General features: G+C 43.8%; 2 protein-coding genes and 1 pseudogene across 2 annotated transcripts; 2 read left to right on the top strand and 1 right to left on the bottom strand.

Annotated features, from left to right (window-relative positions):
* The first annotated feature begins 25,779 nt into the window (after window positions 1-25,779).
* LOC129492645 (golgin subfamily A member 2-like) lies at window positions 25,780-30,179 on the top strand. Its single transcript, XM_055297869.1, is given in 13 exon segments — window positions 25,780-25,887; window positions 26,070-26,157; window positions 26,843-27,073; window positions 27,076-27,164; window positions 27,717-27,942; window positions 28,023-28,129; window positions 28,609-28,683; window positions 28,940-29,036; window positions 29,068-29,171; window positions 29,259-29,366; window positions 29,447-29,548; window positions 29,634-29,761; window positions 29,813-30,179. Coding segments are annotated over 13 exon segments (1,827 nt in total). The 5' UTR covers window positions 25,780-25,782.
* A 4,444-nt stretch (window positions 30,180-34,623) lies between these two features.
* LOC129493326 (protein FAM90A5-like) lies at window positions 34,624-39,782 on the top strand. Its single transcript, XM_055299358.2, has 3 exons — window positions 34,624-34,804; window positions 36,291-36,412; window positions 38,782-39,782. Exons 1-3 carry the CDS (start codon window positions 34,624-34,626, stop codon window positions 39,736-39,738), a joined length of 1,260 nt encoding a protein of 419 aa, XP_055155333.2. The 3' UTR covers window positions 39,739-39,782.
* Window positions 39,783-45,865: 6,083 nt separating this feature from the next.
* LOC129492791 (proline-rich protein 23D1-like) lies at window positions 45,866-47,975 on the bottom strand (annotated as a pseudogene).
* Between the last annotated feature and the right edge of the window lie 23,781 nt (window positions 47,976-71,756).

The raw sequence follows: 71,756 nt of genomic DNA, 5'->3' as shown, positions 1-71,756 counted from the left end.
GGCACAAGCTATTGATGTGTCTTTTGAGGACTGGCATACATGCAACCCACTCACCTTACTCTTACCTCCTTGGCAACTTCCCTGTTTTGCCTTATTACTCAGTCAAACTACACCCAGTCTCCGGAAAACAAGGAAAAGTGAAGGAAATATTGTCAACGACTGAGTCAAGGGTTAACTGGTCTCTTCTCATTTAAACATGAAGGAAGGAAATATGAAAGAAGAAAAGGATAGACAAGTGAAATTCTCTAGATCAATCCTGGAGATAATTGTGTAGAACATTGCTAAGTATTTACCTAGTTACAAGTGCTAATCACTTTCATGTAAAAAGCCTTAATAAACTCTACACAGCACATTATTTTGAATCCACTAAAACCAAAATATGAACTGTGTTAGATCTCTTCTTTCTAAAAAGTTTGATATACAGAGCTGTATTACATTTAAAGAACATTGTGAGAAATTCAGAAATACTGAGACATTGATGAGCTGGGAACTTGGCTCAGGCTCCTATGACACTTATGATTTCAAATTCGCTCCATCAGGCTAATTAAAGAGAGCCTGAAAAAAAAAAAGCAAAATAGGACTAAATTGGTAAGTCTTAGGATATGTTTTAAGCTGTGTTATTTAACCATCTCCTGTTTGAAAGAAATCTAGTAATAAGAATGAAAAATTGTGTAATGGATTTCTTTTGGTTTTTTTTGTAGGCATCTTGTTTTTATTGAACAGATAGGCTCTATCGATTTTGATCATAAAATAAATTTCTGTAAGGGAAAGACTATTTTCCCTCACTGACCTCTATTATAAATTGGAGAAGTATTCCCAGAGAAAAATAATAGTATGATGGTAAGTGAGAATAGCATCTCCTTTCAAAAAATATAACTCAAGAAGGGCCTACAACTACGTTTCTCCTAGATCATAATGTTACAGCCCAAGAGGTAGGGTTTTCTAATGTATTTCCACCATATATTACACAAATGAAATTTAATTTGGAGCAATAGGTACTATTCTCTGGCTGAGGTAATCCTACCATTGATTTATTCAGTAAATATTTTTATAATGTCTAATAACGCTGTGTACTTGAGGAAATTAAATAAATTAGATTCCTGACAGTCTCTATATAGCAAACTCACAGTGGAATGTCAAGTAAACAGTATTTATTAAATATATACAACATAAATTCAGTATTATTCCAAGACTGTAGGGTTGGTGGAAGAAGTACAGAGAAATAAAAGAAGATTGAGTTCTTAGATTATGAAATTAACAAACTTGAATACCATGCAGTATTTTTTAGAGGCATGATGTGCAGATTGAAGAATTCCATCAAGTGTTTAGCAAAATGAATGAAAAGTAAAGAACATAATATAAAATAAAAGGTCAAATTTAATTATCCATATATTATATTAATAAATAAATGGTATAGAAATCACCTATTATAACACAAAGACTCTCAGAGTGGACATAGAGTAAAACATAAGTAAATGTAGCATGAGTCATTTACAAAAAAGTGACTTATAAAGCCCTTTAGAAATTTTAAAATATGGTTCCTGAAATTAAAAAATAATAATAATACCATGGTTGGAAGATAAAGTCAAGGTACTCTTCCATGATAAAACTAAAGGAAAATGAAAATGCTCAATAAATGTCCAGCTCACTGAATTAAAACACACACACACACACACACACACACAAAAGAAGGTGAAATTCAAAGGTACCAGACAACAGATATTCTAATAAAAACATAGGCTGCTAGAATACAAAGAAGTGCTTTCAAAATTCCAGGAGAAAATAATTTCAATTTCAATTTCTGGAATCAAATGTGGTAGAATGAAGTATTTTGATGTCTCATAAAATCTATCTCCTATATACCCTTTCTTAGAAAACTACTGGTAGATATAATACAGTAAAGCAATGCCTTAAACTAAGAAAGAGGAAGACATGTTTTCCAAACATAATAGCTCCAACCACAAAGCCTAAATATGTCCTAGGATGACACCAGTGCAGCAACAAGGCTAGAGAGAAACCAGCACAAATTGGAGAAGGGTGGAAGATTTCAGGAAGGAGGACTTCAGGAATTGTTAAAATAGATGATATGATAAAACATTCCGATATAACTAAGGATATATGGAAAACAATAAGAGAATCAACAACAGTGATAATAGCTAATATATATTGGACTCATTGTTAAAATAGATGATATGATTAAACATTCCAATATAATTAAGGATATATGGAAAACAATAAGCGAAACAACAACAGTGATAATGGCTAACATACATTGGTAGAGAGAATTATGCAACTAAAAACATTATACAAGGAATCAATTATTAAATTTAGGGAAAAATGCTTTATAAAATGGAAAAATGATTTGGCATAGACTAGTTGCACCTACTGTTACCAAAATACATATAGTAATAGTAAGATGAGCAATGATAGATTTAACTAAAAATACTGAGGTCACTGACTTTAGGAAGATGATATGAAGAAAAGAAAGGAATTTGAAAGAGCAATGTTTTCATTTATTGTAATAGGAAATTAATATATAATGTCCAGAATTGGTAATTCAAATAAAAGCAATGTAAGAATATTGTTTCTAAATGTTAAAACAACTGCCAGAAGAAACAGTTAAGAGTTAAAGGGATTGCTACACAGAGTATGGCTGTGTATCAGACTGGGTTTTTGTAAAAATTATAAAACCTCCAGAGATAATGTACTTTTTAAAATTATTAAATGTACTTGGTTTATTTAAAATGTTTAGTAAAGTAAAAAGCATGCATTACAAAATAAAGAACTAAGTGGTACTTTCAAAGATCTCCATTACTTAAAACACTTGCTCCACCTGTTTTTACTCTATGACATATACTGAAATGTGTTTGCTAATTCCCAAGGTATAAATAGTCCCATTACAGTTCATTTCAAGCTACTAACATGACATCACAGAATGTGGAGTTGAAAAGAGATGCAAAGTAACACACCATTATTGCAGTAACTTCATCATACAGATACAGTAAATGTGAATAACCTTAAGAGCACAGATCATACCAAAATATAGTAAAATTATTAGGAAATGATGAGTTTTGTGTATCTATTAACTTTATTTGTAATATAATTTATTTAAGTTTGTAAAATTTAGTTTTTTAATGGTTGTATGCAAAGCATGTAAAGTTTTCAGAAATTTAACAATCTTCCCTCACAAGCATATATGAGCCAGCTTCAGCTTATAGCTAATATTAAGATGCTCACCATATTCCTGTGGAGTGGGATGGGATATTAGCTGGATGGATGGATGGATGGATGGATGGATGGATGGATGGATGGATGATTAGTCAAAATGTAACTAACAGAAATGATTAACCACCCAATAGGCAATTCTCAGGGCTGAGTTTCCTCTTCGGTAATTAATACCTTAAAATTCAAAGACAGCGTACCCATAATGACAGTCACTCTATGTGATGGCTTTAGTCAAGCATTGTTCGTTGTTTTTTTTATAAAAAGCACAATTGGTTATTTTCTGACACTTTTGGCCACATTTACATAAAGTAAAAGTTGAATGTTTCATCAAGTAGAATAACAACAAATCTAAAGAAATTATCAGTAATTGGCCGGGTGCGGTGGCTCACGCCTGTAATCCCAGCACTTTGGGAGGCCGAGGCGGGTGGATCACGAGGTCAGGAGATCGAGACCATCCTGGCTAACATGGTGAAACCCCGTCTCCACTAAAAAATACAAAAAGTTAGCTGGGCGAGGTGGCGGGCGCATGTAGTCCCAGCTACTCGGGAGGCTGAGGCAGGAGAATGGCGTGAACCCCGGGGGGCAGAGCCTGCAGTGAGCCGAGATCGCGCCACTGCACTCCAGCCTGGGTGAAAGTGCGAGACTCCGTCTCAAAAAAAAAAAAAAAAAAGAAAAGAAAAAAAAGGAAATTATCAGTAATTATCCGTTGCCATAAATCTAGGCCTAGAGTGAATATTTACCTGAATTACCTAATGAAACTATGTTAGAATTGAGTTCTTCAAGTAAATGACAAGCACTTGTGGGCAGATTTTGTGTCTGGTTTGTTTTTCAAACTTCCTTAGCACCAATACAATGTTTAAAACTAGGTTGGAATATACCACTCAATATTACAGTTATTTATGTTTTTTTTTCTTCTAATAACTGTGGGTTCTCCTTGAAGGCGAAATTTTCATCTTGTCAAATCTATACACCAATGCCTAGTTTATATTAACCTCTCACTAAATATTAGTTCAGTTAGATTGAAGAGTGTCCAATACATATATATTGAATTAAATTAGACTAGATCAGAATTTAATTTGATGTCATGTTAGCACAATCCTAAAAAAGCTATCAAACAGACTAAGTTTTGTGTCATTAGGCAGTATAATGTATACAAGGGTGGATTCAAATTCCAGCTCCATTTCTTATGAGCTTCTAGACCTTCAACAAGTATGTAATCTCTATAAACTTCCTTTTCCCCATGCTAACAAGTAGATAATAATATGGTCCTTATGATTAAATCCATATAAAGTACTTAGCAAAATACCTGGCACGTAGTAAGCTCTTAACAAATGTTTGCTGTTATATTGCTATGCTTTATGCTCTAGATAAATCTGAAACATGCTTATAATATATGATTTGCCTGAAGGGTGACCTAGGTCTTTAAAATGGTGACACATTTGCAATTGACCATCAGAGGGCTTCTCACAAAATTGAACTTTACAGTGCCATCGGATTGTCATAGTTTCCCTTCTAGAAAGGGACCCTATGATTCATTAAGCTAAATCAAGACTAAGTATCAAGTGACTGCTGCCTTTTGATTTGTTTTCTTGCCTTAGGTTTGCCTTGATGATCTGGCATGTTAATAGAAGGCCTGTATTGGTCTCTGTGTTATCTTATTGGATTTCCTGCTGACCACGGAGATTGACGGGTTTTGTTAGCCCTCACAGGAAAACTGATTCTCAAAGTCAAAAATCTCAAGCATAGAATACAGGATATAGACCCATCGATCCCCACTACAAAAAGCCTTTCCTAGTACAGAGTACTGCCTCTCAAAGATTGCATTTCTCATCTCACTTTTCTTACCAAGATTTCTCCCTTGAAAAATCCAGGGAAATCAATTTTGTGTGTTCATTCCTGATCCTCAGTTGTTAACATAAAGTTGTATACTGAGGCAAATTTAAAACATAGCTGAAAATCCTTTGACATTGATATGGTTTGGCTCTGTGTCCCCAAACAAATCTCACCTCCAATGGTAATTCCCATCATCCCACATGTCAAGAGCAGGACCAGGTGGAGGTAATTAGATCATGGGGGTGGTTTCTCCCATGTTGTTCTTGTGATAGTGAGTGAGTTCTCACAAGATCTGATGGCTTTATGGGCATCTGGCATCTCCCCTGCTTGCACTCACTGACTCTGTCCTGCCACAGTGAAGAAGGTGCCTTGCTTCCCCTTCACCTTCTGCTTTGATTGAAAGTTTCCTGAGGCCTCCCCAGCCATGCTGAACTCTGAGTCAATTATACTTTTTCCTTTATAAGTTACTCACCCCCACCTACCACCTTTTAGATAATGCTGTGGGACATAAAGACTTAGAATTCTCTCTTCAAAGAGCTTGGATGTGGCTTCCAGCATTCATGATTCTTTCCTCCGGTTCTGTCTTTCATGGTGCGCCATGTATAGAGAGTGCACAACTAGAGGCCCTGTGGGCCAATGCAAAGCTGTTTACCAGAGGTTCAGTGGTAGACTGAGCTTGGACATATCCACAGAGGTACCCAAAATGTGTACACGCAAGGCCCGTCATGGTGTGAGACCACGTTGGGGGACCAGCTCTCCCCATGCCCTTATATTCTGGTACTGGACTTTGAGGGCCCAAGAATTCTAGCTCCAAACTTGAATTTCATTAGGAAGCTACATGTGTCAAAGTGGGAGAACAAAGCATACTTAACAGTTCGTTAACATGATTTATAACTTTTAAATAGTTAAACATGTACTATATAGGTTTTTATTATTATTCTTGCCCTAGGCCTTAAGAATGTTGAGTTCTTTAGATATAAGTTTATTAGATATAAGAATGTAAGCACAGATACTCAGAAACTTAAATATAAATCTCAAACTAGTCCTAACTTTTCAAATATAATGATATATTCCATTTAACATCATATTTAGAGTGGATCCATTATGGCATCATGACATCTTTGCTGATTCAGTTACAATTGAACAAAGTATTGGGCCTGACATTAACACTATTTCTCAAAATGCTAAAGATATAAAAGTGTGGGACAGATATGTCTTATGCTTATTTTGTAACATAACTATTCATTGCATATATCCAAACATCACTACATACCCCAAAAGATTTAGTCTTATTTACAATTATTTAGTTGTTTACCTAATATATGCTACATAATGCACACACAGGTACACACATACACACGTGCACACATACATATTTCAAATACAAATCATAAGAAGCAGCCAGGATGAATCCAGAGGACGTTATGTTAAGTAAAATAACCTAAGAACAGAAGTTAAATAGTGCATGTTCTCACTGTATGTGGAAGCTGAAAAATAGAAGATCTCATGGAAGGAAAAAGTAGAACAGAGGATACTAGAGGCTGGAGAGGTGGGTGAGAGAGGGATAAAGAGAGATTTGTTAAAAAATACAAAATTACAGCTAGACAGGAGAAATAAGGTCTAGTGTTCTATAGCACTGTGAGATGACTATAGTTGACAACAATATACAGTTTCAAATTGCTAGAAGGAGTATATTGAATGTTCCCATCACAAAGAAATGATAAATGTTTGACATGATGCATATGCTAATTAATCTCTTAACTATTCATTGTATGTATCCAAACATCACTACATACCCCGTAAGTATGTACAATTATTATATGTCAATTTAAAAAATAAAATAATAAGAAAAAATTGCAAAAGATTAAATAACTGTGACAGTAGATTTGTGCTCTCAAATATTACAACATTCTATAAATTTACACAGAATGGGGTAGATATATAAAAATTAAAAATAATTGAAATGGAATCTGGGTGATAGATTGACAATACTACTCTTAATATTAAGAATAGTATAGCTGAACCAATGTTTAACATGTTCAAACCTTTACATAAATGTATCCTCTCTAAACGATTTGAACCTGCTTATGGATAATTAAGGTTGTAATGTTTTGGACATAACCGCCTGTATACTTATACCAGAATATATCAGCAATTATAATTAAAATGATCTTACATATTATTTGTCATATCAGGACTTATACTATTTTTATTATGCTGAAGGTATACGGTGAATTTTTTTTTTTTTTTGAGACGGAGTCTCACTTCGTTGCCAGGCTAGGGTGCAGTGGCGCAATCTCGGCTCACTGCAACCTCTGCCTCTCAGGTTCAAGCAATTTTCCTGCTTCAGCCTCCTGAGCAGCTGGGATTACAGGCGCATGTCACCATGACGGGCTAATTTTTTGTATTTTTTTTTAGTAGAGACGGGGTTTCACCATGTTGGCCAGCATGGTCTTGATCTCTTGACCTCGTGATCCGCCCACCTTGGCCTCCCAAAGTGCTGGGATTACAGTTGTGAGCCACTGCACCTGGCTGGTATATGGTGAATTTTAAGAAATGATTGATGGATGTTTAGGTTTGGGGAAGCAAAGGTTAGAGAAAGAGCTTAAAGATGTCTCTGATATCTTCCTTTCTCTCTAGATATGGGCTCCATAACTGCTACAGTCAAATATAATCTGGAATACCCAAGGTCCTTTCTTCACAATCTTCCACAAGGGACTGAGAATCATAATGAGACGCGTTAATGAAGCGCAGTTATCACCTGATAATACTGTCATTAACACTTATTATCACATGATTAGATTGTACATTAGCCATTTCTCAGAGCCAATTTAAAAGAAAAAACTATGAGGACACATATGAGAACAAACACTGTAAGAAGTGCCTGACTAGTGACAGAGTTTCCAAGTGAATGAGATATTTTATCACCTGGCATATTAACAGTGTGAAAAGCCAGGGATCATACCACCCTCTCCCCCTTCTTTTCCCTGCCCTTTAGATATTAGTTACTTGTTAAATCTTCTACCTTCTCTAACTGGAGCGATTATCTTAGCAATGACAGTTTTAGTGATGGGAGGAAATCATAATAGCTGTGGGTAACTGTTAGAACCAACACGGCTCTGAACTTTATAGGTCATGATGTCTCTGTAGCTTGTGGGTAGAGCTGCTTTTTGAAATAGATAACTGTGTCTCCCTTAGCATCTCCGTTTTTCCTATTTTTTCTTGTAAGTTTACAAAGGTCAGATGCCAGCATGATCTAGAATAAGAGCTTTTGTGGCTGACTTTGAAAGGTTGCTTCAGAGAAAAAATCTCATGAAGCAGCAGTACTCTAAAGTGCTGTGGGGAATGTGGCTAAAACCTTATTACATCCTAATAGAGCTTGTAATCCATTATACATATAGAGCATTGGATTCTAGAATGTGTCTGAGGGATTTAGACTCTAGTTACTAAAAGGAAATGGGCTGGGCACAGTGGCTCAGGCCTATAATCCCAGCACTTTCGGAGGCCGAGGCAGGCGGATCACAAAGTCATGAGTTTGAGACCCACCTGACCAACATGGTGAAACCCCGTCTCTACTAAAAATACAAAAATTAGCCAGGTGTGGTGGTGCACACCGGTAATCCCAGATACTGAGGAGGCTGAGACAGAAGAATTGCTTGGACTTGGGAGGTGGAGGTTGCAATGAGCCAAGATCGTGCCACTGCACTCCAGCCTGGGCAACAGAGTGAGACTCCATCTCAAAAAAAAAAAGGAAATGAAGAGACATCTCAAGGTTAGAGCTACACTGATGAGGGATGAGGTCATGTTCATGGGACAGCAAAGCAATGTGGAAGTCAATTCTACCATCACAGCAAAACCTAAAGCAACTGTTTAATGATTTATTACAATAATAATTAAAATGCAACAGAATTATGATACAGAAGGAAACGCCAGGGGCTTATTTTCTCTATTGACTACAATATCATAGTGTGTTGGGCCTTCCAAAATCTGGACACTTTTTATTCACTATTTGTTTCATGAAAGCAGAAATACCCTGGCATGTGTTTCTAGCAATTAAGTTAAGGTAATCCTTATAATATATATTTTTTCTTTAATGCAGCTGACTATCAAATGAGTGAGTGTTTGGCAACTAATGTAAATATCTGTATGAATCAATTCCAGGTATTTTCATTGTGAATGCCTTAATGATCATAATTATAATTGAAGCAATATGAGTCTTCCTCATTTGAATGTAACCTAATAACACCATATCGTCATTTAAGAAAATATTTATTTCTTAGTATAGCATGAACTGGTTCTAATTCTGAGGCTCACTCACACCTTAGACTACTAACACTAGAGAGTTATTAAAATTGATGACTGACTTTCTATTTTGTTAGAGTCAATTAACATTTTTTTTTTTTTTACTAAATTCTCCTCTGCAAGGCATTTCTGAGGTCTCCTCTCAAACTATTTGCACAAGGATTTTTGAGCAACCAAGTTCGATTTGCTTTGATTTGGACAGACAGTTCTCCAGCATTTAAACACATTCGGGTACGCTGATTCCTCAAATATTACCTCGTTGAGGTTGAGTTCAGAAACAACATAATCCCAGTAGTCAAAATCTGTAGGAAATGGAGTTTTCTTTTTAGATAAAAGAAAAAAATAATTTTAAAATAGAAAAAAACACACCAAGATATCAACATTGGTTACTTCTCTCTACCACGCCTGCCTGTTCCTAGGATTTGTTTCAGTCAGCTGACGTCAGTTTGCTGTTAACTAGCTAAGTAATACAGGGAATCATTTAGCATCTCATGACTGAAAGTTTATGTATGAAATAAAGGTTTAGATAAATAGAGTGGATAGGACATAACCATTTTTCTTTAAATTTATATGTGTACACAAAACACACACACAATTATAAGGACCGTGCATCAAAAATCTACTTGTGATTATCCTAGATTACTGGTGATTTTTTTTCTTTCTTGACTACTTGCTTCTGGGGGTTTTCTAATTTTGTTTTACAGAAAACGTGCATTACTTCTGGAATAAAAATCATTATAACTTCTTTTTTGGACTAAGAGGCTGTTAGTTTTTAACTGTAGGAATACATGTATTGTAAAATAAAAAATTTTTGCTATTGTTCTTAAATGAGTCCATGAGCTTGACGAGTTATATTAAAGATCTATCAAATTTGTGTCTTTTTTACAAAAGTCTTTACTGGAGTGACCTGTAGATCTCAATTTTAACTTGAAGTTCTTTGATTGAAAATTGTGCACAGAAGATCGTTGAGGTTCACGAGGATATTTATAACTGGCTGAGATGATTTTCTTAGCCAAGCAAAACAAAAGAATCCTGGGGAAATAAAATTAGATTGGCCCAAAGGAAAAGCTCTGCATTTGGTCACCTGCCCCTCAAATTAACCCTACCACTTGGCAGGATGCCACCCCACACACAGTCACACGCCCTGCGGCTCCCTAAGCCAGTTCCACCTCATCACCTATTGCGCTTTCCTCTCCACTTCATGTATTCACTTAGGTCATTTTTTTTTTTTTTTTGAAGATGGAGTTTCACTCTTGTCACCCAGGCGGGAATGCAGTGGCACAATCTCAGCTCACTGCAACCTCTGCCTCCCAGGTTCAAGCGATTCTCCTGCCTCAGCCTCCTGAGTAGCTGGGATTACAGGCACCCACCACCACGCCTGGCTAATTTTTGTATTTTTAGTAGTGACGGGGTTTCACCACATTGGGCAGGGTGGTCTCAAACTCCCAACCTCAAGTGTTCCACCCGCATCGGCACTTAGGTCACTTAGGTCATTTTTAAACATGTTACAACTAAATGAAACAAATGCATTCCAAGGAAAAAGGACTCCATGTTCAATATATATTGAAGACAGGGACTTTTAGAGTTCTGGCCTATAAATCAGGTGATCAACCACATCACCTGGAGAGGAGGAAAACATGAAATGCTTGGGCAATTTATCTATGCTCTTACAGTCTTTAGTGGCAGAGCAGTGTGTTCACTTAGAAATGCTGTTTAAAATAGCCAGTGACGGCCGGGCACGGTGGCTCACACCTGTAATCCCAGCACTTTGGGAGGTCGAGGCGGGTGGATCATGAGGTCAGCAGTTCAAGACCAGCCTGGCCAAGATGGTGAAACCCCGTCTCTACTGAAAATACAAAAATTAGCCAGGCGCAGTGGTTGCACCTGTAATCCCAGCTATTCAGAAGGTGGAGGCAGGAGAATCACTTGAACCCAGGAGGCGGAGGTTGCAGTGAGCCGAGATTGCACCACTGCACTCCACTCCAGCCTGGTGACAGAGTGAGACTCCATCTCAAAATAAAATAAAATAAAATAAAATAGCCAGTGACAGCAAGTCCAGCACCGCTGCTGTTTAACAGTTTCCTTCTCACACTAAAAATGAATAATGGGTGTATCCACGACTGAAATCCTACTCAGTAATAAACATGAACACACTGATTTAAGCAATAACATAAAAGGAGCTCAAAAGCATTAGGCTGCTGAAACAGGAATTAAAAGAAATTAAAGAATGTGTAAGCAAAAACTCAGTCGTATGTAAGAAAACCCAATTCCCCCTGAGGAAGAAAAAGAGGTGGAGTCCTTTAAAAATTAACTGTCTGTTTTTCTGTCTGTGGCTAGTGAGCCTTATCTCTCCCTTTCCCTGGCATTGTGAAGACCCTGTTTCTCTAGCTGTGCAGCTGCAAGGTCACTAGGCAGATAAACTCAAGTCTTAAAACATGTTTTTCCTTGAAAAGTAAGAAATAATGTAATGCATGTCTCAGTTGAAGAACTGTCTTTGTTTCTCACTTCTGTAATATGCTTCCCCCTGCACAGATCTCCCCGGACCCCACGAAATGCTTAAAAGGTAACCTGACTCTTTGTTTGGGGCTCAGTCTTTTTAGATGTTAATCTGACTGGGCCGGTGCACCTAAATAATAATAATAATAATAAATCCTCCTCAACCCCTTGCTCTCTCTGATTCCTGAATTATCCCACTGCATTTCGAGAAAGAAATCAGCTACAAAAGACTACCTAGTGTATGATTGCAGTTACCGAAAAGGAACACGAACTTGGAGTGGTAAAAATCAGATGAGCAGCTCCCTGGGGTCAGGGGAGACTGAGGAACAGACGCACGTGGATGCGTGGGAATTCGGGGGAAGGGGTGATGTTGATTCCAGGGACAAATACGTTTGCTGAAATACGCAGAACTGTGTTCCTCACAATCACGTAAGATAAGGAGCTTCATCCCACAGAGCCTATTGGCACCAGACTAGAGAGATAGCCTTCGGGTATGGTACTTTTGCTACTTTTGTTTCTATCATGGACAGAAGATGTTAGGAAATCTGGAAAGGAGTGTCCTCAGATGGATTTTGTGGCACCCCCTACATGGAAGAAGGGAGGAGGTTGCAGGCCCGCCAACCCCATAGACCGAGGGCACAGACCTTTGTGGGGAGAGGGCAGGCCGCGGGAACAGTCACCCCTTAGCAGCTCCCTGGGTGACAGCCACGGCCCAGCAAATCTGAAACTGCGCCAACTGCCAGTTGCAACCACGGTCAACGGCTCTGTGTCCCTCGCAGGGCGAAACGGCCTTTCCTGGGCGCTGGAAAAAGGAGGCCAGAAGGGACGGATTTGTAAAGCAGGTTAGTGCAGAGGCTCCTAAAATGCCAGCGTCGGGAGCGAACGAGCGGAGGAGCTCCTTTTCCAAAGGGGAGGCATCGGCCTCTGCAGCGCAAGTTGACAAACCCTGGGAGCGGCGCCTCCAGCTGCAGCCACAACCTGAAACTCCCTCCACAGATCGCAAACTGGAAAGCCACTGGCCCCGCGGAGCTGCCCTGGCCGCGATGCCCGCGCCGAGGGCGCAGCTTCGCTCACCTGCCGGGAGTCTGCGGAGTCGAATTCCCGCTGCTAGGACACATGGGCAGTTCCCTCAGGATCCCCTCTCCTGGGACTCGGGGACCTGAAGACCCCGCAGCCCGCGGCCCCTGCTCACTCAGCGCCGGCTCTACCTTGCAGTAGGTCTCCCGGGGGGGGGGGGGGGGGGAGCGAGCACTTTCCAGGTCCAGCTCCCTCTCCCCGCCCTGCGCCTCCCTCCCCTCCCCTCCTCTCCCCTCCCAAGTCGGGACCCTTTCAACCCTGACACTTCCAGCGGTCCCGAGGCTGCCCTGGGTGTTGAGGATGAGCCTGCGGTAGGGCGGACACCTGCTGTTTCCAGGATAGGCCCCGATCACTGTGACCGCAATTCCATGGGTCCCACTGGTCCAAGCCTGACCCTGATGCTCCAGTGCCACCGGACCCTTCCCGAGCGCGCGCTTGCACACCCAGGCTGCCACCGGCAGGCAGCGGGAAGCTTCCAGCGATGTGTGCGTGTTTCCATAACCCGAGGCTCTGCTGTGTCATCCTGAACACGTGGCTTCAATCTGTTGCAACGTGCACTGGGCATCATTGATGCACTTATTCCAGCCTCTAGCTTGGTCAACTCTACTCCACCTCCCAGGGTTCTGGGTCCTTCTTACCTGTACGCCAGGTCAGGTCTAGTTTTCCTTCCCTCACCAAAGGCCCCCCAGCGTTTATTCACCCCGTGCACTCCCTGGCTCCCCGCATCCTTCCTGTCCTTCCATGTGTGACTAAAGTGTTTTCTCTGCAGGAAGGGCGAGCCTGGCGCTTTTCTCATTAGACCTTGCCCCAGAGTGTGGGGAGCTTGAATTGAGCGGGAGTTGGCCAAGAAGCTAAGCAAAACCTTGAGTGGGACCTTAGTGCTTCTTCCATCCATGCATCACTGGGAGCCATTGTCATTCCTGGAGGCAGAAGTTTCTGGTGAGCCCTGTGGGGAGGATCTTGGATTTGGGATGTTTTGAAGAGGTTTCAGGGAAGGAAGATAATGAGCGTTGTATTCTGCTGGAGAGAATCCCTGTGAGGACTCCCGCGTGGTCTTGCCCAGGAACACTCGGAGGGGCAGAGGAGTTCTGGAAAGAGAACTTGTGCCCTCACAACCCATTAGCAAGAAGCCATTAGCAAGAAGCCAAATCTTATTTTTTTCTTCCAAAGTGACTAAACGACGGTTTTCCTGCTGCGGTTTGCTAATAAGACACGGGTCTGTTCAGAGGGGGAATTCCCAGTGAGCTTGGGGTGGGTTAGGGATGCCTGGAGGGGAGATTGTGCCTAGAGTAGAGATTCTGGTGCTGGCTCCCAGGTCCTCTAGGATCACCTGTAGAAGGATCTGCAGGTTACAGTCTTGAAACCCAGTTTCAGCTGTCCTGGCATAAAACTCTTATTAAAGAAACAACAACAGAGGGGTATGAAAAGTGTGAGAAGCAGACCAGTGGGAGGACATTTGCAGGCAGAGCAAGAGAAATGAAAGCCAGCTTGACAGTCCATTTTTAACTCAGTTCAGGTAGCTGCACTGCCTGAAGGTCAGGTGAGCCAAGGAAGGAGATGCTGAGAGGCTGGTCTTTGAAGGCCGATTTCCACTTCTACTTCAATAAACAGAAAAATGGAAAATAAACAAGCTCATTTAAGCCAATTAAACAGCAGTGTCAGTGGCTAGTGTTTTCAGCAAAAACGCATGGGCCTCTGGTCAGGTGTCAGATGCCAGCTGCCTGGCAGGCAGTCCCTGCGCAGGCCGCAGAGCCTCTTGCCCTTGTCTGGGCAGCATTACTAATGAGGCTGCCTCTTCCCTGCCTCCAGGGAGAATTATTAGAATTAACATAATGAGTGATCTGAACCAATACTAGTGAAATAAAAAAATTACTTATTTCCATTTCCTTAGGGTATTTAGGCCTAAGTCATAAACTGAATGCTCCCATAGGGCCAGAAAGATTATTGGAACTTATAGAAAGTAGTAGTTACTCTTGGCTCACCTGACTAGCTGAAATCTTGCAAAGCTCTTTGGGATTTGACTGCAGAAAACAATTTACCTGTGAACAAAAGACTTCAAATAATGTCTTTTTGGTGGAATGGGCCATACTATCAGGGCTTATAGGGTATGAGGAATGATTGAGGTAAAACATACACATGGAATAATTAAGAGTGTCCATTTTTATCTACTTAAAAGCCTAAAAAATCCATTCCATCCCCAGTCTGCCTCTTCACAGGGTTATACAGAGCTATTTTCTTTTTAAACTGAAGGCTGCAGAAGAATTAGGAAAAACTAAGTGCCATAATAGTCTAAGTGTGAGGTGACACAGTCTATCAGCTATTTTGAAAATGCTGTGGATACAGTGAATCATTTATCACTGAAAGTTCCTCACATTGGGGCACTTCAGGTGTTTAGTAAGTGCAGTGATAAGTTTATTTTATTGCTCTTTCATTATATCCTCTCACTCATACTGTATAAACAGTTTGTGGAGGTGCTTACCAGAAATAGTTGTGACGAATAGAAAATCTAGTCAGTTAAATAATTTGACTTCCTTTCATACACCAATGCATTATGTAACAAACTATCTAAATCATAAGCAAAGCCTTTAACTTAAGTTGCTTTTTTCTTTTTTTGGAGACAGAGTCTTGCTCTGTCTGTCATCCAGGCTGGAGTGAAATGGTGCCATCATGGCTCACTGCAACCTCCGCTTCCCAGGTTCAAGCAATTCTCCTTCCTCAGCCTCCCAAGTAGCTGGTATTACAGGCACACGCCACCACACTCAGCTAATTTTTGTATTGTTAGTAGACACGAGGTTTCACTATGTTGGCCAGGCTGGTCTCAAACTCCTGACCTCATGATCCACCTGCCTCAGCCTCCCAAAGTGCTGGGATTACAGGTGTGAGCCACTGTGCCTGGCCGCTTTTTTATTGCTATGATTTACTCATCTACCATTTTACAAAGAGAAAATGAGCTCTCAGTAAAAACTGGCAGCAGTATGTTCCTCTGATGTGTATGAAATATTTAAGTTCTAGGCTTCCTCAGGTATAAATAGAGTATTCATAATGTCATCGCTTACATAAAGTATAAATGCACAACACCAGGAATACTGCAAAGACAAAAAGCAAAAATTATGCTTTAATGTATTATTACAGGAAATGTTGACATCTTGCGCATTTGTGATTTGGAGCATTGAATGTTTATGACATGTTTCACTTGCCAATTTTCTGTCTTTATTTGGTAGCAGCCATTTATTCTTGAATCTTATTAATACATTTACATTCAGTGCATTGTTTATTTCATTTCATAAACTATGACACCTAAGAGAAAATGACTGGGCTTCTTAATCTGTACAAGTCAGGGAGGACTTACAGGAGGACATGGAAGCTGATTTGTACAGTATCCAAAGTATCCATTAGCAAGCAAGCTCATAGGGTTGTTGTAAGGATTAAAAGAGAAACCTTTATAGTCAATGCTAAATGTTATTATTATTATTTTTACTTTTACTTTTTTTTTGACAGAGTCTTGCTCGGTTGCCAGGCTGGAGTGCAGTGACACGCTGTCAGCTCACTGCAACCTCTGCCTCCCAGGTTCAAGTGATTCTCCTGCCTCAGCCTCCCGAGTAGCTGGGACTACAGGCCAGCGCCACCATGCCCAGCTAATTTTTGTATTTTTAGTAGAGACGGGGTTTCACCATGTTGGCCAGGACGGTCTCGATCTCTTGACCTCGTGATCCCCCCGCCTTGGCCTCCCAAAGTGCTGGGATTACAGGCATGAGCCACCACGCCCTGTCTTATCTCTTTTTTATAAACAAATATGAGATCTTTAAATGCATACTGTCTCTAGATTCCCTTGGTTGTGCTAAGTTTGTATATTTGGTGTCCCATGTGAAGTGCTTAGAACCAGACCTGATACTAAGCAAGAGCTTAATGGGTGATATTATTATTACTGCTGTTATTGTGGTTCTGAAATTGTAGTTCTCCAGGCCAGTGCAACAAGCAAGTGGCTAAAAGTGGTTGGAGGAAGTATTGTTAAAGTATAACAAAATTTACTATCTTTCCTGTTTGCAGGAAATCTGGAAAGTATTTGCCACTGATTAGGAAAGCCTTTTTTATTATAATACATCCATCACTGAATGGGAAAGCAGGAAGGGGATCTGCCAATGATATGTAAGAAAATACTGTGGGTTAAAAAATTATCTTGGTGTGAAATACAGAGTTTAATGTGTTAACTTTTCTCTATTAATTTAGGAAATAGTTTTCTGGAAATAAATAACATTTACAGAAAATTGAAAGTATTGACGATAGAACCACACAGTTGTTTCAAGCTACGTATGACCATCTGTTAACATTCTGGGTGATAAATTTGGTCATAATTTTTATTTGTCATTGAGGATGCACCACCCAATGAGATGATCATTTAATGATTAAATATCCAATATGACTCATTTTATGAAATGATATAGCATTTCCTATTTAGTAAGGTAACATTGAAACTTATCTAGTACAAGACAAAAACCAGGCCCAATATATAAAATCATACGTAATACTTGCTGTTAAAAGCTGAGAGAATCTTTCAGTAGTGGAAGGCATTGCCTCTCTAAATTTAAGCCAAGAAATGGTTACCATAGCGACTTGTGTCTTATGTAGTTGTATTATTTTGTTCCCTTCATAAAAATTGCTATGTATTATCACTCTGTAAATATAGACAATATGTTTAAATGCATATAATATCTGCTTTTCCTTAGTTGTGGAAAAGTTTATAATTCAGGTGAGTGACCACAGGAGAGAATGTCACCCAGGAACATAGAGTGGGTTCTTGACATTTGTCTGGGGTACATCTGACAACCTTTACAAATTCCAAATTTAAGAATACCACTGTGGCACACCATTTTTCTGGAATTTCAATGTGTACCAAGAGGAGAGGAACATAAAGCTACATGCTCATGGAGATGTTGGCTTCCTCATTGGTTGCCCTTCCTGTACCAGCCAGCATCTTGTTCTGGTGGACCAGCCTTGGACAGAGTTTGTCATTCACATTTGTATCTTAGCAACATTACAGGTTACTTCGTGACATAAACCTGTGGGGTTGCTCAAGAAGAGAACTGAATCTGAGAATGCCTGAGTGACAATTAGATATGGAATTCGGCAGGGTACTCTTTAGAATGGGATCTAACCTCTGTTCTGCAGATTTAAAGAGCATTAAGTTTAAAGAATTTGACTAAGTCACAGAATGACTCAGTTTTTTCATCTTCATGGTGTAGACGTTAGTTGAATGGATTGTGGAGCCTGACTCCTAGCAGTGGCATTTACTAGCTATGTCAACTTGGATAAGGTAGTTGGCATTTCTGTGCCTCTATTTCCACCCTTACAATGGAAATTATGGGGAAGGAAGTGAGAGGGAGAGATTTGTTAAAGCAGCGATCCTCAACCTTTTTGGCACCAGGCACTGGTTTTGTGGAAGACAATTTTTCCTTGGATGGGGATGGGGATGGTTTTGGGATGAAACTGTTTCACTTCAACTCATCAGGCATTAGTTAGATTCTCATAAAGAGCACATAAGCTAGACCCCTCCTATGTGCAGTTCACAATAGGGATCACACTCCTACCAGAATCTAAAGCTGCGGCTGATCTGACAGGAGGTAGAGCTCAGGTGGGAATCCGGGCAATGGGGAGTGGCTGTGAACATAGATGAAACTTCACTCACTCACCCGCCCCCTGCTCACCTCCTGCTGTGTGGTCGGTTTCTAACGGGCCATGGATGGGGACTTGGTCATGGCCAGGAGGTTGGGGACCCCTGTGTTAAAGGATACAAAATTATAGCTAGATAGGGGAAATCAGTGCTAGGGTTCCATACCAAAGTAGGGTGACTATAGTTAACAATAATATGTGTTTCAAATAGCTAGAAGGAGGATATTAAATGCTCCCAACACAGAGAAATGATGGCTGTTGGAGATGTTGGATATCCTAATTTCCCCAATCTGATCTCTATACATTGTATGTATTAAAACATTACTATGTACCCCATGAATATGTACAATTATTAATTGTCAACTTAAAAATGTCCAAAACCATACTAAATAAATAAAATGGGAATTATAATAATTTTACCTTATATGGCTGTAGTGCGGACTCAGTGAGTGAATGCATAATATACTCAATAAATGTTAGCCATGATCATAATAATAAATTTTACTCTGACCTTGAAAAATTCCCAAAGCTATGGTGACATTTTTATGAACAGGTAGCAGGGGAGTGTTTGCATGTGATCAAGGGTGTGTATAAAAGTATGTCTTTGGTATATATGCATTCATTTGGTCAATTGACATTCAATAAGTATTTACTGAGTGTTAATTATCTGTTAGGCACTGAGAATACAACAGGAAACCAGGTATATTTAGTTCCTGTCACCAGAGAGATTATAGTTTAGAAAGGTATATAGAAAAATAAATACAAGATTGTAAATAGTATTGTTAAGTTAGGGAAGGCACAGGGTGCTCCAGGAGGACAACGATATAAACACTAATGTGTTTTGAAATAAGATTTATAACTTTCCTACTCATCGTGTGTATCATGGACCAAGAGTACAGACATCACTTAGGAGCTGGTAAGGAATGCAGAATCTCAGGCTACACCCTGCACCACTGAAATAGAATCTGCTTTTTAGCAAGATTTTTAGGTGATGCATACTGTATGCAATTAAAGTTTGAGAAGCACAGATTTTAAACAGAATGAAAAAAACCATAAGACAATTGAAGGATTTGTAAAATTACCTCAGGTCTAATTAAGAAAAAATATTTCTTGAGTACCTACTATGTGCAAGGCCTTGATGCAAGGTGGATAGTGTCTCAGCTGGGCAAGTGTTTGTGGATTCTTCACGGCTCAAGGCAGATATAACAGCCCCAAGGACAATAATCCATCCTGTGTGGTTCTTAGCTCCTAGGCCTGGCTCACTGACTACACACAGCTATTTGAAAAGAGTCTGGTTTTCAGAGAAGACTGTATTATGTAAAAATTAAGTCCTGTTTTAATAAACTTGAGACACTATCAAACTCTGAATTATATTCAACCTTGATGGAATGGGAGCCTATAATATAACATGAGGAAGAGGCTTATATAATGAATTGTATTTAAAGTAATTGGTCTATGGAAAGTTGCATTTGGAAACCACAAATTTAGAAGGAAGAAAGTAATACAGAAAGATATATCTTATTACTTCCAAATGGCCCTATGACTTGGATGTTATTGTTCCAAATTTAGGAATGAGGATGAGGAAACTGGGACATAGAGAGTTTGGAAACCTGCCTTGGGTTACACAAGTCGGGGCAGGATTTGAATGGTGTTGCTCTGTGAGTGACTGGTTTCAGGAGGGAAGTTCAGAATAGCTGAAGTGCATGATGTGGATGGATGGAGGTTGTTAGAGGAGGGAAGTGGGGAACTGATGAGGAATGAGGTTGGAAAGGAAGGATGCAGAAGTCAGATTCCAAAGGGCCTTGCAAGTCTTATAAAGGAGCAGCTTGAATATGACTTAAATGGTAGCCATCCTATCCAAACTTCAAATTCCTGCTTTAAAGTATTTCTGGAGCTCCTTCATCTTGCTTGATGTAGTGAAGAATATAGTCCTGGCTCAGCTGCCATGACTTAAACACGACAGACTGTATTCCAGGAGAAACTGATTTTGGTTGAGGAAATTATTTTACCCTAGAGTAAAATAATCAGGAAAAAAAAACTTCTTTGTATGAACTTGTATCTTCCTGACAAACAGCATTCATTGTCTATGGTTCTTTTTGCTGAGATGTATTGATTTTATTTTAATCTTTGGGTTAGACAGGACACAATGGACTGTCCTATTCTGTGGTAAGAGTGCCTCACAAACAATCTGTTATAAAAAATAAAGTGTTGCACTTTGTGAATGTTTGATATAATTTAAAAGTAAACTCAGATTCAAAATGTTCCTTATCTATAACCGTTAGAATTCTTCTTTTTTGAGTGGAAGAGGAAGAAGAGTTATTTTTAGTATACACACTATTGTATATGGAGGTATTTCATGCGTGACAATGACATTTGTCAAGTATATCAAGGCAAATGATCAATGGACAAAAAGTGTGGTGTTCTGGGAGGGTGGGGGGACTCATTAAATAACGAATGAGCTAGTGGCTACAGGAGGCTACATTCTTTTTTTTTTTTTTTTTTTTTGACAGAATCTCCTCTTTCACCCAGGCTGGGGTGCAGTGGCGCTATCTCAGCTCACTGCTACCTCCGAGGAGGCTACATTCTTAATCCTGGCCAATTATCTTATACTCAAAGAGCCAGGAGAAAAGAGTGTATGTATTAGGGTTCTCCAAAGAAACAGTACCAATAGGAGACACATAGATAGATAGACAAGATAATTTACTAAGGGAACTGACTCATGGGATTATGGAGGCTCTTCTGAAATAAAATGGAAGTTTTGTCTTTGTGTCTGCTTGAGTACCTGCTCAGGAACCCTGAGCTTACTTCTAGGAATGCAACAAATCCTAATTTTTGGATTGCTAATTCAGGGTTAAAGAGAATCTTGTACATTCTCACTTTATTATCAGCCACCTTCAATGTGGTTAATTATGTGAAATTATGGTTAAGGTGAGGGGTAAATATGGAGAAAAAGAAGGGGGCTTCCCTGTATTCACTAGACTTTTATTTCGTTCCAGGGCTTATGACGGAGCCCAAGAGAGTCAGAGCAGCTTTCTACAAATTCAGCTGTGGCATTCATTTTCTTACACACTAGAGTTGCCACTTAAAAATACTCAAATAAAAAAAAATTGATGTTGACCATCTAACAGGAATACTTGACTCAGCTACTAAGTTACCAATTTGCTTCATTTTTGGAAGACATCTAGCATCTGAGCATTGGACTTTTCCTAGAAGTTCACTTGGTAACCTCGGTAAGTCCTGGTTCATCCTGGAGAGGATCCGAGGAGAAAGCCTGATGGGACCCACGGCCGCTCTGAGAAGAAAGGGGCGTGGTGGGGTGCGGGAGGAGGAGGAGCTGGGAAGCAGGAGCGCCCGGGACTGGATCTAGCTGGAAAGGGGGTAGACGCTCTCCCGGAATCATGGTAGGGACCCTCTAGGAATGGGACGTTCCAAGAGGGGGTGTGTCTGGAACCTTGGCTAGGGGTCCTTAGAGGTGATTTCTGGGAAGGGAAAGTCTGGAGCAGGGCTGTGAGGAGTCAGGAAAGAAACTGTTGAGTCCGTTCCTCACCCACTTCCTGAGCCCTAGGTTCCGAGGCCCCCAGGTCAGGGATTCAGTGGCACAGGAGGGTCCAGGGTAGGAGTTGGTGAGTCACCTCTCAGGTCCACCTGTAAAGGAACTCTGATTCAGAGCATGAGGGTAGCCCAGGAAGCTTAGACTTCACCCAGAGAAAGTCCCCTGCCCCTCTGCCCCTGGAGCAGGAGGCACCTCCCCTCCCCACCCTTAGAGCCGGCGGCCCCGCCCCTTTCCTCCCCATGAAGCCTGCGGCCCCGCCCCTCGCCCTTTCTTGGAGTCAGCGGCCCCGCCCCTCTTCCCAGAGTGGGCGGGGCCGCAATTGCCTGCTCAGCTTTCCTTGTGATGTCTCACATCCCCCTGGATGCCCTGTTGCCTGGCTGTGCTTCCTTTTTCTGTCATCTTTCGCATCGACCAATGGGCTTGGAGCATGGAGGCCACGTCCCCTCATCTCTGCTCTAGTTGGCCCTGGTTACACCTCCTCTGGTCAGTCTCACAGCTGCCCGGTGGCAGACAGGACTTGTTCCACAGTGGTAACTGGGATAGAGCTGATGTGGCCCCAAACCGACCTCCCTTCCCGCCCTGCCATGTCGGAAGAAACCCGACGAGCAAATTGGCAGCAGCAAAGAAAAAGGTAGAAGCGCCTGGTGGCAGCCCAGGGACCCAGCCCCAGGTGCTGTCTGATGGCAGGACCGTGGCCAGAGCTCATGCCACTGGTCTCACTGGGCTGGGCCCCCAGCTGCCTCTGGGTTCCCTCTACCAAAGTCTTGTGAGTGAGCCCCTCCCCTCAACAGCCCAGACCCCGCCTGCAGTGAGATTTGCTTATTTACCATGAAACACATCTTGGGAAACTGAACTTGACACTTGAATCTTCCTGATATCTCAACCTAGGGGACTTTGAGTGCCACAGGGTAATATGGGGCATCTTTCTGAAGCATCAGTTTCCCTTGATTCTCTAGAGAGAGAAAAAACGTTCATGGACTTAGGGATGACAGTCCCATAGATTTCTAAGAGTATACCAAAATTCACTCTGAAAAGAGGCTTAGGTTGTCCTCTTACTGTTCAATTCCCAGCTGTAACGGAAAGGCTGCCTTCTGCCATGAGGACTCATTGATGTAAAAGTTTGAGAGGTGCTGCCGCACTTCCTACACTAACAGACGTGTGATAATGTGTGACTCTAAACCACACAGTGCCCAGTTCCTGCCTACTTAGTGTCTGTTTTTCTACCTCTGCCTCTGGTATTGGGCCCTGGCAGCTGCTGATTTGTGGCGAAACCCCAGAGCTTGGGGTCAGAAGACAGTGTTCAAGTTCAATTTTTGCCTTTTTTAAGCCGTGGTATCAATCCCTCTCAGTCATTAAGTCATTAAGACAACACCTTGTACAGTTGTTTGTGGCAATAAATCAGATGGCATAAAAGAAAGTTTTGTAAAAACTGCAAAGACAGATATGACTGTAGGGACTTCTCATGAGTATTCCTGCTTTTCTTTTCCACAGTTGAGAGACTATCAGTGGAGGAACAGCCCTGGTGTTCCTACAGGAGTGAAAAAGAAAATTAAAAATTGCAGTAACCCCGAGACAACCACTTCTGGTGGTTGCCACTCACCTGGAGATGTGAGTCTTGGCTGGCCAGGCTCCTGGGGAAAGGGGGCCCAAGGAAAGTAGAAGGTAGTTGTTAAGATTGTGTAAGAACTGTTGGGTCCTGGTTAAGAATTCTGGATTTGAATCCTACCTCTCCATCTGCTAGGGATATGATGTAGGGCAAATAGCTTGAGCTCTTTGGGCCTCTCTTTTCACATGTGTAAAATAATGGTGGTATTGTTTGACTTACACTTGTGAAGCTTAAATGAGATTTGTTATTATTTTTATGTTAATGCCAAGTACAGGGCCTGCCATAAACACCCAGGACACCCAGGAAATGGTAATTGCTGTTTCATTTTCCTCATCCCCAGTCTCAAGGGAAAGCCAGGCCAATGGGAACAGCCACTTGCCATCAGGCTGTCTCTTTTTGAGTGACTGAAAGGGCCCAAGGTTGTGATGAGGAGAGCCCCAAGCACCAAGATTGGGAGAAGATCTAACTTTTGAGCTCATCTTTGCTGCCAGCGTGCTGGGTGACCACAGAAAAATCACTTCTTCCCCTTGGCCTCTTTAACTCCCCTGTAAGATACACTGGATAAGATCAGTGTCTTTCAGACTTGTTTTTTAGCTGGAGACTCCTATGTTGAAGCGAAACCTTACTCAAAAGTCTGGTTTTTGAAATGGAGATGGAGGTCTGGTGCTCTACCAGATTTATGCCCACATCCCCGGGCCTGAGGAGAGGGGTCCAATGAGAGTATTCAGAGCAGCATTGTCAGGTGACTCCACCTGTGTGACTGCACCACTCAGGGGACTTTTCCATTTGTTTCTGCCCCCGGCAAGGCAGCAGGCAGCCGTTTGGAAGGCACAGGCCATGGCCTTCATCTCCTCCATTCTTCTTCAACATTTCGTGTCCCTGAAGCCACCTCTTCCTCCTCCCCTGAATCTCTTGCCTCTCTCTAAGCCTCTTCTGTCTTTGTCCACCTGCCCTTGTTCTACCCTTTTGGCCTCCTGTAGGTTCTCCTTCCTTCCTCTGCCAAGCATATCCTGACACCCACAGTGCCAACTCAGGGAAGAGCCTCCTCACCCAAGCCCCTGGAGTCCAGAAGACCAGAGCTCCAGGAGGGCCCCACCCTCACACCCTACCTCTCCAGATGCTCTCTCCAGCTGGGCATGCCCCTGAGGCTCCTCTGGTTTGGGGGATACTTTGCCTCTGGCTTATTTTATGTTGCTACCATTTCCCTTCTGCCTGTTTATGTCTGCTTCTTCACCTGCTTGATTGATTGGGTTTTTTCCCTTCACCCACATCTTTTATTATCTTGGAGAAAGTGAGACATATCTTAAAGGTTAGAGGTAATTTGGGAATAACTTTAAGAGCAGACATATGGAATTTGGGGCTTTGTTTCTTAGAGACAAAGTCTCCCTCTCTCACCCAGGCTGGGGTGTAGTGGTGTGATCTCAGCTCACTGCAACCTCCACTTCACAAGTTCAAGCAATTCTTCTGTCTCAGCCTCCTGAGTAGCTGGGATTACAGGCGCCCGCCACCACACCTGGCTAAATTTTGTATTTTTAGTAGAGATGGGGTTTCACCATTTTGGCCAGTCTGATCTTGAACTCCTGAGCTCAGGTGATCCACCCACCTCAGCTTCCCAAAATGTTGACATTACAGGCATGAGCCACTATGCCCAGCCTGAGATCTTTTAAAAATTATTTAAGTTTTTATTTCTAAAGCAAAGTAACTTGACAGTAGAGATCTTTATTGACAGGTTGTACATTAACCCTAGCCCTAGCCCTTTTAAGGGGCACTGTGTGGAACAGCCCGGGGTCCCCAGACCTGAACTTCTTGTGCTTCACCATCCAGTTTTCAAGCTGGTGTGAAGCCCCTGATGCTAACCAGCAGTTATGACAGGCCATGGAGGAGCGGGCACAGGTGGAAGCACACCTGGGGCAGTGAGGCTTTGCAGAGGGAGGGATGTGGAAGGAAGATGACCTCAGGTGGCCAGGAGCAGGTGAGGACCAGTGACAGCCCTTCCTAAATTCTATGCCCATTCTTGCAGGTAATGGAGGCATGTAGACAAATACAGCTGGAGAGAGATACATTTGCTGAGATTCTTAAAGGAGAGAGAGTCACGTGGCAGCAGAGGATGAATCAGATGTCGGAGCAAGTGAGACCTGACACTTCAGCCCCCACTTTAGATCTTTCTGGGCATCTGTAAAATGGGAGGGATATAGCCAGAGGTGGTCATGGGTCTGGGCTTTGTGGAGGAGGGGGGCAGAGAGGGAGATGGTAGCTTGTCCAGCCAGCAGCCCCCCTCTCCAGGGCCCTTTATCCCTGTGCTTTGTGCAGATGCGCACACTGAGGGAGAAGAAGGAGTGTATTATGAATCGGTTACAGGAGATGGAGACAAGCTTGGTGGAATTGAGAAAACAGATGAGTAAGCTGAGACTGGGGTGACCTGGGAGGAGGACTGACATCAGAGGGCCATGGGTGGTGGGTTAGAATGTCCTAGGGAGGGCCGGGCGCGGTGGCTCACGCTTGTAATCCCAGCAATTTGGGAGGCCGAGGCGGGCGGATCACGAGGTCAGGAGATCGAGACCACGGTGAAACCCCGTCTCTACTGAAAATACAAAAAAAAAAAATCAGCCGGGCGTGGTGGCGGGCGCCTGTAGTCCCAGCTACTCGGAGAGGCTGAGACAGGAGAATGGCGTGAACCCGGGAGGCGGAGCTTGCAGTGAGCCGAGATTGCGCCACTGCACTCCAGCCTGGGCGACAGAGCGAGACTCCGTCCCAAAAAAAAAAAAAAAAAAAAAGAATGTCCTAGGGAGGTGGGTAGATGGAAGGACTTTGAGGCAGAGGAAAAGAGGTATGTGCTAGGAGATGGCAAGTCAAGTAATCTCCATGAGCCTCAGTTTCCCAGTCAGCAAAGAGGGAGGAGTGCCCATTGTCAGCCACCCACACATGTCTGTATCTTTAAGAGGCTTGGAAGATTCCCTACCATCCAGGTGTGGGGAATCATTAGCAGGGAGGCCAAGTTTGTGGAGCCTGAGAGGAGCTGTGGACCAAGAGGAAGATTTTTTTTTAAGAATCCAGAGGCCCTTATTGTCTGCTTTTTTTCTCAGCTGAACTCCCAGCCCTGGCACCCCTAGCAAGGCCCTCCGAGGTGGAGCAGCAGCTACCAGAGGAGGCTGAGCACCTCAGGGAGGAGCTGGAGAGTCTGGCAGGACAGCTCCAAGCCCAGGTACAGGACAATGAGGGCTTGAGTCACCTGAACTGGGAGCAGGAGGAGCTGGAGCGGGTGGCTGAGCCCTTGGGGAAGCAAGTGGAGGAGTGCAGACGAATCCTACAGACCATGGGGACCACACTGCTGTCAGCCACACGCTCTCCCAGACCTGTGAGGTCAAGGAAAAGCTGGCTGAGCTGCAGATTGCCTTCATAAAGCTGGTGCATGGCCCCACCTGGGGAGCCAGCCCTCCTCCCTAGCCCTTTGGGCCTTTGTTTTCCCGCCTGTCAAATGGGGTGGTGTAACCTTCGCGTGAAATGGCACTTCTGAAGGCACCTGTGAACCAGAGCCCTGCTCCAATGGCTTTGGGGAGGTGGGGATGATTTTTCTAACCTGACTTCACCCCTCCCGGTGCCATGGGAGGCAGACACCAAGTTCTGGGCTCTCCAGCTGCAATGAAGTTAGCATCTTCTTTGCAGAGGTGCCAAGGATTAGATGAGATAATACATGGAGAGCATTAGGCATGCTGGACACTTAGGAGATGATGGCTCGCTCCTTCTGCTTTTCCAGCATTCTGTGGCCTACAGTTTAAGTGGTGGGAAGAAGAGTATGAGATTTCATGCAGGGAAAGAGGCATGGGGCTCTAGGCAGTCACTTAGGCCTGGAGCAAGGGGCCACAGGCCTGGGCAGGAGACAGAGCCTTGCAGTGCCCTCGCTACCCTATTCATAGGCCCAGAATCTGGAAGCAGGCCACCACCTGCCCTCTCGCCCAGGTCTTCCTGCAGGTAGAGGTGAAAAGCCAAGAGCCTCAGAGTGTGCAGCAGCAGCAAGACCAGTCCCTGGGTCACCTGCAGCAGTACGTGGCTGCCTGTCAGCAGCTGAGCTCTGAGATGGAGACACTGCACAGACAGTTACTGCTGCAGACCCAGCTCATGGACCAGCTGCAGCAGCAGGAAGCGATGGCCGAGATGGCCCACCAAGAGTTGGGGGGGCCCAGTTGTGGGAGTTGCTGAGGGCGTGGCCCGAGGGGGATGACTTGGCAGCCTCTGTGCCTTCAACTCTCTTTCCTGGCCCCTTAGGAGCACCTGGAAGCTGCCAGCCAGAGAACCAGCAGCTACAGGCCCAGCTGAGCCTCATGACTCTCCCTGGGGAAGGTATGGGGGACCACTCAGAGGAAGAGGAGGGAGCCCAGGAGGAAGGGGGGACTGTTAGCAGCATAGGATTGAGGAGTTTTGAACAGCTGGACACTATGCCGACCGGGTTTCTGAGTTAAGTTTGGCATCAAAACGGTGACCTCCTGGGAGTAGAGGGGCCACCAGGTTGCCTAAGGATGGGTGAACTGGCCCAAGTCAGAAATGAAGCAGGTCAGAACTCCCCTGCCACACGGTAGTGGGACTGAGCCTGGGCAACATAGCAAGACTTTGGTTCTAAAAAAATAATAATAATAAATTACAGCTGCTCATTCCCCTCTGGGGAGGGACTGGCCCAGGTTATCCAGTGAGGGTTGAGGCAGAGGTGGGCCCACCCTAATTCCCTTGTTGGGTTGCATGAGGACCCCTCTGGCTATGCACCATAGGAGATAGACTGGATGGGGGCAGGGGGAGAAGGAGGGGAGGGGAGGAGGAGGAGGAGGAGAAGGAGAAGAAGAAGAAGAAGAAGAAGGAGAAGGAGGAGAAGGAGGAGGAGGCACCTTGGCCCATGCCGAGCATCCTGCAGGACCTGGAAAGCCAGGAGTCCATGGTGAGCCTGACTCCCCCTGCCCCATCTTTGCCCCCTCCCTCTGTGGTCCTTCCCAGACCCTCTTATGCTTTTGGTTTCCTGCTTTCTTATTTATCTGGACCCTCACCCCTTTCCTGGGGAGCCAGTGTTCAGATATCATTTGACCTGTGACCAACAGGTGCACACTCTGAGGCCCCAAGCGAAGGGCTCCTCTCCACCTCCCTGCCCCGTTGGTCCTGTGTATCCCCCAAGAAGAATGCACACCTCTTGCCTGCAGGTGGCATTTTTAACATCAGCTGTAGCCAGTGCAGACAGGGAGCAGGCTCGGCTCCGTGGGCAGCTGAAGGAGCCTGCTTCTGGGCCCATGCCAACAGGTGAGCCAGGTGCCAGCCCAGAAGGTGCCAGCCCAGAAGCAGCCAGAAGCAGCAGCCCCAGCCCCAGGGACTGGGATCGATTCTGTGTGTGGGGAGACCCACCGGGCCCTGCAGGGGGCCATGGAGAAACTGCAGGTGAGTGAGTCTCTCCTGGCATGGGCCAAGAAGGGTAGGAGCGAGGCAGTTCGCTGCCGAGATGTGACCCCATTCTTTTGGCTCCAGAGCTGCTTTATGCAGCTGACGCAGGAAAAGGTGGACCTGAAGGAGCGGGTGGAGGAGCTGGAACATCGCTGCATCCAGCTCTCTGGAGAGACAGACACCATCGGTGAGGTGGAGGCCAGGGCACAGCAGGGGGAGCTGCCCAGCGGGTGAAAGGAACCCAGCATCTGAGCCCTGTCCTCTGGCAGGAGACTACACCGCCCTCTCTCAGCCAGGGGGCAGCGCTGAAGGAGCAGCACCGAGAGGAGGAGGAGCACATCCACAGGCTAGCCCAGGACAAGGAGGAGATCAAGGCAGGGCGTGGAGCTTCTCCACCTGGGGGGTGGCTGTGGGCTGGGTGTGGGTTCAGGCATGGCAGCTGAACACCCTTTCCTCCAGGTGAAGCTGCTGGAGCTGCAGGAGCTGGTGTTGCGGCTTGTGGGCAACAGGAACGAGGGCCATGGCAGATTCCTGGCAGCTGCTCATGAGCCAGCTCCAGGGGCCCCAGCCCCCCGGAGCTCAGGGCTGCCGACAAGCAGGGTGGTGAGTAGTGCCCTCAGGCGGGGTGAGCAGGCAAGAGCAAGGGAGGCTGGCAGTGTGCTCAGAGCCCTCCTCCCTCTCTCCAAACATCTTTGCCAGGTGAGCCTCACCGGCAGCGTGGAGCCTGCACAAGGAGAGGCCGGGGAGGGTTCTCCCCGCGACAACCCCACTGCACTGCAGATCATGCAGCTGTTTGGTGAGATGCAGAACGCTCAGGAGCGCCCAGGCTTGGGCAGCATCCCCTGCATTCTGTTTTTCTACCAGGCTGACAAGAACCATGAGGTAAAATTACCCTCATCGGAAAGCCAGTTGCCTTCAGCAAAGCCAGGAGAAGGGGGGCTGGAGGCCCCGCCCCCACCATGTCCCTCCTACCCCTTTCCAGTCACCCCTTTACCCTTAGAGTAAATGGATTTAGCCATACTTCTTGACCTGGCATATCCTGTTTCCCTCACTGGGTCCTGTGGTTTGTGCCACTGAATGGGGACCCCAGAATGTCTGAGCTGGGCTGCTGGGGACCTTCCAGGCCTGTTACCTGCATGCTGCCTGGTGACACCTGGGGGATTCCACAGGTGGAATGGCACCCATTGGGGACAGTCTGGCCCTAATGGCCAACAGGCTCAGAAGCCTGATCTCTCGGTGCCTGGGAAGGCAGGGTGCCAGCACCCAAGGGCACTGACTTCCATCCAGCCCAGGTGACTTCAGTCCCATCCCCCTGCCTCCCTCACCTGCCTGTGCCTGGTGGCCTGTTCTGTCCCTTCCTCCAGAGTGCAGGTGCCCCACAGGCTCCCTCCAGGCTGACCTCATGGCCCCGCTCCTAGTGGCCAGAGCTGGCTTCACAGGATGAGCCAGCCAATCTCCAGGGGCTTTCCAGGAAAAGAGTCCCTTGGAAAGGATATGGACTTTTCACCGCTTCCGACGACCACGAAACCTCTGAGGCAGGTTTGGATGCCATAGGATTCAAGGGGGCGGCAAGGGGTCCAGAGCTGCAGACAGCTGAGGGTGACCACTGGGGTCTGCTCAGGTGACAGCCTGGAGTATGTGACCACATCCAAGGCAAACTGTGACTAAAAGGAAGGGCTGGGGTGGCTGGGAGTAGAGGAGGCCATTCAGGGCTGAGAATCCCCCGGGGATCTCGGAGAGGGCGTGGAAAGGGCCATAATGGGAGTGCAGAGGTGAGGAGGGGATGATGAAGTCACAGTGCTGAGCGGGGGGCTGGGGAGGGAGTAAGTGGAGGTGGAGGGAGTAGCCTGTTTAAACCTGGGGCTCATCCTTATGAACATGAACTTCTGGCAAAAAAAGTTTTTTAAAAAGTAAAACTTAATAAACTTAGGGGTCAGTAGGCCCTTGATAGGGGAGAAACAAGCCTTTAGAGTGAGCGAAACCCAGGATTGAGGGTATGAGGTCTGTGTTGAATCTCCTGGATTCAGGATTATATCCCCTGAGGGTCCAGCCGGAAGGCTGGAACAGACTTGGGCACCTGGAAAGCTGACATGGGAAACAGGTAGCAGGTGAGACAAAGTGGGTCCCTGATGCCAGGAGGAGAAGTGAGTGCTGGGCCTTGTGGCCTTGGGTCCATCCTAGGAAGTGCTGGAGGCTCACACAGGAGCCCTGCCTGGCTGGGGTTTCTGGGAGCCAGAGGAAGGAAGTTAGGTCTGGAGGGAGCAGAGTGAGAAGTGCAGGTACTAGCAGCCTAGAGACTTGGAGGGAGCCAGCAGTCTCGACTTTTAGCCAGGAAGGGACTTAGGAAATGGGTCGTTCCCTGGTGGGTTGTGGTTTGGAGAAGTCTAGAGGCTCTGGGGATGGTCGCTGACCTCCCTGGGGGATGGGAGGATGATCTCTTCACAGAAATTCATCAGCAGCCTTGAGGTCAGCGATCCCGATCCCATGTCCTGACAGGTGCCTCCTGCAGCCCCTCCACAGCCACTTGCCAGGTCGTGACCCTGCAAGCACGTGTGTAAATGTGCACACATACATTCCTGCTTTCCTCAGGCAGCACCTTGCAGGGTTCTGAGCTCTTTATTCCTACTCCTCCGTTTTGCTCCCTTTCCTGCCATAATTTCTTTGCCCGTGAAGCCTGCTCTTCTTCAGGAGATAGGAGGAACATGAGCTAATAGGGATGTGCTGGGCCCAGGCTGCAGGATCAGCCATGCTACAGTCCTGCTGGTAGCCATGGGGAGTGGGGCTGACAGAGGGTCTCAATGGGAGGTGGAAGCGCCTCCTCAGTGGTGCTGTCAGTGGACACGTGGAGGGTGATGGTTCAGAGGTCCTCTCTGTCCTTCCTACTCTTGGCCTCCTGGAGGGCAAAGAACGAGTTTAATCCCTCACTAGAATCCCTGGTTCTCCAGAGGGTGTGGCATGTTTGTGGAAGGAATAAATGAAGGAATGGCTGAGAGTCCTGCAGTAGGATGCCACGGGCGGGGGCATAGATGGGTTCCAGTAGGAAAATGGCCAGCTGTGTCCTGGTATCCGGGTCTGCATGGCTTGTCAGAGTTGATGGTTCTTTCAGGCCTAATCTGGACAGACCCAGGAGGTAGGAGGTCTTAGGGCCTCCTTCCTTTGATCAGCTCTCATGCACATGCTTTCCTTTCCCCAGTTCCTCTTGACTAGTGCCCTTGTGTCGTGGGCAGCCTCCTGAGTGAAGGTGAGGAATCTCCCTCCCCCGAGCTCATCCACATCTACCAGGAATTTGACTTCTAGGTGTTCTCCTTCCAGGCATCCAGCCGCGTGGTGACAGCCACCTTCCCCTATACCACCATGCTGTCCACTGGGCGGCTGCCCGCCATGTCCATTCTGCCTTGGACACCTACATGAAGGTGAGGCACAGGCCTGGAGTGTGTGTGTTAGGGACAGCCAGGTCCCTTGGGTGGAGCTGAGTAGGACTGCCCAGAGTGGGAGGAAGAGGTAAATCACCTCTTGGGGAGAGCAGCACTCTGGGGCCCTCATGGAATTGGTACCTGTGGAGCCAGGAAGATGGGCAGAGGTTGTTGGCATCTCTTTCAGATGCCCAAGACCTTGTGGGAGCCAGAGCATGTCCCAAGAGCATGGAGAGCTCCTTCATGAACCTGGTCTGGATGGTTTGGCTCTGCGTTTGACCAAAGACATCCTTAGTGCTAATCCCACACTCCTGGCTCAGATGGAAGGACAGTCCACTTTTCTCTCCCACTGCTAGAGGCCTGCAAAGCAAGGACCTGAGGCTCCCTGTGGCTGGGCAGGCACCAGGTAATCACGAGTTGCCCTTGGCCCTGCCTCTGCTATGCACCTGCTCCCTGAGCCCAGAGCTGCGGCAGCAATGGCAGGCCCTTCTCCTTTACTTCCTAACCTGGTCACTGGCCATGCTGGCAGCACAACCTTCCTGGAGGAAGGGGAGCCAGCCACCAGGCTGTCTGACAGAGGTCTGTGTGTCTACAGAGATTTTTTTAAAACTTGCCCTTTTAAACATCCCTCCTCCTCTAAATGTTTTGTAAACCTGGAAACCAGGGAAATGACCCATTTGGGCTTGGAAATGACTGTTGATTCATTCATTTAACCTGTTTATTTTCTGTGTGCCGGTGCTATAATGGGCACAATGTGAATGAAACTTTGGTGCATGAAACAGGCATTTACAGTGAGGTGGTGAAGACAGGTAATCAATGTTAGACAAAAATGGGACATGTGTTAGAGAAGGAGAGGGTGAGAAAAGTCAGGGAACCGACTTGAACAGATTGGTCAGGGACAACCTCTCGGGGAGATCACCTCAAGGCAGAGTCCTACAGGAGCCTTTGGAGAGAGGAGGTAAGAACATTCGAGGCAGAGCTTTGGTCTAAATGCAGCAAGAAATCACTGCAGTGTTCCAACCAGGAAAATAAGAGAGTTGGAGCCATGTGTTTACAAGGTGGGCTGTCCCATTCGCAGGCAGGAAGGGGCTGGACCACAGAACTGGGGTGAGGTAGAGGTGCTTAGGAGGCTGTCGTGAATCCCTGTGTGAGTGGCGGTGGCTTGGGCAGGCCCAGCGGCTGTAGAGATGCAGACAAGGATGGAGATTTACAGGCACTTTTGGAATAGAACTCACGGACTTCGGGTGGATTGGCTGTTGTGGGGACAGGCAGTGAGGGAGTCACAGCGGGCTCTGCTTCTGTCTCGCCTGGGCATGTGGGCAAGCATGTAGTGATGCTTTTCACTGATGTGTGGGGAACTGAGGGAGGCCCTGGTTTTGGGGGGAAGCCAGGTTATTGGGTTATGTCAGGGGAGCTGCCTGAGAGACATCCAAGTTAGGCGTGTGGAGTGGGCAATGGTATGTGTGGTCTGGAGTTCAGAAAGGACTGGCCTGGTGGATATGTTTGGGGACATCAGCCTGCTGGTGGTATTTGACCAGGGAGGCTGCCCTGTGCTCCCTGCCTCTGTGGGGCCAGGTAGGCCATGGAGAGCCTGTGGCAGCAAGGGCTGGGCAGAGGGTGTGGTCAGTGTGGCTGGGGCAGGGAACAGGACAGGAGAGTCTGTGAGAGTGGGAGCTTGGCACACTTGGAGGATCCTTGCAACTTTGTTCACCAGAGCACGTTGGGAAAAGGGACAGGGCGGTGGGGATGGAAATGGAAGCTCAGACAGCTCCTGGATTCTTCGGTCAAGGCTGAGGAGTGAATCCATGAGGCCCTGGGTCACCAGCTGTGGCCTTGGTGGTCAAGGACAAGATTGAAGCATTGGGAGTGAGCAGACCTGGAAAGGGGAGGGCTGTCATGCGGGGAGGGCAGGGCGCGGGGAGGATAGAGGGAGTTTCCTTGATGAGCTGGAGGGTGGTGGCAGGAATGGGTGCTGAGCAGGATGTGCTTGGCCGGCTGCAGTTGGACTAGAGGTCGGGGGTATGTCACTGGCGGTGATGGCAGGAAGGAAGGTATCAGTGCCCGAGGCCTGCTTAGCATGCCACCTCTGGGGAGCCCTCCCCATTTCACTCCAGGAAGGCGTCTCCCGTCCCGTCTGTGCCATCCTCGACCTCAAGGGCCCATCTGGAGAGACAGCTCCCTGGAGGAGACTTCTTGGGTTCCAGGCCTTTGAACAGGGCATGTGTCCTGTGGTGTGGTGGCGAGCGACTCAGCCACCAGAGCCTTTTCCTGGCTTCAGGGTTTTCCTTTGTTTGTTTTTTGTTTTTGTTGTTTTCTGAGACTGAGTCTTGCTCTGTCACCAGGCTGGAGTTCAGTGGCGCGATCTTGGCTCACTGCAACCTCCACCTCCCAGGTTCAAGTGATTCTCCTGCCTCACCCTCCTGAGTAGCTGGGACTACAGGAGTGTGCCACCACGCTCAGCTAATTTTTTTGTATTTTTTTTAGTGGAGACTGGGTTTCACCACGTTGGCCAGGATGGTCTCGATCTCTTGACCTTGTGATCCACCCACCTCAGCCTCCCGAAGTGCTGGGATTACAGGTGTGAGCCACCCCGCGGAGCCCAGGTGTTCATTTTTAGACACCTTTTTCCAGATTTCCCAGCCCCTGACAGCTTCACAAGTTGCCTGGTTTTGATGTTACCTCTTTGATGAAAGCCCTTCCTCCTTTCACCCCTTCCCATGGAAGCCTGTCAGCTCTGCTCTGGACTCAACTCTCCTGCAGTGGGGGTTGGGACACGGAAGCCAGGGATTTGTGGGAGAGCAACGGGCTTCTCCCAGAGACATCTGTGAGGCATGCTTATGTGGGCGTGGTCACCAGCAGAGGGAGCCAGGCCGGGCTGCCCACTGAGGAGGCATGGCCCAGAGTCCTGGGCTTGTTTTGGCGGTAGGGTTGGGGTGTTTCCTCTGTCCCTGTATGTCGCCTGACCTTGCATCTTGGGGAACAAAGCCAGGGGAGAGATGAGGAAGGGGCTAGCTCTTTGTGCTGGCCACAGCCTGCCAGTGGACAGAGGCGGCTGTGTGCCTCTCTCAGCCCAGCACTGGAGAGAGCAAGGAGAAAGTATAAGGCTCTCTCCCATCCCTGCTGCCATCTCCACTGCCCTGGGGACAGAGAGGAGATTACCAATGAGACCCGGTGCTTCCGACTGTCCCAGCTCCCACAGCTAGCTGCCTTTAACTGTGTGTGTGTGCCCGTGCGTACACTCTTCCTCTTCTCTCTGGATCTGGGACTGCTGTGAAGGCTCTTCAAGTGGAATGACAGCAGCCATCAGCTTTCTGTTTCAGGAGGGGTGAGGGAGGACAGGAGCCCTGCTGCCAGGAGTTCTCGGGGGAGGACTTGGCAGGCTCACCTGCCTTCTCAGAGGCTGGCTGAGGGGCAGGGTGAAGGGATCTTAGCTTTGGGCTTGGGAGGTGGAGCGCAGCTGCTATCCTGGTAGTTGTAAATGTGCCTGAGCCTGGGACAGGATTGGTCTCATGGGACAGAGGGACCGGGGGTCACTTCGAGAGGCCCAAGGAGAAAGATTTGTCAGGACTCTTGGCATTCTGGAAGGGATGGCTGACTGCAGCTTTTGGGGCTTGATTGGCAGCCTCTGGCTCTCTGGCCAGCCTTCCCCAGCTTGGCAGCCTGGAAACTGCTATACGGACTGGAACTATGCTTTTCTCCGTAGATACTGCTAAGGGCCCCCAAGCTGAACATTCAGTCCCCAGGAACCCGTGGGTACTGTGTGACCATCACTCCATATGGAAGATGCCTCAGCTTTGTCAGGCTGCTCCACTGGAGTCCAAGGAGGTATCCTCTAGGACAGGAGGAAACCCCTCCTTAAGTCCCAGGAAAGGGTGTCTTCTGGCAGCTGCAGCACGGACAGAGCTTGCTTGAAATTGCAAACCCGCAGGGGAGAGTTGGGGCTCAGATGGGAGCCCAGAGCAATGGACAGAGACCCTCAAATTCACCACAGGCTTTTTTATTAAGACAGAGTTACACTCTGTCACCCAGGCTGGAATGCAGTGGTGTGATCTGGGCTCACTGCAAACTCCGCCTCCTGGGTTCAATGGATTCTAATGCCTAAGCCTCCTGAGTAGTTGGGAATACAGGCGTGTGCAACCACACCCAGCTAATTTTAGTATTTTTAGTAGAGGCTAGGTTCCACTATGTTGGCCAGGATAGTCTTGAACTCCTAGCCTCAAGTGATCCGCTCACCTCGGCCTCCCAAAGTGCCGGGATTACAGGCGTAAGCCACTGCACCCGGCCCCACCACAGTCGAAGTGAGTGTCCAGGGAAGGCTTCGGACACATGGAGCAGAAAAGGGCTTATGGATGGGCCCGGGAATCCCATGTGTGGGATTGTGTGTGTAGGTCGCTAGCACAGTTTGCTCGTATCTGTGTGTAGGGCTTGGCGGGGAAGGCCATTGAGAGAGTTAGACTCGCCCAGCCAAGCCCCCCTGCCTAACTTCCTTGCCAGCACCGGCCAGAAGCTTTTTCATAAGTGCCCTTCCCATGGTCTTGGATTTCAGGGAGATTTCATAGGAGGGTCTTTGTAAAACAGTTTGAGCCTCCTCTTCCAAGTTGAGGGTGATACAGGGCCTTGCCTATGTGATGACTGATTGGCTGGGGCGTGCAGGCAGGCCCTGGAGGTCAGACATCAGCCTGTCCACCATTGAACTGGAGAAAAGTGTGTGGAGACGGGTTGCTGAGTGGTGTGGTGAGCCAGTGAGGGGAACCTTGGTGCCCAAGTTCTGGTATAGCTGGGTTGACTGGGGCTTTCTTATAAAGCGTTTAAAGGCCAGGTGTGATGTCTCATGCCTGTTACCCCAACACTTTGGGAGGCTGAGGCAGGAGGATCACTTGAGCCCAGGAGTTCGAGACCAGCCTGGGCAACATAAGTGAGACCCCCGCCTCTAAAAAAACAAACAAAAAAAATTAGCTGTACACCTGTAGTCCCAGATACTCAGGAGGCTGAGGTGGGAGGATTGTTTGAGACTGGGAGGTCAAGGCAGCAGTGAGCTATGATCACGCCACTGCAGTCTAGTCTGAGTGACAGAGTGAGACCCTGTCTCAAGAATAAAATAAATGAAGGGGCTCAGTGGCTCACACCTGTAATCCTAGCACTTTGGAAGGCCGAGGTAGGTGGATCACTGTAACTCAGGAGTTTGACACCAGCCTGGGCAAGATGGTGAAACCCCGTCTCTACAGAAAAAAATACAAAAAAGTTAGCTGTGTGTGGGGGCATTCACCTGGGGTCTCAGCTACTTGGGAGGCTGCGGCAGGAGAATTTCTTGCCCAGCAGGCAGAGGTTGCAGTGAGCCGAGATCATGCCATTGCAGTCCAGCCTGGGGAAGAGGAGTGAAACCTTGTCTCAAAAAAATAAAATAAAAGTTAAAACATTTTTTAAAAATGAAGGAAGGAAGGAAGCGAAAGTAAGGCAGTAAAGAAGTCAGGCAGGGCCCCCAGACTGTGGTTCTCAGATGCTCTGGCTGTGCTGCGTGCCCTGTGGCTGTCAGCCTGTTGGGGGGTGGGGGTGGGGGGGCGCTGCACTCAGACCCTTCCTTGCTTCACCTGGAGTAGTTCTGCCTGTGGGTTTTACAAACCAGGTGCCTTGAGCATTTGTTTGGAAGGGGGCTTCAGGGGCTCCACTGATTTGCAAACCCCTGTCTTGAGAGAGGGGCAACACTGGGCAAAGGCCACCTCTGGTCCCACCAGCTGAGTGTGTGTTCCCGATCCTGAGGATGCTACGATACCTGCAGTGTGAGGGGGGCTGGAGGAACCAGGGCCCGGCCCTTGGACAGGTTGGGCAGGGGCTCCCAGGAGAGGCCGTTGTTTTGAGGGGAGCATGACGGATTGAAGGGGGACCTGGAGGGACCCTGGGGAGCTGTAGTTTGGCTGAGTGGAGGCGCTTTGATCCAGTTAATGCCCAAGACATTGTTCTTTCGAACAATGGTGTGCTCGGATCAGCTACACATAGCTCGAGAGCACATCTTTCATGAGTCTTGTCCTGATCAGCACTCAGGTGGAGGGTCTGTCCCTACTTCCAAGGACCGCCTGTCGATTCTGTATTGAGAATTTCATGGCGCGTGCCCCTCGTCTTTGGATGTGGCTGATTTTCGTGTCGGCTCCATGCAGAGGAACTTGTAACGTGTGTGGTTTCCTGTCTTTCAGGTTGCAAGCAGGCCAGTGCCGCTCCACACAACCAGTAAGAGGCCACGCGTGGACCCTGTCCTCACTGATTGCTCAGCTACCAAAATGTCTGACAGGGGCTCCGTCTCGGCTTCACTATCTCCCCTCAGAAACGCCAGTCTGAGCTCCTCCTCAGGTCTTGGACCAAAGGAACGACAGACAGGGGCTGCGGCCGACATCCCTCAGCCTGCAGTCAGGCACCGGGGTCCGGGGCCTCTCCTCGTGGGGAAGCCGACAGACAGCAGCCCTGAGGGTGGCTGCCGAGAAGTTCCCCAGGGTGCCTCCAAAACCCACGGCCTGCTCCAGGTCACCAGCCCCCAGGCACAAGACAAATGTCCCGCGCTGACCTCACAGCCCTGCCCACCAGCCGCCACGCACAGCTTGGGCCTAGGCTCCAATCTCAGCTTCAGGCCAGGAGCCAAGAGGCCTGTCCAGGCTCCGATTCAGGCTTGCCTGAACTTCCCCAAGATACCGAGACTGGGTCCCTTCCAGATCCCCGAAAACGCCATCCAGGGAGGTGAGCTGGGGGCCCCGGAGTCTCTCCAACCTGCGCCAGCCGTAACCGACCTTGGACCAAGTACGTCGCCCCAGATGGGCAGGAGGACACCCGCCCAGGTGCCCAGCATCGACCGGCAGCCTCCGCACAGCAGACCTTGCCTGCCTACTGCCCAGGCCTGCACCATGTCCCATCACCCAGCGGCCAGCCATGATGGGACCCGGCCTCTCAGAGTGCTCTTCCGGAGACTGGAAAACGGATGGTGGAGCTCCAGCCTCCTGACAGCTCCCTCATTTCACTCTCCTGAGAAGCCGGGAGCCTTCCTCGCTCAGAGCCCTCATGTCTCAGAGAAGTCTGAGGGTCCCTGTGTTCGTTTCCCCACGAGTGTCCTCTATGAGGACCTTCAGGTTTCCTCCTCCTCAGAGGACAGCGATTCTGACCTGGAGTGAGACTGCAGGTGGCAGGGGCTCCTTGGCCTCCAGCTCCCGTGACTGGGAGGGGACTGTAGGACCGAGGAGCGCAGAGAGGCGAGCGAACTCTGTGCGGTGACTCCGAAGCTCCCCGGCTGTGGCTGTGGCGCTTCTGCGGATGTGGGAGCTCAGGTCAGGCAGGGAGCAGATGCGGGGACTCTGCCTCATTGAATTCTGGTGAGGGACATTGTAGTTCGCCTGGCTCCCCGGAAACGCGCCAGGAAAAGCTTCCGTGCCAGTGATTCGTTGCCTAAGAAACTGGGCGACGCGCAGGGGTCAGACTTCCGCTGGGACGTCAGTAGGAAACTGGGGAATGACTGTGTATTTGCTCTCTAGATGACTGAATAAGGGAAAAGTTCGGGAACCCTGAGAGGTGAAGCCCTTCCGCTGTGCCCCGCCCAGAGAGCAGTGTTTGGGAAGCTGGGAAGCGTGCTGCGCAAAGCGCTCTCGGAGTCCTTCCTCAGCCTCGAAAACTGGGCTCTGGAATGCCTTTGTAAATATGTGTGTTTAATTTGTTTTGAAGTGAATAAAATTCTCAAAAACATGACATGTTGTCTTTTGACTCTCATTCCGTGTCTGTGTTGAACTGATTTTCCAAGGGCTTGAGAATTTCCCGACTTGTTAGCAATCCAAATCGTTATGTCCCCGAAACAGAGTTGACTGAGGGGACCGCTGGGCGGGGCAGGACCTCTGACTTCTTACACATCCACGGGAGCAAGAAAACCTCAGCCCCACTCTACCGGCACGCACCTAGTAAAATTCCGCCAACCGAATCTCACGCACGCTAACACGTGGGGAGCGTTGCTCGCACCGCGAGTCCCTATTTGGCTCAACCGCCGACGCCAAGTGTGTGGTTCCAAATGGGACGGCCACCAGGAAGTGGCTTCCGGATGTGCGTATAAGCCAGGCACAGTTTCACTCCCCACATAGACCCCAGCAAAGCTGAAGTTAACTCCCAGATTTGGGATGTACTTCAGAGGTAAAATATTCATCCCGTGGTCTTTCCGGATGTCTGACACCGGGCCTTTCCTGTGGTTCTCCCCCTGATCCTAAGAGCAGCTGAGGTAGAGACTCAGTGAAAGATCTAGGCAGGGATATCCCATCGTGCACGGGCTACCTCCATTCTCTGACCTGGGAATAACTCTGACCAAGATTCCCCATCTAGGAGCCCTGGGAACTGAGCGGGATTCTCTGAGACACACCAGATGGCTGCTCCCTTTCGGCCGCTGTCGAGGGTCGTTATCTTGATTATCCAGATCACCTAGAAAGTATCGGTATCCAGAATCAATAAGATCAACTCTCTGCTCCTCTGACAGCAGAAGGAGCATGACCACAATGAACCAAAGAGCGTGGAAGGAAAGGATGTGACCGGAAAGCTCGGAGAACGGCCACAGGGGGTCGCAAGCAGGGGGTCCAACCTGAATTATGAATAATTAATGAAGCGCAAATCAAAGGGGAATCGAGTTTGGGCGGGTGCAATTCATCCAACGGGAGGTCGCCGGAGGGCCAGCAAGATTGAGAAACTGGGAGTCGGGTGCAGTGTCAAGGGGGACGCGACTGGTTCCAAAGCTCAAGAAGACCATGGGGTCACTTGGGCCACATGAGAAAATGCCCCAGTGTTTGCAGGTTCAGCATTCCGACTCCTCCCTGTCTCTTCCCTTCCAAGGAACATAGACGCTCACTTGTGTTATGTGGTTGTCATTATTTTTTAGATGTATCTGCAGGGATACACTACTGTAACTATTTTTTAAATTTACATTTAGGTCTCTCCTCACAAGATACCTTGTGCAGGAGCCTTTCCTTTGTGGTTCTAGTCACAGTAGCATCTCAGTCTACACACCTGACATGGCTTGTTACTATTTTATCCAACAAGTTTGATATCACCAGTTTGATTGCCTTTTTTTCTATATAAAGGAGACAGAAACTAGTCTGTCCTCGTCAAAGTTATTGCCCTGAATTTTCAAAAAACATGCTGCCAAAATCATGACATTTATTCTGTAGGTATATGAAATACAAAACAAAAAATTTGAAAACAAAACTTTGGAAAGGCAAGTGGGAATGTAAACTCGATAAGCCGGAGCAGAAGTGTGTTTCCCTTGGAAGCAGTCACAGCAGTCTCCACTATTTCATTCTATAATTTCAATATTTATTGAAAAGTATTGGCCTGGGGAGTGTGGGGAACCTGAGCAAAGACAAGGACTGGCTCACAGCATGGAGAAAATGGTGAAAGTCTCAGGGTATACATAGAGTATCAACCTTAGGAATTATTATCCAGACATCAGACCAATGACTACATGGACACCAGCAGTCAAGTGGCTGTGTTAGCACTGGGAGTGAGCAGAGGTCTTCGGGTGAATTTTCAGGCTACTGAAAGCATGCTGAAAGCAGAACCCTCACGTTGATGAGTAAGGGATTCGATTGAGTGTGGTTGGATTTAAGTGGTTGAATATGCAATAGAAATTCTAAGGGACATTGTGTGCTAAGTGAAATGGGAGCACTTTAGTTAAACACCTTGCAGTTCTTCCTCTCCCTTCAGCATCTGGGCTCCTCTGCTAGTGAGCACAATGGATCATGATGGGAGACAGCAAAGGGGAAGCTAGAGGTTCCTGGAATTACTCTCCCTCCACACTTTAGGGCATGCACTGACTAAGGACTTGGCCAATCTCTGATCTATCAATGTAAGTGGTGGATCTTGGCTACATCCCTTCTTGAAAAGTAATCTTCGTGCTCTGTTAGGAGAACTATGGTGAACCCTTTGACAGATCTGAGTGCTGGACTTGGTGGAGGGTGCATAGGTCTGAGGGAGGAGTTGGGCAAGGGCTCTGTATTGTACAGGCTGAAGCTCAGATTGGCTGGTCTAGGAAATCCCACTGGATTAGGTGTGGTTGGTAGAGGGTAGGGCACACAGGAGAAAGTATGAAATGCACAATAGGATTATTGAAAGAGAAGGGCTGAGCCAAGCAACATGGTTTTCTTGGGATCTCATCAAGGGCTGTTGATATAGGGGTGTTGCCTCCCCCTCTTCTGCAGGTGAGCTAGGCACATTGTCTCTTTCATGCCTGAGATGTCTCTGTCTTGAACATGGAACTCCAAGGTGAAGTCATCAACAGAGGGCTAGATGTAATCTATCTGCACAGGGAACTGCAGGCCATCAAGTGACCTCAGGACATGCTCAGGCACAATCACAAGTACCCTGTTATCCAGGGTCAGCACAGGGCTGTTTGTGGGGACAGGATGAGGACATACTCTTCCAGGTTCAGTGTGAGTTCTGTCCCTTGTTCCAGGACCACGATGATGAACACCTCTGTGCTGGAATTCTGCTGCTGCTGTGGAAAGACAGCCCTCAGTCCACTGCCTTCAAAAAAGGCTGAAAACGATGCTCCTGGGGAGGGAGATGGAGCAGCTTCACCCTCTACAACTTTAAAATATAAATTCCCTCACAGAAGCGGCAGTCATGCTGTCCCTGCTGAACGCACCACCACTGGATGTGTCTCGTGGCCTGGAGATTGTGCAACACAGGCCAATCTTTGCTATCCAAGAACATAGGAAGTTACCTGGGGTGGTTCCAAGCCTGGAATGAATTCATGTGAGGAACTCTTTGAAGTAAGGGTGTTTCTGCATCTGTGGTGAGACCACAGTGAGGGAGGTTAAGGCTCCCCAATTTTTTTCTTCTTTCTTTCTTTCTTTCCAGACACAGGAGATAATCAACAAAGTGCCAGGCTCCCTTTTAAATCCAATAAGAAACATTTTACAACCTACTGCCTCTCAAGTCTACTATCTGAAGGTCTCCTGTGCACAATAAAACTTGGCCTCCCCAACTCTCTTTCTTAACCTAAACATTTCCTTTCAATAGATCCCTGGTCTTAGATAAACTCCTCCAATTATCAACCAGATAATTTTTAAATCTACCTATAAGCTGGAAGTCCCCCTCCTTCAAGTTGTCCCACCTTTCTGGATCAAATCAATGTATTTCTTAAGTGCACTTAGTTGAACTCATGTCTCCCTAAAATGTATAAAACCAAGCTGCACCCTGATCACCTTGGACACATGTTCTCAGGACCTCCTGAGGGCTGTGTCACACGACATAGTCAATCATATTTGGCTCAGAATAAATATCTTCAAATATTTTGCAGAATATGACTCTTTTCCACAACAAGTCATGATGATTAGTGTCGAAATTCACTGATATGAAGGACAGCCCCAATTTCTTGACTCACAGAAATAAAGCAAGAGAAAACACATGGAGGAGGAGGAGAACCTGGAGCTCCCACCTGCCCCTGGGTGAGTCCTGGAGGTGGAAGGAGAGGGACTTGATCCTGAGTTGGCCCCAGCTCCACCTGCAACAGAACCCTGGAGTGCCACTCCCTGAATGGGGTCCAGCTGTACCCAGGTTAGACACTCCCTTGCCCTAGAGTCTGGGTCCTCCCTGGCCCCCGCTACCACTGCTTCCTTAGGCCCAGTGCACCACATCTGCCTCTGGGCAGCTCTTGGAGGGCTGCACCAAGGACAATCTAGTCCCAGTGGGGACATCCTGGACACAGGTGGGTCCTGACACCCTGAGGACACAGAGGAGAATGGCCTTCCCAGAGGCTGCTGTCTTTGGCCTCAGAGAAGTGGCCTCTCCAGCGACCAGACTCAGAAACTACCCGGAGGCCCAGGCTGGTGAGGTTGCCCTGGCTGGGCCTTTCATGTGGATAAAGGCAGTTCCCACCTCAGCCGAGGTCCAAAACCCTGAGGAGAATCAAACCTGCAAGGGTGCCTGTCCTCTTTCCCAGAGGGGAAAGGCAGTTTCTGAAACCTCAGTAGAAGAGAAAATGCTGTGAGGGTTCAAGGGACCAAGGACGCCCTTCCCAGGCCTGCAAGGCCAGAGTAGGAGGAAGCTGCACCCACCTCCACGGGACATGTGAGGTTTTAGAGGCTCAGGCAAGTCAAGGGCAAACACCTTGCACTCCCTGCAGGGTCATGAGCACTCCCCGCCTACTGGAGTTGGGCTCCGGGAGGCCAGGACATTATCCCCGCATCTCCCCTGCCTCCCGGACTCAGGCCTGGGCTCCCAGGTTGACCAGGAAAAGGTAGTGGTAGCTCTAGCTGGCCATAGATGTACAGGCTGGGACATGCAGGCCAACAAACAGGTGCTGGGCCCTCAAGAGGACTGCTGGACTTCCTAGACACTCCAGAGACACAGGGACACCCAGGCACGACTGGGAGAGCCGGGGAGCAGCTGTGAGCAAGCGCAGGTGCCCATCCCAACACACAGAGCCAAGCTCTGTTCAATCATTTGCCAAGCCAGACCAATCCCAGGGCCCAGAGGTGCAAACAGTGACCCCACCGAGGACTTGGAAGGAGGAGCACAGGAAAAGCCCCAAATTTGCCAAGAAAACTGTCAGAAATGTGGCAGTTATTTCATAAGTACATGAATAATAAACCCAAACAATGGAAAGCAAAACTAAACAAAAGCAAATGTGAATGGAAACGTGATGAGTGAGAGCAGAAGAGTGTCTCAGTTGGAAGCAAGCACAGCAGTCACCACTACTTCATTCAATTACGTCAAGATTTATTCAAAAGCAATGGCCTGGGGAGTGTAGGGAACCTGGATTAAGACAACGGATGGGGCACATCTTGGAGAAAAAGGGGAGAGTCTCAGGGCAGAAATAGAGCACCAGCCTTAGGAATTATTTATTGTGGCATCAGACCAATGACTAAAAGGACATCAGCATTCAAGGGGCGGTGTTAGCCCCGGGAGTGAGCAACTATCTTGAGATGAATTTTCAGGCCACGTCATGCTGGAAGCAGAACTCTCACATGGAGCAGTCAGGGATTCGATTGAGTGTGGTTGGATGTATCTGGTTAAATAGGAAGAGAAAGTCTAAGGGACAGTGTGTGTGAAGTGAAATGTGAATGTTTTATTTGAACTCCCTGCGGTTCTCCCCCTCCCTGCAGCATCTGGGACCCTCCGCTGTTGAAGACAGTGGGTGATGATGGGAAACAGCAAAGGGGAAGCAAGCGGTCCTTGGAATTACTTTCTCTCCACATTTCAGAGAATGCACTGACTAAGGACTTGGACAATCTCTGACCTATCAATGCAGGGGGTCACTCTTGGGTTAAATCACTTCCTAAAGAAACATCTCCGTGCCCTGCTGGGAGGCCTATGGTGAACCCTGTGATAGACCTGGGGACAAGGACTTGGTGAAGGGGGCATAGGTCTGAGGGAGGAGGTGCACAAGAGCTCCATACCATGAAGGATGAAACTTCAGTCAGCTTGTCTAGGGCGTCCCACGGGACTAGGTGTGGGTGGTAGAGGGTAGCGTTGGGGGAAGGCTGAGAGACAGCGTGGAATGCACAATGGGGTTACTAGGAAAGAGGGGCTGATCCCAGCCATGTGGTTTGCTGGGGGTATCATCAAGGGCTGATGATACAGGGGTGCTGCCTCCCTTTCTTCTGCAGGTGAAAAAGCCACATTTTCTCTTCTCATGTCTGAGATGTCTCCATCTTGAGCATGGAACTCTAAGCTGAAGTCATCAACGGAAGGCACGATGTACTGGATCTACACAGGGGACTGGAGGCCATCTTGTGACCTCGGGACATGCCCAGGGACAATCACAAGGACTGTGTTCTCCAGGGTCAGCTGCAGCGCTCTCTCTGGGGCCAGGATGAGGATGCCCTCTTCCAGGCTAAGCCTCACTTCTGTCCCTTGTTCCAGGACAATGATGAGCTCCTCAGTGCCAGAATCCTGCTGCTCCTGTGGAAAGACAGTCCTCAGTATTCTGCCCTCCAAAAAGGCTTCAAATGATGCTCATGGGGAGGGAGATGCTAGGAGCTTCATCCTTTACAACTTTAAAATACAAACTCCCTCCCAGAATTGGTTGTCATTCCAACCCACCTAAACATACATCTGCTGGATGTCCCTTGAGCCTGAAGATTGTGCAGCACTGTCCAATCTTTGCTATGCCAGGACACAGAAACTTACCTGGGGAGGTTCCAGGGACTGGCATGAATTCAGGTGTGGAGCTCCTGAAATTGAGGGTATTTTTGCACCTGCAGAGAGACCACAGTGAGGGAGGTTAAGGCTCTCTTCCAGCCAGAGTCTCTTGCATTTCAGAATGTGACCTTCAGAAATCCACCACCCAGCACTGGCCAGCCTCAGGACACCAGCCCCCAACACTCAAGCATGACTTTCCACTCATCCTGCAGAAAGCACTCTCTCCATTTATGGTATCACGAGACATGACATTGACTTCCAGGCATGGGACTCTTAAGAAACATTGGGGAAAGTGCCTTACCTGTACTGGGACCCTGCTCCACTTGGCGACGTTTGGGTGGATTCATTTGTGTGGTAGCCAAACTGCAGGACAGAAAGGGACCCATCAATCTTCCACATAGTGACACAAATTCCAATTCTCACAAGCCCCAAACTTCATTAGTCACCCTGCACACATTGTTGCTGTGGCCCCAAATCACATGCACTTGTGTTCAGCTCCAAATCCTACCTGCATCCAGAAAGTCCTAACACTCATCTCCCACCCTCTCCTTTTCTTGAGACTTTTCCTATTGGTGCATGTGGGTGATAAGAGATGGTGATCACAGGAAACAGTTTGCTTTTTCAGGAGCTCATCCACATGAGAAGGAGGGACATCTAATTTGGCCCGAGGACTTTAGGAGAAGACGCTGATTTTCCAGGTATCTAACCCCTGTGTCTGTGCAGTTACAGTGTGAATGGAGTGATAAATGACACGAAATGTTCCATTTTCTAGTGAGCACAAGGAAAAAATTTAGAACATGCCCACAGTTTACCTGTCTCCACACAAGAGGCAACTTCTATTTACCCAGAGGACAGAGATTAACGATGGGAAGAAACATGAGATGAGCCCCCTGACAGGTTCCAGAAACCCCCTATTCTGGCTCCATCCTGTGGCCTCCACTGTGGGTCTCATGTCTCCCCAATGTGTTCTAAATTTATAACATTCAATGTCATGGCAGGCCAGGGTGTCTTCTCTTCCCTAGTTTGGCCCTTTAGCATACATTCACACACACACACACACAGAGTCACACACAGTCACATGTCAACCTCCTGGCAACCCAAAGTAGCCACATACTCCGACATACCTGGTCTCTCCTTCATTGTCATTCTGTGGTTCTGTCTGGGAATCCCTGGGGCTTCTTGGGCGCCGGTAACCATACATAGTAAACGTTCTCTGGACTTGCTTGTGTCAAAAAAATCTCAATCTTTGGCCTATTTTCTGTAAATCTATATAGTTTATGCCTTGATATTTTACTTTACCTGGAGAAAAATTATCAGCCCCTAGCACGGCACAGCCAGAGCATGGAAGAGTGTGCCCTGGCCTGGGACCGGCCAAATGGTGCTTTGGTAGAGTGGGCCCTTGGGGAAATCCTCCAAGGGTCTTATAAGAGGTGGAGCCATGGGATTTGTCAAAATGGATGAATGCGATTGGCTGGCGGTGCAGATTAAACAACATGAGGGGCCAGCATGGGAGTGGTTTTATCAAAACTCAATCAATATGAGTGTGACCCTGTCAGAATTAGCCTAGTTCAATCAAAGTTAAGATCTCTACTCTTATTCACCATATAATTGTGATATAAAATAACAGTACTCTAAACTAGCGATAGATATTTACTTTCTATTGTAGTCTGTTCAGTAATTTGGTAGGACAGTTATTTTCTGTAAAGTTCATGTGTACGTCGTTTCTTAGCAAACATAGAAGATTGAGTCTAGAAAACTTTAAAGATGCCACAATTTGTATATACTCAAGTCCCTTGTATAAAATGGTGTAGAATTTGGATATAACATATTCACATTAATTTATATAATTTAAATGATCTCTAGATTACTTACAATACCTAATGCAATGCCCAGACGTCACGTCATTTATATGAACTCAAAAAGAATGTGATGCATGGAAAATTTAAGGTTTCTTTGAAGAAACTTGTGCAAATGTTTTGCGAATATTTTCTATTTAAGATTAGTTGAATCCATGAAGGTGGAACCTATGGATGTGGAGGGCTGACAGTATTTTTAAATAAAAAAATACGTATTTTAAGTGAATTAAGTTTTAAAATGAATCTCCTGGGGAAAGTTATCCAAACATAAGAAGCGAATATTATAAGACAAGCTGGGAAAAATACAAAAAGAACCTTTACTTAATTTCTAATATATCATTGTGTATTAATCTGTCTGTTAATTTATTTCTTGCCTGTATCCCCTGTGGACTAAATTCAGAATTATAATGCAAGTTTTGCTTTCAACAGTACTTATTAATTACAAATCCATTATTTTTATTGGCAAAGTCACCTAAACTTCTTGCAGGTGGCCAGACACCATATGCCTGAACCCAGAATTAGTCATTTTAAGATTAAAAATTATTTGGCAACATAAAGAATAATAGATGGTATTGGGGGAAAACAGTAATCCAGTAATCACCAGAATTGAACTGGAAGGAAAATCTGTGAGTGTGCACCATTACTGAGCGTGCCATCTCTAACAGGCCCCTGAGCTCAGGGCTTCATTCTCTCTCTAGAACTTGTATAAATTTGTTTGTGGATTCTCTTTGCATTTAGCTGATAATTCCGTCAGTTTTATTAGGTGAAGTATAGACCCTGTTTCCCTTAAATGTTAAAAAAAAAAATTGAATCTAATTAGCAAATGCCTTTCGCATTGAAGCTTTCCTCTCCAGTTAGATAAATCATGTAGATGAATAAAAGGAAAACTGGAAGATTCCTTTAATTTTGCCAATGTCTTAAAAGCCTCCAAGGGGAACATTAGTGCCTTTATCCAGAGAACTCTCTGCTTTGGGGGCTTGGATAATTTCTGAGGAGAACAGCAGGTAATGGGCTGAATATCAGATGCAGTTATAACATTGGATTAATTGCCTACATTCTTTCTGGCTGAGGGGTTCAGGTTGAGATATTGAAGAAATAGCCTCTATTGATGATTCTGGAGTATGTATATTTTACAGTCAAGAAAGAGAAAGGCCCCTCATTGTGAGTTTCTGTGTGTCACGTCTAGCTGAAAACCTATGGACTGCAAACCAGTACAAGAATAAAAATATGAGGGACTCGCCAAATAAATATTCTAACTTTATAATAGCTTTGATTATGAACAAAATGTTTTAATAGATAAATTAATAAATTTGCAGCATAAAAGTCTCAGGATATATCCTGTAACACAGAATAATAACTTATTTTTGAAGAAATATTTAAGCAATATGTTTTCATTGGAGTGGAAACTATTTTTCACAAAAGTGTAGCTTTCCCGTTGCATGTGTAATGAAAATCACTTTTAAATCTGCAGTGTTATGGTAAAATCAAAGACGTGGCTCTTGCCGTTTTAATAGCAACAATTTAAGGATGCATTAGTGCCCCTCCCTTTCATTGTCTCACTATTTATCAGTGACTTTGACACTGTAGGAAAGATGAGTCCCTCACAATGTGAAAATGCAGGGATGCAGAGTGCCGGGTTTGCCTGCAGGGGCTCCTTTCTCGCGAGCTGCGCGACACTGCGCCGCCGTGCTCGGGCCACATACTCCCTCCTCTGCAGGGTCCCCATATTCTGTAGATCTTCCTCACAATTCTTCTTGTGTTTCTCCTCATAATCAATCCTGACAGAGGTTGCGAGGAAGACACATTACAGCCTGCTATGGTTATCAATGAAAATCCCTAAGGAATACATATATTTGTAAAATAATTCTTGCTAATATGTCCCAACAGACCGTGCAGAAGAAAACACGTAGGAACAGCCCAGAAAATGAAGTCTTTAGTGCTGTTTCAAAAAAATATCCGGGAGACGCGCATGGAATCTCACTCCTTAGCAGGTAGGGCTGTGAACAGGAGCGTTTTCCTTAAGATGGATGCAGCCCGATTTGCCCCAAAGCCAGACCTGCGCCTCCTCCTCCCTGGCCTGAGGAAGGGAAGTTCCCTTCTTCCCTGGAGATCTGGCCCTGCTTCAGCAAGCAGCATGCGCATGCGCCCCGCACGACCAGAAAGCTAGTTCCATTGCCCTCTGCTGGCTATGGGCTTGCAGCGCTGGACTCTTGGCCTTCACTGTTTAGCGGTTGACCTGCGTCTGAATCGCTGAAATTCCGTTTTTTTTTTTAATTAATTAATTAATTTTTTTATTATACTTTAGGTTTTAGGGTACATGTGCACAATGTGCAGGTTTGTTACATATGTATCCATGTGCCATGTTGATTTCCTGCACCCATTAACTCGTCATTTAGCATTAGGTATATCTCCTAATGCTGTCCCTCCACCCTCCCCCAACCCCACAACAGTCCCCGGAGTGACATTCCGGTTTTATCGGTACCTTCCTTTTGGAAGATCAAATGCAAATGGAGCACAGTATCTTTTTTCTTTTTCTTTCTTTTTTTCTTTTTCTTTTATGAAAGAGGATGGAAATAAAGAATCAAAGTCCAAAGTCCATATAAGATAGTCTGTTGATTCCCTGTATATGGAGGAAAGAGGAGCTCGAATAAGAGAAGCATTCTGTGTGATGTTTTAATGCCAGAGATCTGCCACTATGCATTTGTCAAATACAATACAATATTACAGCACAAATATTACATCTTAGTGGGTCAGGATTACAGCAAATGACATCTAAAGTTTGGAGAACATTACATATTTAATTAAATAGGTTAAAATATAAATAATGTGAGTCTTGCCTGGACACCGCCTCTGACTCTCCTTGCAGATTGTCATGGGCTTGAATTGATGTCTCCTCATCCTCACACGGGAATTGACATAAAACCTGGCTTTAACGTAAAAACAGTTGGACAGATTTTTAAACATTATGATGTTTCACTTACACCCAGGAATTAGCCAATTTAATTGGCTTCAGTAAGTTCTGTGATTGGGGGTTGTGCAGTTTGGTAAAAGCTCAAAGTCATCTCAGTATATTTCCTGGGACCACTTCTCCTTTTTGTTTATATTCAGTACTGAGATTTGTTGATGCACAATATATCCAAGCCCTAGAGTCAAAGAAGAGGATGCCCACTGGTCAGAACATCCGTTTTGCTTGTGGAAAAGTCCATTGCATCTGATATAAAAGGGCTTGCATGGTGACTGAGAAGTTTGGGTGTTTTAGTTTGCTGGTGCTTTATCTGCTAGGCTATAGTAAGGGGAGCAATGCTGTGTCCTTCTCTGTGTCATAACGCAATTACTCATTTGAATGAAAAGTGGGATGTCATGAGACGAATTTTCCTATTCCCACTGTGGGAGGCTCTAGGAACAAAATCTCAAGAGTTTGCTGAGGGATACAAGAGCAGGGCTGCCTGACTCTCTGCCCTGGGAGCTGTTCATGGGCAGAGACAAGGGCTGGGGTCATCCAATGGTTTATACAAGGTGTCTTTGATATTACTCCCATTTCCCTGCTATATCTGTGTAATGGCTCATTGAGAAACCTGGCATGAACATCCTTGATCTGACAACTCCAAGGATGGATGGAGACAAATATTTTTGTTGGAAGTTAGAATTAGGGGACACGGGCTGTGTGGCAAAAATAAAAAAACTCTTGAAGAAGGCAGGGACTCGAAGAAAGGGGTGGAATTTCTGCCCACATGCCGAAGAGTGCAGAAGGAATTCTAAGAGTTAGAGTAGCATAAATAAAACTAGATCTTGTACAACATATTACCTTTTTCGGCAACAGGTTGCATTGTTTCCATATTTTCAAGTATTTTTCTCTTAAAAAACTTGAGGAGGCACTTAGACCTCTGGAGAGAAAAATTGAGATATATAAGTGGGCAGGCGTGACACAGTGGTGACACATTTTGAAGTCCTTCCCACAAGAGGCACACTTTAACCCACTCCACAAAAGCTGTAGTCCACAGCTCAATTCCTCCCAAAAAAAAGGTGAGAAACAAATCTAAAAATTAGGAGAAAACACACTCTCTCTATGCTTCTCTATAGCTTTTATGTGAAGTTTTTTTCCTTTTCCACAATAGGCCTCAAAGTGCTACAAATGTCCACTTGCAGATTCTACAAAAAGAGTGTTTCAAAACAGCTCAACCTAAAGAAAGTTTCAACTCTGTGAGATGAATGTACACACCACAAAGAAGTTTCTCAGAATTCTTCTGTCTAGTTTCTATGTGAAGATATTTCCTTTTCCACAATAGACCATGAAGCTCTCCAAATGTCTACTTGCAGATTCTAAAAAAAGCGTATTTCAAAACTACTCAATCAAAAGAAAGTTTCAACTCTGTGAGATGAATGCACACATCCCAAAGAAGTGTCTCAGAATGCCTCTGTCTTATTTTTATGTGAGATATTAGGTTTTCCACTACTGGCTTCAAAGTGCTCCAAATGTCGACTTGTAGATTCTACAAAAATAGGGTTTCTAAACTGCTCAATCAAAAGAAAGGTTCAATTGAGTGAGCTGAACGCACAAACAACAAAGAACTTTCTCTGTATGCTTCTGTCTAGTTTTTATGTGAAGATATTTCGTTTTCAACAATAGGCCTCAAAGTGTACCAAATGTCCACTTGCAGATTCTACAAAAAGAGTATTTCAAAACTGCTGTATCAAAAGAAAGATTCAACTCTGTGAGATGAATGCACACAACACAAAGAAGTTTCTATGTATGCTTGTGTATAGTTTTTATGTGAAGATATTTTCTTTACCACAATAGGCCTCAAAGCCCGCAAATGTCCACTTGCAAATTCTAAACAAAGACTGTTTCAAAACTGCTGAATCAAAAGAAAGGTCCAACTCCATGAGACGAATGCACACACCACAAAGAAGTTTCTCTGTATGCTTCTGTCTAGTTTTTATGTGAAGATATTTCTTTTTCCACAATAGACCTCTAAGCGCTCCAAATGTCCACTTGCAGATTCTACAAAAAGAGAGTTACCAAACTGCTCAGTGTAAAGAAAGGATCAGCTCTGTGAGATGAATGTACACACCACAAAGAAGTTTCTCAGAATGCTTCTGTCAAGTTTTTATGTGAAGATATTTCCTGTTCCACAACAGGCCTCGAAGCTCTCCTAAGGTCCACTTGCAGATTCTAAAAAAAGAGTGTTTCAAAACTGCTCAATGAAAAGAAAGGTTCAACTCTGTGAGATGAATGCAAACACCACCAAGAAGTTTCTCAGAATGCTTCTGTCCAGTTTTTATGTGAAGATATTTCATTTTCCACAATAGGCCTCAAAGCACTCCAAATGTTCACTTGCAGATTCTACAAAAAGAGTGTTTCAAAACTGCTGAATCAAAAGAAAGATTCAATTCTGTGAGTTGAATGCACACACCACAAAGAAGTTTCTCTCTATGCTTCTGTATACTTTTTATGTGAAGATATTTCCTTTTCCACCATAGGCCTTGAAGCGCTCCATATATCCCCTTGCAATTTCTACAAAAAGAATGTTTCAAAACAGCTCAATCAAAGATAGGTCCACCTCTTTGAGATGAATGCGCATACCAGAAAGAAATTTCTCTCTATGCTTCTGTATAGTTTTTATGTGAAGACATTTCCGTTTGCACAATAGGCCTCAAAGCGTGTAAATGTCCACTTGCAGATTCTACAAAAAGAGTGTTTTCAGACTGCTGAATCAGAAGAAATGTTCAACTCTGAGAGATGAATGCACACACCACAAAGAAGTTTCTCAAAATGCTTCTGTGTAGTTTTTATGTGAAGATATTTCCTTTTCCACAATAGGCCTCAAAACCCTCCAAATATACACCTTCAGATTTTTACAAAAGGAGTTTTTCAAAACTGCTCAATCAAAAGAAAGGTTTAACACTGTGGGATGAATGCACAAACCACAAATTTTCTCAGAATATTTCTGTCTAGTTTTTATGTGAAGACATTTCCTTTTCCACAGTTCGCCTCAAAGCACTCCAAATGTCCACTTGCAGGTCCTACAAAAAGAGTGTTTCAAAACTGCTCAATCAAAAGAAACGTTCAACTCTGTGAGATGAATGTACACATCATGAAGAAGTTTCTCTGTATGCTTCTGTATAATTATTACTTGAAGTTATTTCCTTTTCCACAATAGGCCTCAAAGCACTCCAAATGTTCACTTCCAGATTCTACAAAAAGAGTGTTTCAAAACTACTCTATGAAAAGAAAGGTTCAACCCTGTGAGATGAATGCACACACCACAAAGAAGTTTCTCAGAATGCTTCTGTCTAGTTTTTATGTGAAGACATTTCCTTTTCCACAATAGGCCTAAAAGCACTCAAAATGTCCACTTGCAGATTCTACAAAAAGAGTGTTTTAAAACTGGTCCATCAAAAGAATGGTTCAAATCTGTGAGATGAATACACACACCACAAAGAAGTTTATCTGTATTCTTCTGTATGGATTTTATGTGAAATTTTTTCCTTTTCCATAATACGCCTCAAAGTGCTCCAAATATCCACTTGCAGATTCTACAAAAAGAGTGCTTCAAAACTGCTCAATCTAAAGAAAGGTTCAACTCTGTGAGATGAATGCACACACCACAGAGAAGTTTCTCAGAAAGCTTCTGTCTAGTTTTAAGTGAAGATATTTCGTTTTCCACAAATGGCCTCAAAGCGCTCCAAATGTCCAATTGCAGATTGTACAAAAAGATTGTTTCTAAACTGCTCAATCAAAAGAAAAGTTCAACTCTGTGAGATGAATGCACACACCACAAAGAACTTTCTTTGTATGCTTCTGTCTAGTTTTTATGTGAAGGCATTTCATTTTCCACAATAGGCCTCAAAGCACTCCAAATGTCCACTTGCCTATTCTACAAAAGGAGTGTCTCAAAACTGCTCAATCAAAAGAAAGGTTCAACTCTGTGAGATGAATGCACATACCAGAAAAAGGTTTCAAAGAATGCTTCTGTCTAGTTTTTATGTGAAGAAATTTCTTTTTCCACAATCGGCCTCGAAACTCTCCAAATGTCCACTTGAAGATTCTACAAAAAGAGTGTTTCAAAACTGCTCAAACAAGAGAAAGATTCAACTCTGTGAGACAAATGTACACGCCACAAAGAAATTTCTCTCTATGCTTCTGTATAGTTTTTATGTGAAGTTTTTCCTTTTCCGCAATAGGCCTTAAAGTGTTCCGAATGTCCACTAGCAGATACTGCTAAAAGAGTGTTTTAAAATTGCTCAATCTAAAGAAAGTTTAAACTCTGTTAGATGAATTTACACACCTGAAAGAAGTTTCTCAAATACTTCTGCCTACTTTTTATGTGAAGATACTTAATTTTCCACAATTGGCCTCAAAGTGCTCCAAATGTCCTCTTGCAGATGCTACAAATAGAGTGTTTCAAAACTACTCAATCAAAAGAAAGATTCCACTCTCTCATATGAATGCACACAACACAAAGGAGTTTCTCCGTATGCTTCTGTATAGTTTTCATGTGTAGATATTTCCCTTTCCTCAATAGGCCACAAAGCTCTCCAAATGTGTACTTGCAGATTCTACAAAAAGTTTTTTCTAAACTGCACAGTCTAAAGAAATGATCAACTCTGTGAGAAATGCAAACACCACAAAGAAGTTTCTCTCTATGCTTCTGTCTAGTTTTTATGTGAAGATAGTTCATTTTCCACATAGGCCTCAAAGTGCACAAAATGTCCAATTGCAGATTCTACAAAAGAGTGTTTCAAAACTGCGCAATCAAAATAATGGTTCAACTCTGTGAGATGAATGCACACACCACAAAGAAGTTTCTCAGAATGCTTCTGTCTAATTTTTAGGTGTAGATATTTCCTTTCCAACAATAGGCCACAAAGCACTCCAAATATCCCTTGCAATTTCAACAAATGAGTGTTTCCAGACTGCTCAGTCAAAAGAAATGCTCAACTCTGTGATTTGAATGCACATACCAGAAAGAAGTTTCTCAGAATGCTTCTGTCTAGTTTTTGTGAAGATATTTCCTTTTCCATAATAGGCCTCGAAGCTCTCTAAAACTCCACTTGCAGATTCTACAAAAAGAGTGCTTCAAAAGTGCTCAAACAAAAGAAAGGTTCATATCTGTGAGATGAATGCACACACCACAAAGGAGTTTCTCTGTATGCTTCTATATAGTTTTTATATGAAGTTATTTCCTTTTCCACAATACTCCTTGAAGTGTTCCAAATGTCCACTTGAAGATACTACTAAAAGAGTGTTTTAAAACTGCTCAACCAAAAGAAATCTTCAACACTGTGTGGTGAACGCACACACCACAAAGAAGTTTCTCTGTATGATTCTATATAGTTTTTAGGTGAAGTTTTTTCTTTTCCACAATAGGCCTCCAAGCGCTCCAAATGTCCACTTGCAGATTCTACAAAAAGAGTGTTTTAAAACTGTTCAACCAACAGAAAGGTTCAACTCTGTGAGATGAATGTACACACCACAAAGAAGTTTCTCTCTGTGCTTCTGTATAGTTTTTATGTGAAGATATTTCCTTTTCCACAATAGGCCTCAAGGCATGCAAATGTCTACTTGTAGATTCTACAAAAAGAGTGTTTCTAAACTGCCCAATCTAAAGAAAGGCTCAACTCTATGAGATGAATGCACTCACCAGAAGAAGTTTCTTAGAATGCTTCTGTCTAATTTTTATGTGAAGATATTTCCTTTACCACAATAGGCCTCAAAGCACTCGAAATATCCCCTTGCAGGTTCTACAAAAAGAGGGTTTCAAAAGTGCTCAATCAAAAGAAAGGTTCAACTCTGTGAGATGAATGCACACACCACAAAGAAGTTTCTCAGAATGTTTTTGTCTATTATGTGAAGATATTTCCTTTTCCACAATAGGCCTCAAAACGCTCCAAATGTCCACTTGCAGATTCTACAAAAAGAGTGTATCAAAACTGCTCAATCAAAAGAAAGGTTCAACTCTGTGAGATGAATGCACACAACACAAGTTTCTCGGAATGCTTCTGTCTAGTTTTTCTGTGAAGATATTTCCTTTTCCACAATAGGCCTCAAAGCCCTCCAAATGTGCACTTGCAGATTCTACAAAAATAGTGTTTTAAAACTGCTGAATCACAAGAAAGTTTCAACTCTGTGAGATGAATGCAGACACCACAAGGAAGTTTCTCTCTATGCTTCTGTATTATTTTAATGTGAAGATATTTCCTGTTGCACAATGGGCCTCAAAGCACACCAGATGTGCACTTGCAAATTCTACAAAAAGGGTGCTTCTAAACTGCTCAATCTAAAGAAAGGTTCAACTCTGAGATGAATACAGACACCAAAAAGAAGTTTCAGAGAATACTTCTGTCTAGTTCTTATGTGAAGATATTTCCTTTTTCACAAATGGCCTCAAAGCGCTCCAAATGTCCAATGCAGATTCTACAAAAAGAGTGTTTCAAAACTGCTGAATCAAAAGAAAGGTTCAACTCTGTGAGATGAATGCACACACCAGAAAACGTTTCTAAGAATGCTTCTGTCTTGTTTTTATGTGAAGAAATTTCATTTTCCACAACAGTCCTCAAAGCTCTCCAAATGTCCACTTACAGATTCTACAAAAAGAGTTTTTCAAAACTGCTCAAAGAAATGTTCAACTCTGTGAGATGAATGGACACCCCACAAAGAAGTTTCTTTGTATGCTTCAGTATAGTTTTTATGTGAAGTTTTTTCCTTTTCTACAATAGGCCTCAAAGTTCTCCGAATTTCCACCTGCAGATTCTACAAAAAGAGTGCTTTAAAATTGCTCAATCAAAAGAAAGGTTTAACTCTGTTAGATGAATATACACAGTTCAAAGAAGTTTCTTAGAATACTTCTGTCTAGTTTTTATGTGAAGATATTACGTTTTCCACAATTAGCTTCGAAGCGCTCAAAATGTCCACTTCCAGATGCTACAAATAGAGTGTTTCAAAACCACTTAATCAAAAGAAAGATTCAATTCTCTGAGATAAATGCACACACCACAAAGAAGTTTCTCTGAATGCTTCTGTATAATTTTCATGTGAAGATATTTCTCTTTCCACAATAGGCCTCAAAGGTCTCCAAATGTGCACTTGAAGATTCTACAGAAAGAGTTTTTCTGAACTGTTCAGTCTAAAGAAAGGCTCAACTCTGTGAGATGAATGCACACACCACAAAGAAGTTTCTCTGTATCCTTCTGTCTAGTTTTTATGTGAAGATAATTCGTTTTCCACAATAGGTCTCAAAGTGCACTAAATGTCCACCTGCAGATTATACAAAAAGAGTGTTTCTAAACTGCTCAATCAAATTAACGGTTCAACTCGGTGCGATGAATGCACACACGACAAAGAAGTTTCTCAGAATGCTTCTGTCTAATTTTTATGTGAAGATATTTCCTTTCCCACAATAGGCCACAAAGTGCTCCAAATATCCCCTTGCAGTTTCAACAAAACGAGTGTTTCAAAACTGCTCAATCAAAAGAAAGGTTCAACTCTGTGAGTTGAATGCACATACCAGATAAAGTTTCTCAGAATGCTTCTGTCTCGTTTTTAAGTGAAGATATTTCCCTTTCCTTAATAGGCCTCGAAGCTCTCCAAATCTCCACTTGCAGATTCTACAAAAAGAGTGTTTCAAAACTGCTCAATCAAAGGAAAGTTTCAACACTGTGAGATTAGAGCACACACCACAAAGAAGTTTCTCTGTATGATTCTGTATAGTTTTATGTGAAATTATTTCTTTTCCACAATAGGCCTCAAAGCACTCCAAATTTCCACTTGCAGATTCTACAAAAAAGAGTGTTTTAAAACTGTTCAGTAAAAAGAAAGGTTCAACTCTGTGAGATGAATGCACTCACAACAAAGAAGTTTCTCAGAACACTTCTGTCTAAATTTTTCTGTGAAGATATTTCCTTTCCCACAATTGGCCTGAAATTGCTCCAAATATCCCCTTGCAGTTTCTACAAAAAGAGTGTTTCAAAACTCCTCAATCAAAAGAAAGGTTCTACTCTGTGAGATGAATGCTCACACCACAAAGAAGTTTCCCAGAATGTTTCTGTCTAGTTATAATGTGAAGATATTTCCTTTTCCACAATAGGCCTCAAAGCACTCCAAATGTTCACTTGCAGATTCTACAAAAAGAATGTTTTAAGACTGCTGAATCAAAAGAAAGGTTCAACTCTCTGAGATGAATGCACGCACCGCAAAGAAGTTTCTCTGTATCCTTCTGTGTAGGTTAAATTTGAAGATATTTCCTTTTCCACAATAGGCCTCAAAGCATTCTAAATGTCCACTTACAGATTCTATAAAAAGATTGTTTCTAAACTGCTCAATCTAGAGAAAGGATCAACTCTGTGAGATGAATGCACACACCACAAAGAAGTTTCTCAGAATTCTTCTGTCTAATTTTTATGTGAAGATATTTCCTTTCCCACAATTGGTCTCAAATCACTACAAATATCCCCTTGCAGTTTCTACAAAAGGAGTGTTTCAAAACTGCTCAATCAAAAGAATGGTTCAGCTATGTGAGATGAATGCACATACCATAAAGAAGTTTCTCAGAATGCTTCTGTCTAGTTTTTATGTGAAGATATTTCCTTTTCCACAATAGGCCTTAAAGCACTCCAAAGGACCACCTGCAGATTATACAAAAAGAGTGTTTCAAAACTGCTCAATGAAAAGAAAGTTTCAACTCTGTGAGATGAATGCACACACCACAAATATTTCTCTGTATGCTTCTGTATACTTTTTATGTGAAGATATTTCCTTTTCAATATGCCTCAAAGCGCTCCAAATATGCACTTGCAGAGTCTACAAAAAGAGAGTTTCAAAACCGCTAAATCAAAAGAAAGATTCAACTCTTGTGATACGAATGCACGCACCAAAGAGAAGTTTCTCAGAATTCTTCTCTCTAGTTTTTATGTGAAAATATTTCCTTTTCCAAAATAGGCAACAAAGCGCTCCAAATGTCCACCTGCAGATACTACAAAAAGAGTGTTTCTAAACTGCTCCATCAAAAGAAAGGTTCAATACTTTGAGATGAATGCACACACCACAAAGAATTTTCTTAGAATGCTTCTGTCTAGTTTTTATGTGAAGATATTTCCTTTCCCATAGTAGGCCTCATAGCGCTCCAAATGTCCACTTGCAAATCATACAAAAAGGGTGTTTAAAACTGCTCAATCGAAAGAAATATTCAACTCTGTGAGATGAATGAACACACCACAGAGTAATTTCTCTGTATGCTTCTGTATGGTTATTATGTGAAGTTATTTCCTTTTCCGCAATAAGCCTCATATCGCTCCAAATGTCCACTTGGATATTCTACAAAAGGAGTGTTTCAAAACTGCTCCATCAAAACAATGTTTCAACTCTTTGAGATGAAGGCACACACCATAAAGAAGTTTCTCAGAATGCTTCTGCCCAGTTGTTATGTGAAGATATTTACCTTTCCACAATAGGCCTCAAACCTCTCCAAATGTCCACTTGCACTTTCTACAAAAGAGTGTTTTAAGACTGCTCAATCAAAAGAAAGTTTCAACTCTGTGAGATGAATGCACACACCACAAAGAAGTTTCTCTTTATGCTTCTGTATAGTTTTCATTTGGAGATATTTCCTTTTCCACCATAGGCCTCAAAGCACTCCAAATGTCCACTTGTAGATTCTACATAAAGAGTGTTTCTAAACTTCTCAATCAAAAGAAAGGTTCAACTCTGTGAGATGAATGCACACACCACAAAGAAGCTTCTCTTTATGTTTCTGTCTAGTTTTTATGTGAATATATTTCGTTTTCCACAAAAAGCCACAAAGCACTCTAAATGTCCACTTGCAGATTCTACAAAAAGAGTTTTTCAAAGCTGCTCAATCAAAAGAAAGGTTCAACTCTGTGAGATGAATGCACACACAGCAAAGAAGTTTCTCTGTATGCTTCTTCATACTTTTTATGTGAAGATATATCCTTTTCCAAAATAGGCCTCATAGGATTCCAAATGTCTACTTACAGATTCTACAAAAAGAGTTTTTCAAAGCTGCTCAATCGAAAGAAAAGTTCAACTCTGTGAGATGAATGTACACACCACAAAGAAGGTTCTCAGAATGCTTCTTTCTAATTTTTATGTGAAGATATTTCTTTTTCCACAAAAGACCCCAAAGCAGTCCAAATGTCCACTTGGAGATTTTACAAAAAGAGTAATTTAGGACAGCTCAATCAAAAGAAAGGATCAACTCTGTGAGATGAATGCACACACCACAAAGAAGTTTGTTTGTATGCTTCTTTATAGTTTTCATGTGAAGATATTTCCTTTTCCACAATAGGCCTCAAAGCGTTCCAAATATCCACTTGCAGATTCTACAAAAAGAGTATTTCTACACTGCTCAATCTAAAGGAAGTTTCAACTCTGTGAGGTGAATGCAGACACCACAAAGATGTTTCTCAGAATGCTTCTGTCTAGTTTTTATGTGAAGATATTTCCTTTTCCACGATAGGCCTCAAACGCTCCAAATGTCCACTTGCAGATTGTACAAAAAGAATGTTTCAGAACTGCTCAATGAAAAGAAATGTTCAACTCTGTGAGATGAATGCACACACCACAAAGAAGTTTCTCATAATGCATCTGTCTAGTTTTTCTGTGAAGATATTTGCTTTTCCACAAGAGGCCTCAAAGCACTCCAAATGTTCACTTGCACATTCTACAAAGAGTATTTCCAAACTACTCAATCAAAAGAAAGCTGCAACTCTGTGAGATGAATGCACACACCACAGAGAAGATTCTCTGAATGCTTCTAATTTTTATGTGAAGATACTTCCTATTCCACAACAGGCCTCAAAGCCCTCTGAATGTCCACTGGCAGATTCTACAAAAGGAGTGTTTCAAACTCCTCAATCAAATGAAAGTTTCAGCTCTATGAGATGAATGAACTCACCACAAATATGTTTCTCAGAATGCTTCTGTATAGTTTTATGTGAAGATATTTCCTTTTTTACAATAGGCCTCAAAGCTATCAAATATCCACTTGCAGATTCTACAAAAAGAGTGTTTCAAAACTGATGAATCAAAAGAAAGGTTCAACTCTGTGAGATGAATGCACACGTCACAAAGAAGTTTCTGAGAATGCTTCTGTCAAGTTTTTATGTGAGTATGTTTCCTTTTCCACAATCGGCCTCAAAGTGTTCCAAATACCCTCTTGGAGATCCAACAAAATAGTGTTTCAAAACTGCCCAATCAAAAGAAACGTTCAACTCTGTGAGATGAATGAACACATCACAAAGAGGTTTTTCAGAATGCTTCTGTTTAGCTTTCCTGTGAAGATATTTCCTTTTCGACAATAGGCCTCAAAGTGCTCCAAATGTCCACTTGCAGATTCTACAAAAAGAGTCTTTCAAAAGAGCTCAATCAAAAGAAAGGTTCAACTCTGTGAGATGAATGCACACACCACAAAGAACTTTCACACAATGCTTCTGTCTAGCTTTTATGTGAAGATATTTCTTTATTAACTGTAGACCACAAAGTGCTCAAAATGTCCACTTGCAGATTCTATAAAAAGATTGTTTCAAAACTGTTCAATTAAAAGAAATTTCAACCCTGTGTGATGAATGCAATAACCACAAAGAAGTTTCTGAGAATCATTCTGTATAGTTTTCATGTGAATATATTTCCTTTTCAACAATAGGCCTCAAAGCGTTCCAAAAGTCCAATTGCAGATTCTACAAAAAGAGTGTTTCAAAACTGTTCAATCAAAAGTAACGTTCGAATCCATGAGTTGAATGAACACAACACAAAGAAGTTTCTCAGAATACTTCTGTCTCATTTTTATGTGAAGATATTTCCTTTTCCAAAATAGGACTCAAAGCGTTCCATATGGCCACTTGCAGACTCTACAAAGAGTGTTTTTCAAAAATGCTCTATCAAAAGAGAGGTTCAACTCTGTGAGATGAATGCACACACCAGAAATAAGTTTCTCAGAATGCTTCTGTCTAGTTTTTATGTGAAGATATTTCCATTTCCACAATAGGCCTCAAAGCGCTCAAAATGATCACTTGCAGATTCTACAAACGAGAGTTTCAAAACAGCTCAATCAAAACAAAAGTTCAACTCTGTGAGATGAATGCACACTCCACAAAGAAGATTCTCAGAACGCTTCTGTCTAGTTTTTATGTGAAGATATTTCCTTTTCCACAGGATGCCTCAAAACACGCCAAATGTCCACTTGCAGATACTACAAAAAGATTGTTTCAAAACTGCTCAATCAAAACAAATATTCAACTCTGTGAGATGAATGCACACAGCACAAAAGTTTCTAACAATGCTTCTGACAAGTTTTTATGTGAAGATATTTCCTTTTTCACGATAGGCTTCCCAGCACTCCAAATGTCCACTTGCAGATTGTAGAAAAAGAATGATTGAAAACTGATCACTCAATAGAAAGTTTCAACTCCATGAGATGAATGCACACACCACAAAGAAGTTTCTCATAATACTTCTGTATAGTTTTTATGTGAAGATATTTCCTTTTCCACAATAGGACTCAAAGCACTCCAAATGTCCACTTGCAGATTCTACAAAATGTGTGTTTCAAAACTGCTCAATCAAAAGAAAGTTTCAACTCAGTGAAATGAATGAACACACCACAAAGAAATTTCTCAGAATGCTTCTGTCTAGTTTTCATGAGTAGATATTTCCATCTCCACAATAGGCCTCAAAGCACTCCAAATGTCCACCTGCAGATTCTACAAAAAGAGTGTTTCAAAACAGCTCAATCAAAATAAAGGTTCAAATCTGTGAGATGAATGCACACAGTACAAAGAAGTTTCTCAGAATGCTTCTGTCTAGTTTTTATGTGAAGATACTTCCTTTTCTTCAGAAGGCTCCAAAGCACTCCAAATGTCCACCTGCAGATTCTACAAAAAGAGTGTTTCAAAACAGCTCAATGAAAAGAAAGGTTCAACTCTGTGAGATGAAGGCATACACCACAAAGCGGATTCTCATAATGCTTCTGTCTAGTATTTATGTGATGATATTTCCTTTTCCACAATAGGCCTCAAAGAGCTCCATATTTCTCCTTGCAGATTCGAGAAAAAGAGTGTTTCAAAACTGCTAAAATAAAAGAAATGTTCAACTCTGTGAGATAAATGCACACACCACAAGAGAGTTTCTCTGAATGCTTCTGTCTAGTTTTTATGTGAAGATATTTCCTTTTCCACTATAGCCCTCAAAGCGCTCCAAATGTCCACTTGCAGATTCTACAGAAAGAGTGTTTCAAAACTGCTCAATCAAAAGAAAGCTTCAACTCTGTGAAATGAATGCACACACCACAAAGAAGTTTCTCAGAATGCTTCTGTCTAGTTTTTATGTGAAGATACTTGCTATTCCACAATAGGCCTAAAAGCACTACAAATGCCCACTTGCAGATTCTACATAAAGAGTGTTTCAAAACTGCTCAATCAAAAGAAAGCTTCAACTCTGTGAAATGAATGCACACACCACAAAGAAGTTTCTCAGAATGCTTCTGTCTAGTTTTTATGTGAAGATACTTGCTATTCCACAATAGGCCTAAAAGCACTACAAATGCCCACTTGCAGATTCTAAAAAAGGAGTGTTTTAAAACTGCTCAATCAAAAGAAAGGTTCAGCTCCCTGAGATGAATGAACAAACCACAAAGAAGTTTCTCAGAATACTTCTGTCTAGTTTTTATTTGAAGATATTTCCTTTTGCAAAATAGCCTTCTAGGCTATCAAAATGTCCACTTGCAGATCCCACAAAAAGAGTGTTTCAAAATTGATAATTCAGAAGAAAGTTTCAACTCTTTGAGATGAATGCACACACCACAAAGAAGTTTCTCAGAATGCTTCTGTCTAGCTTTTATGTGATAGGCCTCAAAGCTCTCCAAATGTCCATTTGCAAATTCTAGAAAAAGAGTGTTACAAAACAGCTCTATCAAAAGAAAGGCTCAACTCTGTGATATGAATGCACACACCACAAAGTAGTTTCTCAGAAAGCTTCTGTAGAGTTTTAATGTGAAGATATTTCCTTTTCCACAAAAGGCCTCAAAGCGCTCCAAATGTCCCCTTGCAGATTCTACAAAAAGAGTGTTTCAAAACTGCTCAACCAAAAGCAAGCTTCAACTCTATGAGATGAATGCAAACACCACAAAGAAGTTTCTCTTTATGTTTCTGTCTGGTTTTTATGTGAAGATATTCCGTTTTCCACAATAGGCCTCAAAGCGCACCAAATGTCCACTTGCAGATTCTCCAAAGGAGTGTTTCAAAACTGCTCAATCAAAAGAAGGGTTCAGCTCTGTGAGATGAATGCACAAATCACAAAGAAGTTTCTCAGAATGCTTCTGTCTAGTTTTTATGTGAAGATATTTCCTTTTCCGCAATAGGCCTCTTAGCTTTCCAAATGTCCACATGCAGAATCTACAAAAAAGCATTTCAAAACTGCTCAATCAAAAGAAAGTTTTAACTCTGTGAGGTGAATGCACTCACAACAAAGAAGTTTCTCAGAAGGCTTCTGACTAGCTTTTATGTGAAGATATTTCCTTGTCCACAATAGGCCTCAAAGTGCTCCAAATGCCCACTTGCAGATTCTACAAACAGAGTGTTTCAAAACTGCTCAATCAAAAGAAAGGTTCTACTCTTTGAGATGAATGCACAAACCACAAAGTAGATTCTCGGAATCCTTCAGTGTAGTTTTTATATGAAGATATTTCATTTTCCACAGTAGGCCTCAACGCGCTCCAAATATCTACTTGCAGATCCTACAAAAAGAGTGTTTCAAAACTACTCAATTGAAAGAAAGGTTCAACTGTGTGAGATGAACGCACACATCATAAAGAAGTTTCTCAGAATGCTTCTGTCTAGTTTTTATGTGAGGATATTTCCTTTTCCATTAGAGGCTTCAAAGCACTCCAAATATCTACTTGCAGATTCTATAAAAAAGACAGTATGCACACTGCTGATTCAAGAGAAAGATTCAACTCTGTGAGATGAATGCACACATCAAAAAGAAGTTTCTCAGAATGCTTCTGTCTAGTTTTTATGTGAAGATATTTCCTTTTCTACAATAATCCTCAAAGCCCCCCAAATGTCCACTTGCAGATTCTACAAAAAGAGTCTCTCAAAACTACTCAATCAAAAGAAAGTTTCAACTCTGAAATGAGTGCACACACCACAAAGAAGTTTCTCTGTATGGTTCTGCCTAGTTTTTACGTGAAGATATTTCCTTTTCACAGTAGGCCTCAAAGTGCTCAAATGTCCACTTGCAGATACTACAAAGAGTGTTTCAAAACTGCTCAATAAAAAGTTTGGTTCAAATCTGTGAGATGAATGCACACACCAAAAAGAAGTTTCTCAGGATGCTTTGGTCTAGTTTTTATGTGAAGGTATTTCCTTTTCCACAATAGGCCTGAAAGCCCTACAAATATCCACTTGTAAATCCTACAAACAGAGTGTTTCAAAACTGCTCAGTAAAAAGAAATTTCAACTCTGTGAGATGAACACACACACCACAAAGAAGTTTCTCAAAATGCTTCTGTCTCCTTTTCTGTCTCCTTTTTATGTTTAGATATTTAATTTTCCACAAAAAGCCTCCAAGCATGCCAAACGTCCACTTGCAGATTCTACAAAGAGTCTTTCAAACTGCTCAATCTAAAGAAAGTTTCAACTGTGTGAGGTGAATGCACACACCAGAAAGAAGATTCACAGAATGTTTCTGTCTAGTTTTTATGTGAGGATATCTCTTTTTCTATAATAGGTCTCAAAGCACTCCAAATGTCCACTGGCAGATTCTACAAAAAGAGTGTTTCAAAACTGCTCAATCAAAAGAAAGGTTCATCTCTGTGAGATGAATGCACACACCACAAATAATTTTCTCTGTATGCTTCTCTATATTTTTTTGTGAAGATATTTCCTTTTCCATAATAGGCCTCAAAGTGCTCAAATTTCCACTAGCAGATCCTACAAACAGAGTGTTTCAGTACTGCTCAGTGAAAAGAAATGTTCAACACTGTGAGATGAATGCAGACATCACAAAGAGGTTTCTCAGAATTCTTCTGTCTGCTTTTTATGTGTAGGTTTTTAATTTTCCACAATAGGCCTCAAAGCCCTCCAAATGTCCACTTGGAGATTCTACAAAAAGAGTGTTTCAAAAGTGCTAAATGAAAAGAAAATTTCAACTCTGTGAGATGAATGCACATACCACAAAGAAGATTCTCAGAATTCTTCTGTCTAGTTTTTTTTGTTTTTTTTTTTTTTTATACTTTAGGGTTTTAGGGTACATGTGCACAATGTGCAGGTTTGTTACATATGTATCCATGTGCCATGTTGATTTCCTGCACCCATTAACTCGTCATTTAGCATTAGGTATATCTCCTAATGCTGTCCCTCCCCCCTCCCCCCACCCCACAACAGTCCCCGGAGTGTGATGTTCCCCTTCCTGTGTCCATGAGTTCTCATTGTTCAATTCCCACCTATGAGTGAGAACATGCGGTGTTTGGTTTTTTGTCCTTGCGATAGTTTACTGAGAATGATGTTTTCCAGTTTCATCCATGTCCCTACAAAGGACACGAACTCACCATTTTTTATGGCTGCATAGTATTCCATGGTGTATATGTGCCACATTTTCTTAATCCAGTCTATCGTTGTTGGACATTTGGGTTGGTTCCAACTCTTTGCTATTGTGAATAGTGCCGCAATAAACATACGTGTGCATGTGTCTTTATAGCAGCATGATTTATAGTCCTTTGGGTATATACCCAGTAATGGGATGGCTGGGTCAAATGGTATTTCTAGTTCGAGATCCCTGAGGATTCGCCACACTGACTTCCACAATGGTTGAACTAGTTTACAGTCCCACCAACAGTGTAAAAGTGTTCCTATTTCTCCACATCCTCTCCAGCACCTGTTGTTTCCAGATTTTTTAATGATGACCATTCTAACTGGTGTGAGATGGTATCTCACTGTGGTTTTGATTTGCATTTCTCTGATGGCCAGTGATGATGAGCATTTCTTCATGTGTTTTTTGGCTGCATAAATGTCTTCTTTTGAGAAGAGTCTGTTCATGTCCTCTGCCCACTTTTTGATGGGGTTGTTTTTTTCTTGTAAATTTGTTTGAGTTCATTGTAGATTCTGGATATTAGCCCTTTGTCAGATGAGTAGGTTGCAAAAATTTTCTCCCATTCTGTAGGATGTCTGTTCACTCTGATGATAGTTTCTTTTGCTGTGCAGAAGCTCTTTAGTTTAATGAGATCCCATTTGTCGATTTTGGCTTTTGTTGCCATTGCTTTTGGTGTTTTAGACATGAAGTCCTTGCCCACGCCTATGTCCTGAATGGTATTGCCTAGGTTTTCTTGTAGGATTTTAATGGTTTTAGGTCTAACATATAAGTCTTTAATCCATCTTGAATTAATTTTTGTATAAGGTGTAAGGAAGGGATCCAGTTGCAGCTTTCTACATATGGCTAGCCAGTTTTCCCAGCACCATTTATATGTGAAGATATTTCCTTTTCCACAATAAGACAAAGCACTCCAAATGTCCACTTGCAGATTCTACAAAAAGTTTGTTTCAAAACTGTTCAATCAAAAGATAGTTTCAACTCTGTGAGGTGAATATACACACCACAAAGAATTTTCACCAAATTCTTCAGTCTAGGTTTTTTTCTGAAGATATTTCCATTCACCAGTCAGCCTCAAAGAGCTCAAAACGTCCACTTGCAGATTCTACAAAAAGAGTGTTTCAAAACTGTTCAATCAAAAGAAAGTTTCAACCTAGTGAGATGAATGCATACAACCAAAAGAGGTTTCTCAGAATGTTTCCATCTAGATTTTGTGTGAAGATAATTCCTTTTCCACAATAGGCCTCAAAGTGCTCAAAATATCCACTTGCAGATTCTACAAAAAGAGTGTTTCAAAACTGCTCAATCAAAAGAGAGGTTCAACTCTGTGAGATGAACACACACACCACAAAGAAGTTTCTCAAAATGCTTCTGTCTAGTGTTTATGTGAAGATATTTCCATTTCCCCAAGTGGCCTCAAAGAGCTCCAAATATCCACTTGCAAATTCTACAAAAAGAATGTTTTAAAACTGCTCAATCAAAAGAAAGTTTCAACTCTGTGAGATGAATGCACGATCCACAATGAAGTTTCTCAGACTGCTTCTGCCTAGTTTTTATGCGAAGATATTTCCTTTTCCACAGTAGGCCTTAAAGCACTCCAAATGTCCACTTCCAGAACGTACAAAAAGAGTGTTTCAAAACTGCTCAATCAAAAGAAAGGTTCACCTTTGAAGTCAATGCCCACACCACAAAGAAGTTTCTCTGTATGCTTCTGTCAAGTTTTTATATGAAGATGTTTCCTTTTCCACAGTAGGCCTCAAAGCACTCAAATGTCCACTTGCAGATTCCCCAAAAACAGTGTTTCATAACTTCTCAATCAAAAGAAGGGTTTGACTCTGTGAGATGAATGCACACACCACAAAGAAGTTTCTCAGAATGCTTCACACCAGTTTCCATGTGAAGAAATTTCCTTTTCCACAATAGGCCTCAAAGACCTCCAAATATCCACTTGCAGATCCTACAAAGAGTGTTTCAAGACTGCTCCATCAAAAGAAAGTTTCAACTCTGTGAGATGAATGCACACATCAAAAACAAGTTTCTCATAATGCTTCTGTCTAGTTTTTATGTGTAGATATTTCCTTTTCCACAATAGGCTTCAAAGAGCTCCAAATATCCACTTGCAGATTCTACAAAATGAGTGTTTCAAAACTGCTCAATCAAAAGAAAGTTTCAACTCTGTGAGATGAATGCACAAACCACAAAGAAGTTTCTCAGAATGCTTCTGTCTAGTTTTCATGTGAATGTATTTCGTTTTCCACAATAGGACTCAATGTGATCAAAACACCCACTTGCAGATCCTACAAAAAGGATCTTTCAAAACTGCTCAATCAAAAGAAAGGGTCAACACAGTGAGATGAATGCACACACCAAAAAGAAGTTTCACAGCATTCTTCTGTCTAGTTTTTATGTGAAGATATTTCCTTTTCCACAATAGGCCTCAAAGCGCTCCAAATGTCCAATTGCAGATTCTACAAAAACAGTGTTTCAAAACTGAATCAAAAGAAAGGTTCAACTCTGTCAGATGAATGCACACACTACAAAGAAGTTTCTCAGAATGCTTCTGCCTAGTGTTTATGTGAAGATATTTAATTTTCCACAATAGGCCTCAATGCGCTCCAAATGTCCACTTGCAGATTCTACAAAAAGAGTGTTTCAAAACTGCTCAATCAAAAGAAATGTTCAACTCGGTGAGATGAATCCACACACCACAAAGAAGTTTCTCAGAAAGCTTCTGTCTAGTTTTTATGAGAAGATATTTCCTTTTCCACAGTAGGCATCAAAGTGCTCCATATTTTCCCTTGGAGAATCTATAAAAAGAGTTTTTCAAAACTGCTAAAATAAAAGAAAGGTTCAAATCTGTGAGATGAATGCACACACCACAAAGGAGTTTTTCAGAATGCTTCTGTCTAGTTTTTAGATGGGGACGTAGCTTGATGGGGATGGCATTGAATCTGTAAATTACCTTTGACAGTATGGCCATTTTCACGACATAGATTCTACCAACCCATGAGCATCAAATGTTCTTCCATTTGTTTGTATCCTCTTTTATTTCATTGAACAGTGGTTTGTAGCTCTCCTTGAAGTGGTCCTTCACGTCCCTTGTGAGTTGGATTCCTAGGTATTTTATTCTCTTTGAAGCAATTGTGAATGGGAGTTCACTCATGATTTGGCACTTTGTCTGTTATTGGTGTACAAGAATGCTTATGATTTTTGCACATTAATTTTGTATCCTGAGACTTTGCTGAAGTTGCTTATCGGCTTAAAGAGATTTAAGGCTGAGACAATGGGGTTTTCTAGATATACAATCATGTCATCTGCAAACTATTTGACTTCCTCTTTTCCTAATTGAATACCCTTTATTTCCTTCTCCTACCTAATTGCCCTGGCCAGAACTTCCAACACTGTGTTAAATAGGAGTGGTGAGAGAGGGCATCCCTGTCTTGTTCCAGTTTTCAAAGGGAATGCTTCCAGTTTTGCCCATTCAGCAGGGTTTGCCATAGATAGCTCATATTATTTTGTGATACATCCCATCAATACCTAATTTATTGAGAGTTTTTAGCAT

This window comes from Symphalangus syndactylus, chromosome 11 (genome assembly GCF_028878055.3).
Source record: "Symphalangus syndactylus isolate Jambi chromosome 11, NHGRI_mSymSyn1-v2.1_pri, whole genome shotgun sequence".
In the NCBI taxonomy this organism is placed as follows: Eukaryota; Metazoa; Chordata; class Mammalia; order Primates; family Hylobatidae; genus Symphalangus; species Symphalangus syndactylus.
Note: the sequence above shows the minus strand (reverse complement) of the source record. Positions and strands in the feature narration are given on the sequence as shown.

Coding starts and splice junctions, on each gene's coding strand:
- LOC129493326 (XM_055299358.2), top strand. CDS start 34,624: ATGGCAGGAAGGAAGGTATCAGTGCCCGAGGCCTGCTTAGCATGCCAC. Junction 34,805..36,290: donor GTTCCAGGCCTTTGAACAGG/GCATGTGTCCTG, acceptor TTTTCTCCGTAG/ATACTGCTAAGGGCCCCCAA. Junction 36,413..38,781: donor CTCCACTGGAGTCCAAGGAG/GTATCCTCTAGG, acceptor TTTCAGGTTGCA/AGCAGGCCAGTGCCGCTCCA.